The 60948-nt window shown below is 57.6% G+C and overlaps 1 protein-coding gene across 1 annotated transcript; it reads right to left on the reverse strand.

Moving 5' to 3' along the window:
* Window positions 1-31178: 31178 nt before the first annotated feature.
* GFRA2 (GDNF family receptor alpha 2) lies at window positions 31179-58394 on the reverse strand. The gene is made up of 9 exons (XM_066206271.1): window positions 58324-58394; window positions 50016-50330; window positions 46816-46899; window positions 43053-43401; window positions 34022-34131; window positions 33785-33925; window positions 33530-33705; window positions 32321-32374; window positions 31179-32189 (listed from the first exon to the last, which is right to left on the reverse strand). The coding sequence occupies exons 1-9, from the start codon at window positions 58361-58363 to the stop codon at window positions 32061-32063; spliced, it is 1398 nt and encodes a 465-aa protein (XP_066062368.1). The 5' UTR covers window positions 58364-58394; the 3' UTR covers window positions 31179-32060.
* Between the last annotated feature and the right edge of the window lie 2554 nt (window positions 58395-60948).

Genomic DNA, 60948 nt, shown 5'->3' on the forward strand with positions numbered 1-60948 from the left:
CGGCTCCATCAGGAGCATCCCTGAGGTGTCCCTCCTTCCATCCCTGCCCTTTTCCCGGGATTCCCATCCCGAGCATTCCCTGCGGCCCCTCAGCGGCTCTGAGAGGGGCTGGGCTGGAATTCCCAGAGAATCTGATCCCTGGAAGTTCCCAGGCTTTGGGAAGGGAAGGAAAAGAAAGGAAAAGCTTTTGGTTTTGTTTTTTTTTGCTCCAGGAGTTTTCCAGGCTCGCATTCCCACCGTTCCCGCCAGGAATTGGCTGCTCAGGAATTTCTGAGGAGCACGAGGCTGCTCCGATCGGATGTGGATCCCGAGCAGAATGCAAATCCCGGGGTGGGAGGGAAGGAGAGAAGGAAAACGACCCTGGAACTGAAATTTGCGGAGTTCCGGGAAGGCCCAAAGTCCCAAAGTTTCCATCAAACCCCAAAACAACGCGGGGCTGGGGGAATTTGGGACGGCAGATTCCCTGGATGGAGGGATGCCTCAGATATCCCGGGAGTGTCTGCTGGGAAAGGAAAATACGGGGGGAAACCGCTGGATTTTGGCTCTGAATTGTGGTGTTCCCGGTGGGAATTCTGGCCGGGAATTCGGCGTTTAAAATGGGGATTCGGGTTAATAATTGTGGGGGATTGGGACAGGAACTGGGACAGGGAATTGTGAGAGGGAACGGTGACAGGGAATTGTGGCAGAAAATTGTGAGAGGGAATTGTGACAGGGAATTGTGACAGGGAATTGTGACAGGGAATTGTGGCAGAGAATCGTGATAAGGAATTGTGATAGGGAATTGTGAGAGGAATTGTGATAGGGAATTGGGGCAGGGAATTGTGACAGGGAATTGCGACAGGAATTGTGACAGGAATTGTGATAGGGAATTGTGACAGGGAATTGTGAGAGGGAATTGTGACAGGGAATTGTGACAGGGAATTGTGGCAGAGAATCGTGATAAGAAATTGTGATAGGGAATTGCGACAGGGAATTGCGACAGGAATTGTGACAGGAATTGGGGCAGGGAATTGCGACAGGAATTGTGACAGGGAATTGTGATAGGGAATTGTGATAGGGAATTGTGACAGGGAATTGTGAGAGGGAATCATGACAGGGAATTGCGACAGGAATTGTGAGAGGGAATCATGACAGGGAATTGCGACAGGAATTGTGGCAGGGAATTGGGGCTGGGAATTGTGAGAGGAATTGTGATAGGGAATCATGACAGGGAATTGCGACAGGAATTGTGGCAGGCAGGGTTTGGGTGGCTCTGGGGGAGGGAAAGCGCGGGAGCTGCCGGGGCTGAACGGAGCCTCCTCCGTGCCGGAATTCTCATCCCAAATCTCCTCATTAACAGTCGGGATTAGCAGCTGCCGGGGCTGGGGCTGAGCCACCTCCTCCCGGCAGCCGAGCCGTGCTCAGCATCCCGAGCAGCTTCCCAGAATCCCGGAGAAACCAGCCTGGGAATTAACCAACAACAGCCCCGAAGGAACCTCGGGATGGAGCCCTGCCTTGCGCTTGGTTGGAGCAGTTCCTGCTCCTAAATCCCGGGATTCGGGCTCGGGGTGTGGATTGAGGGTCGGGATTTTATTCCCAAGTGCTCCTGGTGCCGCAGGGACGTTCCCCTCCCCGAGGCCATTCCCAATCCCTCTTCCAGGGGCTCTTGGGGTGTCCAGGGAACGCCCGGGTGTGGCACAAGGATTGGGGGACTCCATGGCCTTGGAGGCTTTTCCAACCCCAAATATTCCAGGATCCGCCCGAACCAGCCCTTCCCAACCCCTCCCCAAACCTCCCATGGGAACGCAGCTAAAAATTCCCGCCGGGAATGTTCACCCAGCACCAGGATCCCAGGAGAGCCAAACATTCCCGAAGACGGCGGGATTTCATTCCTGGAAATGAACTCTAAAGCCGGCCCGAGCCCAGCCACGGCATTTTCCGCTCCATTGCTCCCATCGATGTCCTTGTCTGGGAATAAAAGCTCCACATCCCGATCGATAGCGGCACAGGCCAGGCCTGATCCGGCAATCCCTGGAACCGGGGCTGACGTCGATGGAATGGGGGGGGGGAAAGGGAAAAAGTTGGAATTTCAGGCCGAGCTGGTGAGGCAGAGCTGCCCCCCCCATTCCCAAAAAAACCCCATCGAAGCCGCGTTAAACAAATAAATGTCGTTCCCTGTCGTTCCCTGTCGTTCCCTGGCACTCCCGGAGTTTTCCGGCAGCCCCGGAGCCGCTGCTCTTGTTGCTCCTAATGCTCCCCGACATTTAATTAACTCCAACAAGCACCTCGGTCCCTCTGGAGGAAGGGAGGGCTCCGTGCTCCGAGCTGCCAGGGCTGCGGAGAATCCCAGCATCCCTTTTCCCAGCATTCCATGATTCCCCCCTTTCCCCGGGTGTCCCATTGTTTCCCTCCATCCCATTATTTCCCCCTTTTCCCGGGATTCCGCCGTGAGCGGTTTTCACTCCCGGCAGTTTTCGTGGCTCCCTCATCGCTCCCATTCCTTCCCCCGTCTCCAAATATTTATCCCGGAGTTTTGTTCCGCCAGTAAATAAACGCTGCCACCTCCTCCCTTCCCTCACCTCGTCTCCCAAATTAATCTCCGGAAATAATTGGGGAGCGGAGGAAGGAGCTGGAGCGGGGGAGGAGGGGAGCAGCGAAACAAAGAGTTGTATTGAAATCCTTTCTTTTTGCGGAATTTCACTCGGAATTTCGACAATCCCAGCCTTCTCCTGGATCCCATCCTTCTCCTGGATCCCACCCTTCTCCTGGATCCCACCCTTCTCCTGGATCCCACCCTTCTCCTGGATCCCACCCTTCTTCTGGATCCCACCCCTCACCTGGATCCCATCCTTCTCCTGGATCCCACTCTTCTCCTGGATCCCACCCTTCTCCTGGATCCCACCCTTCTCCTGGATCCCACCCCTCACCTGGATCCCACCCCTCACCTGGATCCCACCCTTCTCCTGGATCCCACCCTTCTCCTGGATCCCATCCTGCTGCCAGTCCCCATCCTGCCCCTGGATCCCGTTTTTCCCAAACCAGGCCAAGTTTGGAGCACGGGAAGAGCAATCCAAGGCTTTGGCTCCTTTATGGTTTTGCCATAAACCGGGAGCTGTGGGATGGATTTTCCATGGGGTGCTAAAAGAGTGGGAAGGGGCGGGGGATGGATTGGAGGGAGGAGAGGGAACAATGGATGGATGGATGATGGAGGGATGGATGATGGATGGATGGTGGATGGATGGATGGATGATGGATGGATGGATGGATGGATGGATGATGGATGGATGGATGGAGGGATGGATGGATGATGGAGGGATGGATGATGGATGGATGGTGGATGGATGGATGGATGATGGATGGATGGAGGGATGGATGGATGGATGGAGGGATGGATGGATGGATGGATGGATGGATGGATGGATGGAGGGATAGAGGGATGGATGGATGGAGGGATGGATGATGGATGGATGGAGGGATGGATGGATGGATGGAGGGATGGATGGATGGAGGGATGGATGGATGGATGGAGGGATGGATGGAGGGATGGATGGATGGAGGGATGGATGATGGATGGATGGAGGGATGGATGGATGGAGGGATGGATGGATGGATGGATGGTGGATGGATGGAGGGATGGATGGAGGGATGGTGGATGGATGGATGGATGGAAGCCCAAAGAGGGAGAAGGATGCATGGATTGGAGCCAGCACCTCCAGAGCATCCCTAAGGCGCACCCAAAGGGACAATGGTGGCACTTGTGTGGCTGCCAGGCCACAAACGAGCTGGGAAGGTCGTTCCCACCCCATCCCGGTTTTTAAGGACCTTTCCAATCCTTCCCATGGGCTGAGCAGCGCTGTCCCCGCCCCAAAGCCCTCACCCCGCTGTCCCCAGCCCCAGCTGGCGCTGCGGGGTCCCGGGGGATCAGGGCCCTCCATCCATCAGCAATTCCCGCGGCCCCACAATCCATCCCGGCCATTTCGGGATCGCCGGCCGTAACTCAGCCCGGCCCACGCTCCCGATCCCATTTTTCATCCATGTTTTATTCATGGACGGGGAGGGGGGGGGTCAGGATCAATACGAGCCTCCATCACGGCGCATTATTAATTGATAAGGAATCCATTATGTGCAGCCAGCCCGGCCGCTCCCTCGGATTTTTTTTTTTTCCCCGGAGAAGCTTTTTGGGGGCAGTTCCGAAAATTTACGGCCCGGTCGATCTCCTCCCCTCCCTCCTCCTGCCCGGGGATAATGGGAACTTTATTTAGCACCGCCTGTCCTTTGTCCCCGCTGATGTCCCCGCTGGTGTCCCTGCCCTGCCTGGATCCTCCAACGGCCCCGAAATCCGTGGGGAAAACACGGGAAGAGCATCCCCAGCTCCGTGGGGTGGTGTGTTCCATTCATTTCGGAGTTTTTTCTTTATTCCCTCTTTTTTTTTTTTGGATCTTTGTCACACCGTGGCTGGACAGGGAATGAGTTTGGGGTCACCTCCAGGACCGGACGGTGACGGGGACGTCACCCGTGGGAGGGAGAAAATGGAGGCCACAAAAAATCAGGGAAATTCAGGATAAATCCGGAGGAAATGCGACTCCCCCAGCAGCAGAACAGCCCAGGCTCCTGCTCCAACCCCTCCTCTCCCTCTGGAATTCCCAACAAAAGGATTCCCCAGGCACTGGTTTGGGTTTTTGGGGTTGTTTTGCCCTCGGGAAGGGCTGGAAGGAGAATTCCCGCTGGTTTTTCGGGATGGCTCCTTCCAGAGGCGCCCAGGCCTGGGGAGAGCCCAGCACAGGAATTCCCGGGATCCCAAAAACCCTGGGAACGGTCACAAGGGGATGGATCTGCCAAGGAATCCCCGGGAAGGGACACAAAACCTCTGCCACGGATTGGGGACAACGCCACTGACCCCGTCCCCTTCCCACCCTGCACCTGCTCATAAACCCAGCCCTAATCAGCACTAATTAGCTCTAATTAATGGGGAGGGAGGGATTATTGGGGCGAATCACGGAATCCTCTGCCTGGGGAAGCCTCGGGACAGGTCGGGATTTTGGGAGAGCGGGAACTGCTGGACTCATCAGAAATGAGCCCAGCTCGAGCTCTGACCTCCCCCAGCTAATTAGCAGCGGGGTAATTAATCATTCAGCAGCTTTAATGATGTGGTTCCTCCCTCTGCTCGGGCTGGAGAACACCGGGATGGGGATGATCCGTGCTGGGGGTTCATCCCAGCGGGAAAATCAATAAATGAGGGGATTCACGCGTGTTGAAAATGGATTTTCCTCCCCTGGAATTTGGGACCTTTCAGGAGAGGAAAACTGGGAATATTCAGAGCCAACGAATACCTTTGATTTCAAGTTCCGTTTCATTTCAATTTTGATTCCAATTTCAATTTTTACTTCAATTCTATTTCTATTCCAATTTCCATTTTGATTTTGATTCCGATTCCAATTCCAATTCCGATTTCCATTTCCATTTCCATTTTGATTCCAATTCCAATTCCAATTCCAATTCCAATTCCAATTTCCGTTCCAATTTCATTTTCACTGGTATTTTTAGTTTCATTTTTCACTTTTTACTCCTAAAAATCCTTCAGTTTTTACTCCCCCATTTTTTTTTTTCTTTCCTTAAGTATCTGCAGCACTTCCCAACCCCTTCAGGCATCCAAAACCCAGCCAGGGGAGTTTGGGAATGTTTGGGCCGGAGAGAAATCCGGGATGAGGGTTTGGATGGATACTCCTGGAATAAACATCGGCTTTGTGTCAGCTCCTTCCAGCCCCGGAGTCTGAACAAACCCAACCACCAGGAATTGATTTTCTAAAAATGTCAAACGCGCGCACACACACACAAAAAAAATAAAAAATAAAAAAACAAAACCCCAAACCCGCCGCAGATAAAAAAAACCCCGTCGGTTTGTGGGGAATAATCGAGCTCCTTTCCTGCCTCCCCGAAAATCGATGGGAAAGAGGACATGGAAAAACACAATGGGCTCTAAAGTGTAAATAATGAGAGGATGTGATTTGAAAATGGCTCAGCACGGTGGGGCCGAGGCCAAATTCCCGCGGAACTGCAGCCGCTTCCAGGTGAGGAGGCTGAAAACGCAGGAATGAAGGGAAAAAACGGGGGGAAAATTGGGGCTGGCAATGAGGAGGGAAGGAGAGGAAGCAGCTAAGGGAGAGCAGCACTCGGCCAGGGCTGCTCTGGAGCAGAAAATGTGGGAAAGAACGAGGGGAAAACACGGAATTAAATCCAAGTTTGATGCTGGAATCCGTGGGAAAGGATCAGCTCAGGGTTTGGGGTTTTCCAGGGCTTTGGGAAGGAGCAGGGACCATCCCACCCCACCTCCCAGGGATCCCAGAGGATCCCTGCAGCTCATCCAGCAGCGGGAACAGCTGGGAACGCGCTCCCTGATCTCCCTAAACTCCAATCCCATTTCCATGCAAATGTCACCTCCATAAAGACCCGGGAAGTTCAGCGCAGGCTCCGGTCTGGAATTGCTGCCGAATATGTCAGGTTTGGGAATAAATCCCATTTTTTCCCCTGGTTTTGAGCTCCCTGGTGCTCCAGCTGCTCCTTTAACCCTCTCCAGCGCTCGCTGCTCCCGTCGGCTCCGGATCCACGAGTGGGGGGAGCTCCAGCTCGTCCAGCAGTGGGAATTCCCGGCCCTCATCCCTTCCTTTTGCCCCTTTTCCCTGGAATATCACCCCTGGAGTGTCCCCATGGCCACCAGGAGCTGTGGTGGCAGCTGAGGAGGGATCCTCCTCATCCCGCAGCCCCCCTCTCCATGATTTCCTTGCTCATAAAATGGGAATTGCTCTGGCTGGAGGAGCTCCCATCCTGTTCCCATTCCCACTCCCATTCCCATTCCCATTCCCATTCCCATTCCCATTCCCATTGCCATTGCCATTGCCATTGCCATTCCCATTCCCATTCCCATTCCCATTCCCATTCCCGGCCTGCCCCCTGGAGCAGAGCAGCCGTTCCCAAACCTCTGGCAGAGCTGTGGGAAGTGCTGGGAACACCCAGAGGGAACAGCTTGGATTTGGAGGGATGCAGAGCCCAAACCTTCGGGAAAATTCCAGAATCAGCTGGAAAACGGGTGTGGGATCCCTGAATCCATGAGGGGGCGCGCAGGGAAACGCTCTGATCCCAAGGACAGGCAGATCCCACAGGGATGAAGCAGCTTCCCGACGATCCCACACGGACACCGGGGTGGAAAAGCCGCTCCCAGGGGAATTCTGCCGCCCTAAACCCAGGAATTCCCATTCCCTCCTTCCCAACACCTTCCCGCACCCCTGAGTGCTGCGGGAACGGGAAGGATCCCAGCGGAACAACTCGGAACAAACGGCACCTCGGGCCTTTTACACGAGGTTTTTTTAGGGTTTGTTTGGAATTTTTTTTATTCCAAAGCCCCCAAGGACTCGATCCCAATTCCCCTTTAAACGGGCGAACGGCAACTTCGGGAATTCGAGAGGGACTCAACTCCTTTCGCAGGGAATTTATCGGCGCCATAAATCCCCCCGGACGGGATCGCTGCCAGCGCCGTAACGCGTCCTCCAGCCAATCTTTTATCCATCAGGCTTTGCTCTGCCTTGGGGGGTTTTTTTGGGAATATTTATGGACTGGGAGATGTTCCGGGAAGAGGGATCGCTCCTCGGGGTGCCTCCAGCTTCTCCCTGGCCGCGGATAATTCGCAGGAATGCTCAGCCCTGCTCCAGGCTCTGCTTTTCGAGGGTTGTTGGATTTAATTCAGGGTTAAAATTTTGATTTTTAGGGACATGCGGAGCTCCTGGTTTTCCCCCAAAAAATAACTCCAAGGAAAGGGAGATCCTAAAGCTCCGACCAATCCCAGCAGGAGACTTCAAACCCCATTTCCCTGTTTTCTTTGGATGGGAAAAGCATCAAGGAAACGGGCTTGGAATGGGTGAGCAGAGAGAGGAATTTCCCCGGATCGCAATTCCCATTCCTGTGGCTCTGCCCCGAGGCTCCTGGCTGGGAAAACCAACGGAAGCCGATCCCGCTCCCACGGAAAGGGAGGAGAAATCCGGCTGGAAAATCACCCGAGGCTCCCAAAATTCCCATCCCAGCTCCTCCTCACAGCCCTGCCGGCAGCCAGGGAGCTCCATCTGCTCCCGGATCCCGCCCGGAGTCAGCTGGCAAATCCCACCTTCCTTCTCCACCGCCAGGTGCCAGGGCTAAAAATATTCCCAGAAATGACCCTTTCCTCGGCAGCCTCCGGAAAAAGCTGGAGCTGCAGCAGGGAGAGGCCTGGGAAGGAGCAGAGCCGGGATTTTTTAGTGCCATTGCTGGAGCGTGGCGTGCCCAAATCCCAGGATTTTTCCCTTCTCCTGGATCCCTTGAATTAATTCATCAGCAAATCCCAGCCCCGGTGTGGTATTCCCAGCGATCCCGGAGCGTTTGCCATGTTCCCATCAGGAATTAAACCTGGAGGGTCGCTGGTGGAGAGCATCAAATTTGGGGTGAATAGATTGGAAGCGTGAGGGAATGAGCTGTTCCCACGGGGACTCCGGATGATCCCTGGGAAAAAAAAAATCCGGATTCTCCTTCCCAGCAGCATGAGCCAGCCAGGGCCAATTAACCGGGAGATACGGGATTCCCAGGGTAAAATAAAATAAAATATAAAATAAAACGGAATAAAATGGAAGAAAATGGAATAAAATCAAATCCTTGGAGTCCCTGCTGCCGGAACCATCGGCGTTCCCGGGAGTGAGATCCCTATCCAAGGAAAGCGAGAGGCTTTGGCTGCACAAATTAGATTTCCCCAGGCAGCAGCTTAATTAAAACTATCGAGTGTTCCCGGCTTTTGGAAATTAACTTGGAAAGTGTTTGGATAAAAAAAAAAAAAAAGCCTGGACGGGGTTTTTTTGTTCCTTTTCTTCCCCCTGGAGTGGAGGGAAAAGGAGGAAAAAATGGGATTTCTTTTTTCCCCTCCCAGATTCTTCAGAGGGCGGGAAGCAGCAAAGGGGGGCTGGTTTTTCTTGGGATAAACCTGGATTTATCAGGATCTTGGCTCAACTTTCTCCTCGATTTTTTCTTTGGAGCTGCTTGGATATTTTTGGGGGGGGGGATGGTTCCTCTGCTTTTAATCCCAACCCCACGCTCCGAAACGTGGAAAAAACCAAAAAAACCCGGCGGGATAACGCAGCCAACAGCTGATCCCAACAAGAGGAGATGGGAATGGGAAAAAAAAGAGGGAAAAACGCACTCGGGAGCGGAGCAGGAGCCGTTCGGGAGCTTCAGGAGGACTCAGATCCGCCGGGATGAGGAGGCCGCTCCAAGGAAAGGGCGGCGGGATGATCCCGGGGCTCCTTCCTGCCGGAATTCCCGCCAGGTTTGGAAGGGAATTATTTCCTCGGCTCCCGTTTCATGGGGATGGAGCTGCTGGTGTTCCACAGGGGGAAGTGTTCCCGCCGGGAGACTTCCCAGGAAAGAGGAAGTGGGAATGTTCCATTCCTGAACATTCCGTGGAGGCGTCCCGGTGGGGATTTATGGGATAAAACAGATCCAAGGAAACCTGGGAAAGAGGAGCTGGGAATGCTGATCCCATAAAACACATCCAAAAAATCCTGGGAAAAGGAGCAAGGAATGCTGATCCAATGGAGAGAGCCCAGTGGGGATTTATGGGATAAAACAGATCCAAAAAACCTGGGAAAGAGGAGCAGGGAGTGCTCAGGTTTCCCAAAATCTCACCCCATTCCTGCCTTTTGGGAAAGGTCTGGAATTCCCTCCCAGGGGAACACCTGGTGATCCCACCCAAGCCCTCCATCCCTGCCCCCAAATCCCAGGGAAAACGAGGGGAATTTTCCCCATTTCCCACAAGGAAAAACGCCCACATCCCAGGAGATGAAAGCCAAACCCTCTCCAGCGCCCACTTCCCACGGGAATCCGGCTGGGAACACTCCCAGAATTCCAGGGGGAAAAAAGACCAAACCAGCAGCAGGGCCGGACAGAGGGAAAAGAGGGAAAAAAAATATTCCTAAAAAAACCCCTTTGGATCCGAGCAAGTCTCCTCCCCGGAGGAAGATTCCAAAGCCATTTTTAATGAACTCGGTGTTCCGCCGGAGCCGGGCACGGAATTACCGTCCATTAAACAAACAGCGGGAACGATTGTTGGGAACGCGCTCCCGGCCCTGCGGGTCACGGCTGCTCCCGACACTTCCGCCCTGGGAATCGCCGATTGGAGTCACGTCTGGAGGGGAAGGGAGCTGGTTTAACGGGGAAAATCATCCCTGATCCCAAAAAAACCTTGGGATTTTCCTCTGGCACAAGGGCTGGGTGGAAAAGGAGCAGCTTTGGGGTGGAAAAATCCACCCTGATCCCAGGGAACCTCAGGATTTTCCCCTGGTACAGAGCTGGGTGGAAAAGGAGCTGGTTTCGGGGTGGAAAAACATCTTTGATCCCAAAAAACCCTCGGGATTCTCACCTGACACAGGGGTTGGGTGGAAAAGGAGCAGTTTTAGCGGAATGAACCATCCCTGATCCCAGGAAACCTCAGGATCTTTTGCCTCCGCAGCATTTTTTCCCACGAGTCAGGGAAGGGAGGAGATTGATTTATTTATTTATTTTCCCTTCCATAAATTGTAATTGATTTCTTTTTTAATGGAATATCGTAATGGAATATTGTCCAACGTGCACAGACTCCTGGGATAAATTATTCAGCAGCGCGTTTTTGAATAATGCAGCCGCTTCCTGCTCGGCTTCCCTGCTCCTGAAAACCCGGGATGGGAGGGAATCTCCACCTCGGGAGCCTCCGGCGCTCCGTGCTCCGAGTGAAGCTGTTGGGAATTAACAGCTGGAAAGGTGAAAAATTCCTTGAAGTCGTTATCCAGAGCCTGGATTGACTCCTTGCTCCAAGAGCTGGGAGTGGGAGTGGAGAAATTCCCGCTTTTCCAGGGGGATCCAAGCGTGGAGGTGGCAAAGGGGAGACGGAAGGGGAGGGAAATCCAGGTGGGAATTCCTGAGTGCTGGAAAATCGTCTATTCCCGATTCCCGTCAGTTTTTCTGTGAGGAAAAGTGGGAAAGGGAACATCCACATCCTTCGGATGTTCTGGGAATGCTTCACTCCCTATTTCCCAGCCCCTTTCCTCGGAACTTCCCAAACCCAGGGCGGAAATCCCGTCCACAGCCGCTGCAGGGGCAGATTCCTGCCTCATTCCCACTTTTCCCACACCTGGCTTCCCCTTTCCATAACCAGGGAATCTCCAGTGATCCCTGGATCCAGGTGCCACCATTCCCACATGGAAAAGAGCTCCACAGGCCAGGAGGATCCTTGGGGAAAAGGCAGCGGCGCAATCCCGGGCAATTTGCTCCGATCCCCCCCAAATCCATGGATCCAATCCCCAATTTTTCCTGCTGGGACTCTCGGAGCTCCGGCACGTCCCAAGAGCTGAGTTCTGCTCGTTCCGCTCTCCTTCCCTTCCCTTCCCAAATCCAATTAAATCCCTTTATTGGCTCCCCTTGGACACAGCTCCTGGCACAATTAAGGAATCGTTTCCGAGCACAAAATAATTGCCTCGTTCCCTCCTCCCTCCCCAAAGATTTCGGCTTCCGTTCCTCTTTCCCTTTGTTTTTTTGTCGGGATTGAGGAGGAGCTGGCCCAAATCCCTGAAAATAAAGGGGAAAAACCCAACCGGGAGCTCTGGAGCGGGGCTGGAGCCCGGGGAGGGGAGGAGCTCCGGCAGGATGTGGGAATGGGGCGGCGATCCCGGATATCCCGGAGCTCCTCTCCTCATCCCAAGGCCCAAATCCCTCAATTCCTCAGCTCCCAAGGAGCCGGCTCGGCTTCGATTCCCCGGTTTTCGGCAAATCCCAGCTTTTGGCTCCTCAGCTCCTCGTCCATCCCTGATTTTGGCTCCTTTTGGATCCTCTGGATCCACCCCAGGCTGCCCCGATGGATCAGGGAGGGCCCAACCGGCTCCTGGTGGATCCCCGATCCCCATTCCCGGTTTTTCCCATCCGGGCACACTCCAGCTGCTGTTCCAGCTGGATTTTTTCCTCATCCCCACCCCACACCCTCCGCGATTCCAGGCTGGACACGGAATCGATGCCGCCTGCTCCCTCTGACGGATTCCCGAAGCTCCAGGGGCTCAGGCGAGGGAAGGGACATCAATCACGTTAATTAAAGAATTCCCAAACCCCTTCCCTGACCCTGGGAATGTGCCCTGGGCATTCCAAGCCCTCCCAGCAGCTCCTTGGAATAATTGGATTTCCCGGGTCAGTTTTTTATGGATGTCACAGCCCAGGGATCGTCGGAGCGGGTTCAACCTTTCCCGGAGCGTGTTTGGGAATTGTGGATTCATGGGATGGGAACGGATCTCATCCCTGGGATGGGACCCCTTCCCTCTCCCAGGATTTCCAACCCGGCCTTGGACACTTCCAGGGATGGCAGCAGGAATCAGGATCTGCTGTGTTTTCCCAGCATTCCCAGCTTGCTTATCCAGGATCCCGCCCCTTGCTCCTCAGATCCTGGGAATTCTGGAGTTCCGGAGGCTTTTTAGGGATCAGAACCACAAATTAATGGCTGGGTGGGAGTTTGGAATGTGGGGTTTGGAATGTGGGATGTGGGGCTGGGGTTCGGGGGTTTGGAATGCGTGACTGGGATTTGGAATTCGGGATGTTGGGACCATCCCCCTGCCTGGAGCTCCCCCTCCGGGCTGGATTTTCGGGATCGCGGCGGGATTATCCCGCTCTGCTCCTCCCTGTCAGGCCTGGCCGTGTAATGAGCTTGCAAATCCATGGAAAAAAAAATAAAACCAACAACCGGGACGAATCCAAGGCTGCTCCAGGATTTCACCGGATGAATCCAAGCTCAGAACAACCTGAGGGAAAACTCCTGGAGCCTGGGATGGGGCAGCCACACCTTGGGATCCTCCTCTCCCAGTTGTTCCCCTTTTTTCCCCTGTTTTTCCCCAAATTTTTTCCCCTGGGAAGCTCCTCAGGGCTGGGAAATCGATGTCGCCTCTGGGATCCCATCCAGGGATTAGTGAGGGATTAGGATGTGGAGCAGCACTGATATTTAATTAATTAATGAGCAGCAGGGATAATGAGAACCAGCAGACCGGGATCATGGGATCCAGATTTTTAGGGAAAAAAATAAAAAAAGATTGGAAAAGTTCTTTTGTCCCCTGCCCCCTTCCAGAGGCAGATGCTGCCACCATTCCCTGCTCCTTAAACAAGGAAAAATCCCACAAGGAACACGATTCCAGTGGGATGCGAGGGGAGATGGGATGCAGCTCCCAGGGGATTCCAGGGATTTGTGGGAATCCCGGGGCCAAAATCCAAATTCTGTCACACGGAGGTGACAGGGAGGGCCCAGCTCCTGCCCCGGGGGCGGGAGGACAAGAGTCCCAATCCCAGTGGGAATCCCAATCCCGGCTCCTCACGGAATCCGGGACAATGAGGGAAAACAGGAGGGGAGCAACGCATGGGAGCTCCTGGGAATGGCTCCAGAGGATCCGGGAATTCTCCTGGAGACGCTGGGCTGCCTAGTTTGGATGGATCCGGCACCAAATCCCCGAGAATTTGGATGGATCTCCCACCAAATCCCAGGGAATTTGGATGGATCTCCCACCAAATCCCCGGGAATTTGGATGGATCTCCCACCAAATCCCCGGGAATTTGGATGGATCTCCCACCAAATCCCCGGGAATTTGGATGGATCTCCCACCAAATCCCCGGGAATTTGGATGGATCTCCCACCAAATCCCCGGGAATTTGGATGGATCTCCCACCAAATCCCCGGGAATTTGGATGGATCTCCCACCAAATCCCCGGGAATTTGGATGGATCTCCCACCAAATCCCAGGGAATTTGGATGGATCTCCCACCAAATCCCCGGGAATTTGGATGGATCTCCCCCAAATCCCAGGGAATTTGGATGGATCTCCCACCAAATCCCCGGGAATTTGAATGGATCTCCCACCGAATCCTGGCACTGCTGGAAGAGGCCAGAGCCGGAATATTTCCCTCTGGAAAACTGCACCTCACGCAGGAATTCCTGGGGCCCGGAGCCTCCCTGCTCCCCTGGAGCTGGAATTCCAGAGCCGGGCAGGAATTCCTTCTCCACCCACGGCACATCCACGGGGTGAGGAGGGCGCAGGGCCGATCCCGCCTGGAAAAGAGCGGAGCCCAGCATCCACCTCGCCCTGCTGGGAAAAAAATAACCTCCAGGGCCTGGAAATAATCAGGGAGCAACCCAGAATTCCCACGTTCCAGCTGGATCCGACCCACAAGGACGATTCCCGCGCTCAACATCCAGGCCTGGCCATCTGGATCCGATTCTTTTCCTGGAATTTGTCCTCCAACACATCCCAGGAGATTTGATTTTTTATTTTTTTCCTCCCCTGGCCCCACAAGCTGCTGCTGCTCCCGGTTTCCCTCTTGCCTTATCCCTGGTTTTTATCCCTGTTTTTCCAGCTTATTCCCGGCATCATCACACCATTGATTTCCTGACAGCCGGCCCCTGACCTTTAGGATTTTATAAAATCCAGCTTTTTTGGGGTTTTTTTTTTCCACAGCTTTTTCCACGGATTTCTTTTCCCCCCTGCGCCTCGGCAGCCGGCCGAAGGTGACGCAAGGGGAATTGTCGTGGATTATTATTTTTTTTTTTCCCCTTTCCCGGCTCCTGGGAAGCGACAGGATCCGTGTGGGAAGGGGCTGGCAGCGGGAACAGCATCCGTCACCTTTTCCGAGCCAAGGGCGAGCGGCAGGAGGTGGATGGAGCCCTGCTGGGATGCCGGTGACGCAAGAAATTCCCTGGAAAATAAAAAATAAACCCAACAACAACAACCCGGCTTTGCACATGGAGTTAACGGGGATGGCGGCGCACATCGGCCCATTTTGCTTCGATCCCAAAAAAAATCCCCTCGTCCCGCCTCCAGGAATCTTGTTTTGCTCCCACTTTTCCTCTGCAGGAGGGATTCGCTGAGGAGTCTTGCCCCTGGGAAAGGGAAAGCCGAGCCGAGGGGGAAAGGAATGAAATCAGCTCCGTATGTACAAGGGGTTGTTTTGCTTTTTTTTTTTTTTTCCCCCTGAATTAGGATTCCAGTGAAAACACATGGAAAGAGCCGCAATTCCCAGCCGTGCGGAAAAGCTCCGCGCGGGAGGAGGGGGCACAAATCCCCCGATCCCACTTTCCCCGCTGGTGGCTCGGCGGGAGATCGGGAATGACGCCAGTGCTGATGGAGGAGCGGGGGGCGGGGGGAGGTTTTCCAGCCTCTGGAATCCCCGATTTCCCGGGACCATTTCTGGGGATCCCAGCAGGTTGGAAATCCCTGGAAGAAATCGGGATGGCGCCTCCAAGAAACGGGAATTTCACTGGGGGAAAATTAAAAATGATGCCGGGCTCCGGGAGCTGCTCCTGAGCCGCTTCCAGCCTGGAAAAATCCCGGGAAAGGTTTTTGGTGGAGGCTGGAATTCCCGCCAGACTTCAGCGTGGGGAGGGGACCAGAGCCTGGAGGTGACCCCAGTGCCACCAAGCCCTGGAGAAGGCCGGGAGGTGACCCCAGTGTCACCAACCTCCCCATGGGGAGGGGACCAGTGTCCCAAACCCTCCAGGTGTCCCCGGTGCCACCGTCCCCAAACTGGGGAGGGCCCCGCGCCCCGAGGTGTCCCCGGTGCCACCGTCCCCAAACTGGGGAGGGCCCCGCGCCCCGAGGTGTCCCCGGTGCCACCGTCCCCAAACTGGGGAGGGCCCCGCGCCCCGAGGTGTCCCCAGTGCCACCGTCCCCAAACTGGGGAGGGCCCCGCGCCCCGAGGTGACCCCGGTGCCACCGTCCCCAAACTGGGGAGGGCCCCGCGCCCCGAGGTGTCCCCGGTGCCACCGTCCCCAAACTGGGGAGGGGCCCGCGCCCCGAGGTGTCCCCGGTGCCACCGTCCCCAAACTGGGGAGGGGCCCGCGCCCCGAGGTGACCCCGGTGCCACCGTCCCCAAACTGGGGAGGGGCCCGCGCCCCGAGGTGTCCCCGGTGCCACCGTCCCCAAACTGGGGAGGGCCCCGCGCCCCGAGGTGACCCCGGTGCCACCGTCCCCTGGCAGAGCCGCCCGGCCCGGCTGCGCTCGCCCCTTCGAGCCAAGCCCAAAGTTCCTCCCCTCCCTTCCCCCTCCCCCCGCCCTTCTCCCTTCCCATCTCTCCAGGATTTTTGCGGCCGAGCCCCCTCCCCCTCCCCTGAGGAGCCGCGCTAATGACAGCGCTAATTGCGGAGCTCCATTAACCCCGGCAGCGGCGCGGGGCTGGGGCCGGGCCCGCCTCTGACCGCGCCGCTTTTCCCTCTCTCCAAAACCCATTCCATTTATTCTATTATTTTCTGGGTTTTTTTTGTTTCGTTTTCCCGTTCCCTGCTCGGCCAAACAGCCGCGAGCGCTCGGGCAGCGCCCGGCGGAGAGCGCGCCCCTTCCCGCCAGCGCCCGTCCTTCCCGGCGCCCTCCAAAGCTTCCCGAGGAGGAGAACAGAGACTCCTTGGAGGGCAGCGGCCGGGCCCCGGGCCCTGGGGACGCCGGAGCTGGGAATGAGCGGGCTGGGAGTGGGAATGATGGGTTTGGGAATGATGGGTTTGGGAATGAGGGATTTGGGAATGATGGGTTTGGGAATGACGGGTTTGGGAATGAGGGATTTGGAAATGATGGGTTTGGAAATGTTGGATTTGGGAGTGTTGGATTTGGAAATGATGGGTTTGGATTTTCTGCTCATTCCAGAGGTTTTCATGCCTGGAGAGCCAGAGGGAGGGGAGGAGTGCCACCAACCCCCCCAGGGACGAGGGGACCGGTGCCCAGGGATGTCCCCAGTGCCACCAACCCCAAACTGGGTTGACATTTCCAGCCCCATGGGAGGCTCAGGGTGGCGTGGGATGGTTTGGGGTCAGTGTCAGCCCCAGCATCCCACAGGACTGGGAATACGACCCAAAAGCTTTGGGATGATTCCTTGGGAAACACCGAGGGACTTTGGGATTCTCCAGGAGCCTCGTTTGCATTCACAGCTCACAGCCCGTCCCCGCCCGTGGGCTGGAACGGCTTCAATCCAAACCCTTCTCCAGCAGTTTCAATCCAAACCCTTTTCCAGCAGTTTCAATCCAAACCCTTTTCCAGCAGTTTCAACCCAAACCCTTTTCCAGCAGTTTCAACCCAAACCCTTTTCCAGCAGTTTCAATCCAAACCCTTCTCCAGCAGTTTCAACCCAAACCCTTCTCCAGCAGTTTCAATCCAAACCCTTCTCCAGCAGTTTCAATCCAAACCCTTTTCCCGCAGTTTCAACCCAAACCCTTCTCCCGCAGTTTCAATCCCACCCCGTCCCCAGCGGCCCCTTTCCTGCGTGCCCGAGATCAAACCGCTGCTGACTCACGACGCCTCATTAACGATTCGCCGGCAATTAATTCATCTCCTGATGCTGCCGGGTCGCTCCTGGGTGATTCTCATCCCTGGATCCGCGCCGAGTGCAGCCCCGCACCCCCAGCCCTGCCAGGAAGGCGCTGATGGGCCAAAAATCCATATTTTTCCACATTTTCCCCACATTTTTCCACATTTATTCTCATTTTTCTGCATTTTCCCCTCATTTTTCTGCATTTTTTCCTCATTTTTTTCCTCATTTTTTTTGCATTTTTCCACATTTTTCCACATTTTCCCCCATTTTCCCCTGATTTTTCCACATTTTTGGCTCCAAGAGCTGAGCCTGGAGACCCCCAGGGCTGGGGGCCGGGGTTGATCCAGCCTGGCACCGCTGGGGCTCCTCGGATCAGGCACCACAAGCCAAAGGAAAATCGGGATTTTCCCTCTGGAGCAGCTCTCAGGAGCTGGCGGAGGCACCGGCTGGGAAAAGCGTCAGGTTCTCTCTGGAAAACGGGAATTGGGCCATGGATGGAGCCTTTTCCAGCCCCTTGGAGCGGCCTCTCCAGGCAGGAAAACCTCTGGAATGAGCTTCGGGGTGGGAAAGCTGCACATTCCCCAAACATTTCCCCCCAAAATCCCAAAAAATTCCCAAAAAACTCCCGAAAAAGCAGCAGGGAGAGGGGAGGTGAGGGGGATTCGGAGAGACCCCGACCAAAGGCAGTGAAACCCCCGAGATTTCACCAGCTGGGCCCAAAAAATGGGAATTTTGGGAGCAGGGGAAGAGGAAAACAAAGGGGCAGCAGAGTGGAAACTGAGGCCCGGGATCATTCTGTGTAAAAATGAACGTTTTAAAAGCTCCAATCCGGTAAAAACCGATCCCACCGGAGCAATTCCAGCCCCTGTTCCATGCCGGGATCCTCGGCCAGCAGCGGATCCGGTCGGGGTTTGGAAAACTCCGACAAAATCCGGATTTGGGGAAGGTCTGGACAATGTCCCTTTGTCCCCCCGCGGGCCCCGGAGGGGCTGGCGGCCAGTCCCGCTCCTCTCTGATTCCGGCACTGGAATTTTCTCTGGGCCTGGAATTGCCTCCAGTTCCCAGCCTGATGTTTCCCGAAGGGGTTTGGAGGGAAGGGGATCCCAGGGTGGGCTGGGACAGCCGCGGGAACTCGGGAAGGGAAGGCAAAAAAAAACCTGGAAAAGTGCCCTGAGGGATGCCCCAAACCCGACATTCCCGGCTCCAAGGATGCTCCAACACCACCATTCCTAATTCCAAGGGATGCTCCAGCCCCGACATTCCCGGCTCCAAGGATGGTCCAATCCCAATATTCCCTGCTCCAAGGGATACTTCAATCCCCCTTTGGATGCTCCAACCCCAACATTCCCAGCTCCAGGGGATTCTCCAACCCCTGCGGATGCTCCAGCCCCGTTCCCCACCCCTCCATTCCCAGCAGGATCCTCTCTGGGGGGTCCAGCACCCTCCCCGCAGCCTCTTCCCGGTTTTTTGGGGGGGATTTGGGACGGGAATTTCACCCTGCCAGAGCCTCAAACTCTCCCCTCCTCTTTCCCCCGCCAGCCACCCCCAATTTTCCATATTTTCGTGCCCTTCCTTTGTTCCGCCTCCTCCTTTCACACTTCCCCCACTTTTCCCCCCCCGAGATGTCACTTCGGGAGAAGAAAAAGTTGGGCCGAGAACCCGAAAGACTCAAAAGCAGCAGGGGGGGAAAAACCAACCGGGATTATTTTTAACAGGAACGGGAACAATTCCCACCCTAATGACTGACTTGGATTTTCTCGTCCTGCCGGGAGCAGCTCCCGGGGTAAGGGAGAGGAGCAAAACCAGCAAGGAAAGGGCAGAACTTCCCAGATTTTCATGGGATTTTCCGGCTGGATCCAGCAGCTCCTGGTGTTCCTTCTGAAAGGTGGAACTTCCTGTTTTTCCTGGGAATTTTGCTCTGGGCTGGGGAAGCCCCAAGCAGGGGAAGATCAGGAATGTTCCACTGAACCGGGATAACACATTCCCGGTGCCTGGAGACCACCAGGAATGTTCCACTGAACCGGGATAACACATTCCCGGTGCCTGGAGACCACCAGGAATGTTCCACTGAACCGGGATAACACATTCCCGGTGCCTGGAGACCACCAGGAATGTTCCACTGAACCGGGATAACACATTCCGGTGCCTGGAGAACACCAGGAATGTTCCACTGAACCGGGATAACACATTCCGGTGCCTGGAGACCACCAGGAATGTTCCACTGAACCGGGATAACACATTCCGGTGCCTGGAGACCACCAGGAATGTTCCATTTAACTGGGATAACACATTCCCGGTGCCTGGAGACCACCAGGAATGTTCCACTGAACCGGGATAACACATTCCCGGTGCCTGGAATGCCAAACCTGAGCCCCCGAACCGGGCTCACCGAGGGTTCTACACCCAAGGATCCCAAATCCCGGCCCATCCCTCCCTTCCCATCCCCGCTGCCCCATCCTGACCTCCCCGCTCCCGCTTCTCCCGCGGCTCAGCACTTTTTCCACGTGAAATAAATGTTATTTTCTCCCCGGCCGGAGCCCAATTCATCTTCCTGTCAGGGGGAATCACGGCGAGAGGGCGAGAGCGGCAGCCGGCGAGTGCTTACACACGGAAAAACGGGATAACGCCGCTCCCAGGAATCCTCCCTCCCTCCCTGGTTAATCAGCCTCGAAGGCGGCCTGGCAGAGAATTTAACCGGAAAAAAAAAAAAAACAACCCCTAAAAATTTAAAAAGAAATGAAATGAAATGGGAGGTGGAAAAAAAAGCGATCCCCCTCCCCGGCCCCTTTTGTTCCGGAAAACGCCGGGAGATTTTTATCTCTGCCGTAAAGTTTTATTGGGGCTGAGGGTGGGAGGGCGATCCAATTAAACTCCCCCTAATCCCGGGCTCGCCTCGGCGGGAGGAGGGGGACGGACCAAGGTGACAAATGAGGGGAGATAAATTGGAGCATGGGGGAAAAAAAATGGGATTTAATTGGGATAGCTGGAACCCCTGGAACTGGGGATTCCGGCTTTCTGCAAGCGGGAAAGCGGGAATTAAACATCTCCGGGGGTTTTCCTGCTGCCGGGTGGGGCCAGGGATGAGCTGAAATTAATAGAATTGTTATAATAATTATAATAATAATTAATTGATTATTATAGGTCATTATAATGATTGTAATTATTATAATATTATTATTAATATATTATAATTCCTGGATTTTTAGGGGATGTCTTTTATAGAACCAAAGGTTCCGAGAGGCTTCGCTGGGGACTCGGCCCCCGAGGAGCAAACAAATCCAGGGATGTGTTTATCCAGCCATGACAACGGATCCATGGAATTCCCAAATCCAGCAGCCCAGCCCCTCCTCATCCTCCGTGGAAGGTGAAGATCAGGGAATCCTGGAATTCTTTGGGTTGGGAGGGATTTAAATCCCATCCAGTTCCAATCCCAACGTTTCCCACTCTCCCAGGTTGATCCAGCCTGGCCTTGGGCACTCCCAGGGATCCAGGGGCAGCCACAGCAAATCTGGGAATTCCAGCCCAGCCCCTCCCCGCCCTCCCAGCCAGGAATTCCTTCCCAGTATCCCACCCACCCCCGCCCTGTGGCAGTGGGAAGCCATTCCCTGTGTCCTGTCCCTCCTGCCCAGCAGATTCCCGCTGTCCGGGGCTGTTCCTGCAGCGCCCGCAGAGGGATGGGAAAACAAAACCCTGGGATGGGTTGGGTTGGAAGGAGCTGAAATCCCATCCAATTCCAACTCCCGCTATCCCAGGCTGCTCCAAGCCGGCCCTGGACACTTCCAGGGATGGAGCAGCCACGGCTTCTCTGGGAATTCCACCCCACTTCGCCCCTCACCCCAACCCTGCGCTCCGAGTGTTCCATGGAACCCCGGGAAGAGGGAAAACGAGGTGAATCCCCCCCCAAGCCGCCCGGGGCCGGTTTCCTGGGAACAGCTTCCCTGCCATCCACGTGCTCCCCTCCCGTTCCTCGGAGCAGAGCTGAGCTTGGCCTTGAGCAGGAGCTGCTGCTTTTAATTCCCTTCCCACTGAGTCACCCTCCCTTCCCTTCCTTTCCCGAGCCGAGCCGAGCGCCGCACTCCAACGCACCGCAGCTATTTTGACACACTGAGCAAATATCAATTAATTCGCCTCTCGGAGAGGGGGAAAAAAAAAAAATTACCAAAGCAACCCAGAAAACACAAAAAAAAAAAAAAAAAAAGGGGGAAAAAATAAAACCTGAAAAGAAAAGCTTAATTGAATAAAAAAAAAAAAATTTTCCCGGGCCAGATTGGCAGCCTGGCGTTTGCCAACGCCGTTCCCAGCTCCGCCGTTCCTCAAGCGCCGCGGGTTTTTGCGGCTCCCCCCGAGGAGAAAAGATTTCTCTGGAGGAGCGGAGTGAGTCACCCGAGTCAGACCGGGGGGAAAAAAGGGGGGAAAGGGGCACTTCCAGAAGGGTCCCGCCTCCCAGCGGCTGATCCGGGGTGAGGGAGGTCACGGGAGGACCCCAAAGCCGGGATCCGTCCCCAGGCCGCGGAAAAAGGACGAGGACGCGGATGTGGGGATGCTGCGGTTGTTGGGTTCCTCCCCCAAAAAAACCCCAAATCCGCCCCAAACCCTGGGGGTCCAGGCGGCTTCTTTGGGCCTCCCGTCACTCCCCCGGCAGGAGCAGCAGGAATTTACCGGGAATGAACAACCCCCGAGTCCTCAGCCCCCGCAGGAGGACGGGATTGAGTCAATCAATGCCTTTGGCTCACGGAATTATTTCGCTGTTCGGACGCAATTGACTGACGAGCCCCGGCTTTGTTTGGGGGCTTTTCCTCCGCCAGGACGTCACCGGCACCGGGAGGGGACACAGGGGCTCCCGGGCCCTCCTGCCAGTGGATTGCTGGAGCTGGAAAAGGCACCAGGGATGAAATTCCGGAGTGGTTTGGGTGGGGACGGAGTTTCGATCCCATCCCTGTTCCACTGGGCCGCCTTCCGTCATCCCAGGTGATTCCAACCTGCCTTGGGACACTCCCAGGGATGTGGCAGCCGCAGTTTTTTCTGGGAATCTCCCAAAAAAAATCCCCCAAAACTCCCATCTATCCCTGCCCCACTTCAGTGGGGAGCCCTTCCCTTCATTCCGAGCACGATTTGCCGCTAAACCTCTCCCCCAAACAAAAAAAATTCCGCCGTGGGAAAAGGGAAATAAAAAAATCCCACACAACCCCCCCCCCCCCCAAAAAAAAAAAATCTGTTCACGCCCCGACACCCCTAATTAGGGCCACCCGTGGAGCAGCGCAGGAGGGATCCTGAATTCCAGGGAAAAGGCAGAACGTGCCAGACTCGCCGTATTTTTAGCCCGCCACACTTCCCACCCTCCCCTCTGCTCCTCGCAGCTGCCCCGAGCCGGGAGAACGTCAGCGCTCCCCCGGGTGAGAACGGCAGCGGGGAAAGGTTATCCAAGCTGTCAGGAAAGGTTTTTTCCCCCTCTCCCGGAGCCGGGAGAGCGGCGGGGCCGCGCTCGGCGTCGGCGCTAACGAGGAGCCGGTGCCGACGCCGAGCGCGGGTGACACCGGGGACGGCCCGCGGTGGCAGTGGGGTTCCCACCGTGCTTGGATGGATTATCCCGAGCGCCCGGCTCCGGGAAGCCCCTCTGGAAAAAATATTCCAAGGGTTTCAGCTCGGTTCTGCGTCCGAGCGCGGTTTGGAGAAGGGAATGCCGGTGGATTTGGGGGGTTTACGGAACCAGCGGGAAAATTTGGGGTCAGAGCCCCGTTCAATGTTGGTTCCTCGATCCCAGGGGGTTGTTTTGCCTTCAGCCAAAATCCCCCAGAGCTTGGTCTGGGAGCAGGAATTTGTGGTTTCGTGTCCCGGTGGGATCTTGGAATGGTTTGGGTGGGAAAGGGCCTTAAATCCCACCCAGCGCCATGGGCAGGGACCCCTCCCACCACCCCGGGCGCCTCCAAGCCCAGGGACAGCTGGGACAAGGAGTTTGGGATGCTGCGGGATGAGGAGCTCGGTTGGACCCAGAAATCCAACGGAGTCCTGGGATGAGCAAAAACTTGGAGTTGTTGGAGAAGGGAAAGGATCCGAGGAGAGCTCAGAGCCCCTGGCAGGGCCTGAAGGGGCTCCAGGAGAGCTGGAGAGGGACTGGGGACAAGGCAGGGAGGGACAGGACACAGGGAATGGCTTCCCACTGGGAAAGGGCGGATTTAGATGGGATTCTGGGAAGGAATTCCTGGCTGGGCTGGAATTCCCAGATTTGCTGTGGCCGCCCCTGGATCCCTGGCAGTGCCCAAGGCCAGGCTGGATCAACCTGGGACAGTGCTCCCAGGTTGATCCGGCACAATTCCACGATTCTCCCGGAGCTGTTGACATCCAGGCCGCCTCTCCGCGAGCCCTCCTCCAAATCCCGTTTTTCCAGGCACAGGAAAGCACTCCTGGGCTCTGTTCCTGCTCCCGTTCCCGGATTTGGGAGCCCGTGGGCAGCTGTGAATTCCCAGCTTTTCCCACACGGCAGCAGGTGGTGCCAGGGAGGATCAAGGATAAACAGGGATAAATACACAGGCATGGAATGTACACAGCAGCCTCTGGAATTCGCTTGGATCCAGGAGCCACGGCCTGCAGGCTCTGCCCTGGGGTGTCACCAGACCCAGCCCTTCAACCTGTCCTAACCCATTTAAAATAAACCCCAACGACCAAACCTGGCATTTAAACCTGTCCTAACCCATCCAAAATAAACCTCAATAACCAAATCCAGCATTTAAACCTGTTCTAACCCATCCAAAATAAACCCCAATAACCAAACCCAACATTTAAACCTGTTCTAACCTGTCCAAAATAAACCCCAGTAGCCAAATCCAGCATTTAAACCTGTCCTAACCCATTTAAAATAAACCCCAATAACCAAACCAAGACTTTAAACCTATTCTAACCCATTTAAAATAAACCCCAATAACCAAACCCAGCACTTAAACCTGTTCTAACCCATTTAAAATAAATCCCAATAACCAAACCCAGCATTTAAATCTTTCCCATCCCATCCAGAATTAAACCCCAATAACCAAACCCAACATTTAAACCTGTCCTAACCCATCCAAAACAAACCCCAGCAGCCAAACCCAGCATTTAAATCTTCCCCATGCCATCCCAAATAAACCCCAGTAACCAAGGCCAGCCTTTAAACCTTTCCCATGCCGTCCAGCCTTAAACCCAGCACCCAACTCAGCATTTCAGCCCGTCCTAACCCCTCCAAAACGCAGCCCAGGCGCCAAAGCCACTGTTTAAATCCAGGTTACCCCGACCCCCATCGCTGATTATTTTTAATTCCTTTTCCATTTGGTGCTAGCGGAGCCTTTCTCCTTTTGTTGGGAATTAATTTGCTGTAATTTAGGGAAGCGTTTTTGATTGCTTTTGATTAAGTTTAACAAGCGGGGAGGGAGAGGGAAAAAAAAAAGAAAAGAAAGGAAAAGCTGCGGCTTTAGACATCAAAGCAAACAAATCCTTGGGCTGGGCTTAATTAATAACGGCTGGCACTCCCCGAACAGGGAATTTATCCATTATGGAACAAGAAATTCCGTGTTGGAACCATTAATCCACAGGAAAACACCAAATCCACGGATTTCTGGGAGGCGAAGGCACGTGTTGGTTCAAAATCCGGGATTTGGGGTGAGGCTCAGGAGGTCAAAAAGTGGGAATTTTCCATTGGAGAGGAGAAGGAAGGGCAGAAATTCCCGGTTTTCCCTCTTCCCTGCAATATCCATGAATCCTTTTTTAACACCCAAAGCGGGGCAGGGCGGAATTCCAGGCTCAGTCCTGCTCCAGCCAGGAGTGGGAAGCAAAAATCCCGGTGTTCCAATGCGGGTTTTTTAGGAAAACTTTCAATAACCCAGGCTGGGAATCCGTTCTGGGATGGATCCTAAAATGGGGAATTGGATCCTAAACCAGGAAATGGATCCTGAAATGGGAAATGGATCCTAAAATGGGGATTGGATCCTGAAATGGGAAATGGATCCTGAAATGGGGATTGGATCCTGAAATGGGAATTGGATCCTGAAATGGGGATTGGATTCTGATCCAGGAAATGGATACTAACCTGGGAAATGGACCCTAAACCAGGAACTGGATCCCAAAACAGGAATTGGATCCTAACCCTGGGATTGGATCCTAACCCTGGGATTGCATCCTAACCCGGCTTCTCCCAGGATAAGCCATGGAAGGCTCTGGAAGCTGCTGCTCTTAATTACCCCAATTAGGGAAGAAGCTGCCCCGTCCCACTTCCGTGACATCCCATTTCCGCTGGCTCCAGGTTTCATCCCTCTCTTTTTTCCCAAATTCCACGGCCCAGAGCTGCCTTGGGATGCCGGGGGGACCTTCCCAAGGAGAACCCGAACCCTTCCCTTGGTTCCTTCCCTTCATTCCTCTCCCTCACCGCTTCAGCAGATGGAAAATCCCTTCCGAACATTCCAGAGAATCCCGAAAATCTCTTCTGAACATCCCAGAGAATCCCAAAAATCCCTTTCAAAAGCTCCAAGGAATGCCGACACCACAGCCAGGCCTTCCAAGAGATTCATTCCCGGTTTTCAGCCCTGGGCAGGGTGTGGGAAAGGGAAACCATGGATCTCCTCATGTTCTTGGGAAGGCAGCTGGGAGAATTTGGGATAAATCCCGGGAAATCCGAGGCTCTGGGATGTAGATGCCTGGCCGGGGGAGGAATTTTTTTATTCCAGGTCAGGAATTTTTTGGTGCTTTCTAATCCAGGGAATCGGAATGGGGAGAGAGAACAAGGAGGGGAAAAGTCGGGAGAGAGGGAATGGGAAGAATGGAAAGGGGTGAGGGAGAAGGAAAGGAAAGGAGAGGGAAGGAAAAGGAGGGGGGAGGAAAAGGAGCTGAACAAACAAACAACAACAACAAAAAAATTCCCAAATCCACCCGAGCGGAGGCTCCAAAACAAATTAACGTTGCCACGGCAACCGGGGGTGTGTGGGCAGCTCCGAACGCACGGAATTAAAACCGGCGTCATGATCGGCGCTTAATTAAACCCCGGCCCAGCGCTGCCTCCCCGGGACTCCGGCAATTGGGGAATTTATCGGGAATTCGGGACACCTCCGCACCGCCGGCGCCGGGAGCGGGGCTGGGAATTCATCCCGAATCCCCGCGATCCCCAAATTCTCCGGGCTGCTCTTGGTGCTGGAGCCCCGGGGCCCGTCCAGGCACAGGGAGGGGTTGGGAGCAGATCCAGAGGGGGAAATTCCAAGGGTTTTGTTGTTGTTTTTTTCTCCCTGCCTCTTGGTTTTCTCCAGGAGTGAGGGCGCGGGGTCACCCAGAGGAGCCGCGGGGCTGGCGGGGACAGCGCAGCCCTTGTTCCTCCTCGGGGATCATCCAGGGGCTGCAGGATCCTCTGGAAAATGCCGCCTTTATCCTTCCAGCTCTGGGAATGAGGCCGCGAGAATTCCTGGAGCTGGAGGGGGGTGGGGGGGGGGGATCCAACCGCATTTGTCATCCCGGAGGAAAAACAGGGAGCGGGACGGTGGGAGCAGCTCAGCTCCAGCCCGCGGGGAACTTCCCTCTCTGGGGAGGAATTTTCCACGCCGCCCCAGGGGATTTGGGGAATTCTTTGGGGCTTTGATTCCATCGGCTTTGCCGTGTGCGCGGGGTTTGAAATCCATCCTGGAGCCACCTGCGACATTCCCAGCTTTTCCTGCCTTTAATCCTCCTTGACATCCCGGCGGCTGCTGCTGCTTCCATAATGAAGATCCAGACGGGGAATTAGGGCCGGGATTCATCTCGCCCACCGAGCCTAATTAACGGATGCGAAGATGCAGCGCCGGGAGAGGGAAGGCCGGGATAATTCCCGAACAATTCCTGAATAATTCAGGAAAAGGCTCCGCTCAGGCCTTGCCTCGGCCACCACGGTGAAACTTCCCCAGCCTTGGCAGAGCTTTTCCCGCTTTTCCGGCCTTTTAAAAGGCGCCCAAATCCAAGGAATTCAAGGGCAGATCCCGGGAGAGGGAGGCAGAGATATTTCCTGGATAATTCCCAAATAATTCAGGAAAAAGCTCCACTCGGGCCTTGCCCCAGCCACGACAACAAAACCTCCCCGTGCAGAGCTTTGGCAGAGCTTTTCCCGCTTTTCCAGCCCTTTAAAAGGCGCCCAAATCCAAGGAATTGCTCGGCAGAGCCCCGGGATGGTGGGAGGTGTCCCTGCCCCTGGCAGGGGTGGGATGACAGGGGAGCATCAAGGTCTCTCCCAACCCGAAGCAATTCCCATGATCCTGTGAATTCCTCCCCTGGAAAAGGCTGCTGGTTGCGCCCCGACTCCCACGGCGGGGTAACGTCCCAGCTGGCGGGGAATTGCTGCCGGATTGGCCGCGTTTAACCCCGTGTGGATCCCCCGGAGCTTCTCCTCATCCTCGTGGATTGCTCCCCGAGGCCGAAGGTTGAACGGGAGAAGATTCCGTGGTTGTCATTTTTTCCTGAGGTTTGGGGGGTTTTTTTTTCCTCCAAGGAGGCTCCAGACGGGCGTTTTACTGGGATTTGCTGGGATTTAAACCTCCTGCAGGGGTTTGGTGTGTCCTGCGAAGGTTTAGGGAGAGGAGATCGTGGAAATCTTGGAATTGGGATGGAAGGGATCAGCCAGTTGCAGCTCCGACACCTCCCACTATCCTGGATTATCCCAACCCGGCCTTGGGCACCGCCAGGGATCCAGGGGCGGCCGCAGCAAACCTGGGAATTCCAGCCCAGCCCCTCCCCACCCTCCCAGCCAGGAATTCCTTCCCAAAATCCCACCCAAACCTCCCCTTTCCCAGTGGGAAGCCATTCCCTGCGTCCTGTCCTTCCCTTTTCCAGCTCTCCTGGATCCTCTGGATGAAAACCCAGCGACGTTCCCCCTCCAATCCCAAAGAGCTGCAAACCCTCCCAGCCCTCTCCCACGTTTTCACCCCTTTTCCTTGGATTTTCAGGGCTCGGAGCTGCCGGGAGAAATCCCGGAACACCAATTCCCCCCCGGCCCAGCAGGGAATTAATCCCAATTTTCCAGAAAATTCTTTCCCTGCCCCAGGTTTGAGGCTCCCTCCTGATGTCTTCCCAAAGATTTCTCCTCCAAAGATCCGCTATTTTTAAAACCCTTTTCCATCTATTTTTTTCCCCTCCCTGCTCCCACTGCTTGGCATTTCCTGCACGAGGAGCACGGGGACTTTTTAACTGTTCCAAAAAACCTCCTGGAATATTTCCTTTGGAAAGGCCCAGCTGGGATTCACAGCCCCGGGCACAGAGAGGAGGAATAAAAACACTTGGAGAGGCAAAAAAAACTTCCTTAAGGAGGCAAAAAATTCCTTAGGGGGCAAAAATTCCTCTGTCACCTCTGAGTGTTCCTGGGCATGGCCAGGAGGGAAAAGCTTGGGAATTCTTGTGGAATATTCCAGGAAAAATGCTTTGTTCTCCAAAGGAGTTAAATGGCTTTTTATTCCCCTAGAGGGACTGGGAGATTCCAGCCCGGGAATTCCCCATGGAATTACCCATTGTCATTCCAGGATTTGCTGGGAGTGGGAGATTCCAGCCGGGAAATGGAGGGAATTCCCCATGGAATTTTCCATTGTCATTGCAGGATTTGCAGGAGTTTTGGTGCAGGGTGGGAAGAGGCGCCACGAGATGACCCCAGGGACACAAAATATTCCTTTGAACTCCTCCAAAATTCCAGATTATCCCGCGGAAAAAACCCCATTTCCCAGCAGTTCCTCCTCGGAGCAAACCCCGGGACGTTCCCACCGCGGCTGATCCATCCGAAAAAAAAAAAACCCCAAAACTTGTTTTTTCCCCCCAAATCCAACATTCCGAGGACAGGAGGGCGATGCCAAGCCGGAATTCCGGAGCATTACCCGGGATTGATCCTCTCCTTTATCCCAGGAAGGAAAAGCTTTCCCGGGAAAAAGCTCGAGCGGATTTTTTTTTCCCCATCCCATTATTATTTTATGCCACATCCCGAAAATAAAAAAAAAAAAAATTTTGTGTTTTCAGCACTTTCTCCTATCGGGAAAGTAATTGAGTCCAAATGAAGAGGGAATTATCTCCGGAGTTAATTACCCGTCCCCGCAGCCCGGGGGTTTTACATCCCAGCGTTTTCCACTTCCACACAAAGCTCGGGAATTCTCCTCCGCTGTAATTAACGTGCTGGGAACGGGGTGGGGGGAGCACCGGCGGCTGGGTTTGGGGTGGAGCCGGGGGGATTTTGGGAATCTGAGCGGAGAGGGGTGGGAATGGCGCGGAGAGGTGCTGGAATCGCCGTTCCTGGAGGGAATGTTGGACAAAAACCCTTTTCCAGTGCTGGAATCGCCATTCCCGGAGGGAATCCGGGATCAAGGCCCCATTCCCAGCGCTGGGATCACCGTTCCTGAAGGAAATCCTGGAATCACCATTCCTGGAGAGAATCCCGGAGCAAATCCTCTTCCTGTAAGGAATTCTGGAGCAAATCCCCATTCCAGTGCCGGAATCGCCATTCCTGGAGAAATTCTTGGAGAAAGACGGTGCTCGCGGTGCTGGAATCACCGTTCCTGGAGGGAATCCTGGAGCAAAGCCCACTTCCAGTGCTGGAATTGCCATTCCTGGAGGGAATTACGGAGTTCCCATTCCTGGAGGGAATTACGGAGTTCCCATTCCTGGATGGAATCATGGAATCACCATTCCTGGATGGAATCATGGAGTCACCGTTCCTGGAGGGAATCCTGGAGCAAATCCCTGTTCCCAGCACTTCCCAGTGACCCCAGGAGCTCCTGGATGACGATGGATAACTCCCGAGCAGGGAATACCGGGAATACTCCGTGCTGCTGACGGGAGATCCTTCCCAAGCAGTTCCTACTCCTGGAAAAGCCTGGAAAAGCTTTCCCAGGAAGCACAATCCATGCTGGATTTTCCGGCTTTTTTCCCAAGGAAAGGCGGCAGCGCTCCAAGCCCAAACTGGGACGGTTGGGAACACCCTGGATTGGGAATCACCCCCAGGACGGATCCCGAATTTTTCTTGGCACTCCCAAATCCCTTTTCTTTTTTGGCTGCCCCACACCTGGCTCCGGCTCAGAGCCGCCCCTTCCCGGAAAAAGCAGCCTTGGGATTGCCGCAGGAATTCCAGGAGAGACGGGGTTTGTTTGTGTTCCCGGTGCCAGCTCCCGCATTTTCCCCGTTGGATTTTCCACGCTGGAAAAGGGAATGTCCATCCCTCCCTCCCTCTCCCGGCGATCTGGGATCCTTCCAGCCCGTTTCCCACGGCCCTGGAATGTCCAACGCCTGCCTGGAGCGAGCTGGGAGCGCGGGAATTGTCCCAGCCCATGGGATGAGATGATTTTAAACTCCATCCCAACCCAGTCCAGTCTGGGATTCTGTGATTCCACAATTTTACCATCCCCCAAGACTCCCAAAATCCCATTTTTTGTTTTCCGTCCCACGGGCACAGCTGGATGGGAATTGACATTTCTCCTCCCCCAAAAACCCCCCAAATAAACCAGAATTCCCAAACAAATAAAAAAATTCCAGCCCCCTCGCTCTCGCTGTGCCCCAAATCCCGACATTTCCAGCGCCGCCAGGTTGTCTTGGGAGAAAAAAAAATTCCAAACCCCGTCAGGGGAGGGGCTGGAATTTGAAACCTGGAATTTTTGCACATAAAAATTCCCAAAATACCGCCAAAAAACCCAAAAATGGGAATGTGGCAGCTCCTTGGGAATGTTTCCCTGTTTGTTGCCTCCTGCAGGGAAAAAAAAAAAAAAGGCCGGGAATTGTTGAATTCCAACCCAAATCTTGGAATTCCTGCAGCTCCCGTTCCCCCCCCCCCCCCCGCCCCCGAGTGGATATCAGGATTTTTATGGAATCTCGGAATTTGGGGCTGTTTTCATTCCTTGGTTTGTTCTCCTTGGTTTATTTTGGTTTTTTTGTTTGTTTGTTTGTTTTTCCATTATAGACATCGTTAAAAAAAATAAATTTTCCAAGAATACATTTGGAAGTTGTTGTGGGAATCGGAGGAATTCCAAAAAAAAAAAAAAAAAGAAAAAAAGGGAGGAAAATAAAAGGGGAAAAATGGGAATTAAAAAGCCACGGGATGGGCAGGGTTATGTATATGGGAATATCCATGTGTTATATGTATACAGGGAATAAAGTGGAGAGGGAAAAGAGGGAATTCCGACCCTGGCTGGGTCAAAATCCACTCCCAAGCCAAATTCCAAATCCAAAAAAAAAAAGGAAACCGGAAGCTCTCCCCCTGGAATGATTGAAAACATCAGCACAGCCTCACACGTTTCACACACCGGTTTCTTTTCTCTTCCATTGGGAAACTCTCCGAGGGGGAAAATAATCCCGACCAAAATCCCCCGAAAATCCAACGGGAAAAGCGCCGGGAGTCCCTTCCAGGTGGGTCCCGTGCGGAATCCTCCTCGTCCCGGTGCGAAGCATCCTGAAATTCGCCTTTCCCAAAACTTTCCTCCGACTTTTTTTCCCCTCTCCCCGGCACCGCTGGCAGCTCCACGCCCCCAATTCCAGGCCCATTCCGGAAAAGACCAAAAAAAAAAAAACCCCTCCAAAAAAAAAAACCGGGAAAAAAATAAAATGGAAAGTGGGAAGAAAAACCACCACAAGTTTCCCAGCGTGGCCTGAGCGTCCTCCTGCCTCTCCGGAGCTCGGCATTCCCGGGATTTGGGAGCGTCCCGGTTCTCCGGCGCTGGCGCGGCGCTGGTGGCACTGGTGGCGCTGGTCCGAGTGTCCCACCGGCTCCTCCCCGCCCCTCCCTACGGCCCCAGCGCCGGGAGCAGGGCGGGAACGAGGAGCAGGATCCGCAGCTCCCGGTGCCGGCTGCTTCCCGCCTTGGGATCCGTGAAGGTTTTCTGCTCCGGCATCACGTCCGTGGTCAGCTGGGCCTGATGGGAAATGGGATTGGAGGAGGGATTTTTAGGGAAAAACATCCCAAAGCTGGAAAACACCCTGCTGGATGTCATTCCCGAGATGTTCGGGAAAGAATTCCCAGCCCCGGGGTTCCCCCCACAAGTACCTCGGAGTAGCACAGGCTCTGCTCCTTGGATTTGTTGGGCTTCAGGCCTTGTTCCTGGCGGGAGGAATTGGGAATGGTGAGGGAAGGGATGTGTCCCCGGAGCTGGGAGCCTTTGGGACCCGAATTGCCCGCTGGGAATCAGCTCGGAGCACTGGGAGATTTGGGAAAGGCTCATCCCGTCGCCACAGGCAGCTCAGGGGCTTCAGTGGATCCCGCCCCACTTCCACTGTGATCCTGCTGGGAATCCTGCCGGGAATTCTGGGATACCCCACCAGTCCCCATCCCGCTCCTCTTCACTCCTGGATCACCCCCAGCCATTCCCAATCCCATTTCCCTGAATTCCTGGATCACCCCCCGCCATTCCCAATCCCATTTCCCTGAATTCCTGGATCACCCCCAGCCATTCCCAATCCCATTTCCCTGAATTCCTGGATCACCCCCCGCCATTCCCAATCCCATTTCCCTGAATTCCTGGATCACCCCCAGCCATTCCCAATCCCATTTCCCTGAATTCCTGGGACACCCCCAGCCATCTCCAATCCCATTTCCCTGAATTCCTGAATCACCCCCAGCCATTCCCAATCCCATTTCCCTGAACTCCTGGGACACCCCCAGCCATTCCCAATCCCATTTCTCTGAATTCCTGGGACACCCCCAGCCATTCCCAATCCCATTTCCCTGAATTCCTGAATCACCCCCAGCCATTCCCAATCCCATTTCTCTGAATTCCTGGATCACCCCCAGCCATTCCCAATCCCATTTCCCTGAATTCCTGGGACACCCCCAGCCATTCCCAATCCCATTTCTCTGAATTCCTGGATCACCCCCAGCCATTCCCAATCCCATTTCCCTCCCATTCCTTTTTCGCCCAGGGAGCAAAACACGGATGCCCAAGCCCAGCGCCTGCCAAGACAACACAGAATTCCCAGATTTCCCAAAAAACCCCCTGTGGAATTCCAGCTCCCAAACAAGGAGAAGCCAACCTCAGGGGATCTTTCCAGATTTCCCAAAAAAACCCCCACGGGATTCCATCTCCCGAACGAGCAGAAGCCGCGCTCAGGGATCACCTCGGCAGGCGAGGGGGACGCCGGGCGCGGGATTCCAGAGCCCGGATCTTTCCCACCGCTCGGATGAACCCAAGCAGGAGGTTTTCCCCCATCCCGCGGGACGTCCCGCCGCCCCAGCGGCGCTCCCGGTTCGGGGCCACACCTGGAGGGAGGTGCAGGTGCTGAGGACGCCGCCGTCGTAGGCCGTGTTGCTGTCGTTGACGTCGTCCGGCAGCGCCGGGATCTTCTCCGCCTTGGGCGGCGCCGTCGCGGCCGGATTGGGATTTTTGGGAGCCACGTTGACGTCGGTCCCGTTCCCAAAAGCTTGGATGGCGTTTCCTGGGAGCGGGAGAAGGTTTAGGAAGGGACGGGAATGATGACAACGAGGCGGGGAAAGGGGGCAGGGGAAGCGCCTTACGGAGACAGGGATTTTCCGTGAAATCCCGCAGGAATTTCTCGCACTCCTCCTCCATGTTCCCGCTGCCTTTGCAGGAGCACCAGGGCGAGATGGTGATGCTGGTGGTGCTGGCGTCCACGTAGTTGGGGGTGATGTCAAAGCCTGGCCAGGAGGAGGAGGAGGAGGAGGAGGAGGAGGGAACGGGGATGAAATCCCAGCCGGGAAAATCCCATTCCCGCTCCCGCTCCCGGCACTCACCGATGAGCCCCGCGTAGGAGCCCAGGCACGCCTGGAAGTTGTCCCCGGGACAGCTGGTCAGGGACTGGAAGGTGGCCTGGCAGTTGGTGTGGAAATCGGCCAGCCGGGATCTGGAGAGGAGGAAAAGTTGGGAAAAAAACCCCAAAAAACCCGGAATTTCAACGCTGTTTTCATCCCATCCCGCAGCCAGCGGGGATTTTTATACGGAATAAAAGCGCCTCGTTCCCAACGTCCCCCACACGGGGCGTGAAATTCCAGGGGAATTCGGGCCCTTCAGCTGGGTTATCCCAGGAGGAGACAGGATCCCGGGAATGGCTCATGCACGCCTCAGATCCCAACAAACAGCAGCAACAGCCCCGGAATCTCCTGGGGAAGGGATGGGATCGGGGTGGGTTTGGTCCCCTCCGGGGTGAAGCAGAAATTCCAGGGAAATCCAGGATTCTGCAGCTCTGCCGTGGCACGTGAGGCGAGGAGGAAATTTCCTCCCTCTCCTTCTTCCCGGGAATAAAACTCCCCCATCCCGAGAGCGTCGTTTCCGTGTTTATTTTCCTTCCTTGCCACTCAGCCCATGGAGACCTCCCCACTTTGGGGGAGTTTTGGGGTTTTTTGGGAATGGGATGGGAGGCTCTGGGGGCTCCCATCCCACTCCCATTCCCAGGGCAGATCCTCAGCTCCTGGAAGGGGAATTTTCCATTCACAAAGCCCAGAAAAGATTTTCCAGGATCTTTTTTTCTTGGTTTTTTGGGAAGGTTGTTTGTTTTGGGGCGGGGGTTGTTTGTTTTTTGGGGGTTTTTTGGGGGGTTTTCTTTTGGGTTTTTTGGTGGGTTTTTTGTTTGGTTTTTGGATTTTTTTTTTTTGGGGGGGGAGGGAAGGTTGTTTGGTTTTGATTTTTGTTGGGGTTTTTTGGGGAGGGAATGCTCCACCCTCCCCGCAGCCAAACCTCATCTCCAGGGGGTGGGAATGGCAGAAACCCCAAAATCCTGCTCCTCCCCCCGGCCTCTCCACGGGGCAGGGAGAAGAATAAAACTTTCCCAACAGCATTTCCCTCACTCCCCAGGAAATTCCCCGCCAGGAAAATCTGTCACCGCTTCTCCCCGGGCCTCCAACCCCTGCCCGGATCATCCTCCCAGGAAAACGTTATCCCTTCCATCACCCACGAGGACGCAGCTGGGAAATCCTTCAGGAACACCCGAGCCAGATGTCGTTTTTTTTCCCCGTTGGGTTTTGGAAGCCGCCGGGTGGGATTCGCTGCCAGGAAGAAGAAGCAGCTCGGAGCGGAGGATTTTTGGCTCGCGAGGGGCTCCCAAGAAACGAAAAATAGGGAAAGGAGAAGGAGCCAAGTCCATCTTAGCGGGAACGAGGAGGGGATCGGAGCCAAATTGCTGCTGGCGGCTGGAGGAGGCAGGTGGGGATGGGCTGGAAAAGTTGGGAAGAGCTGGGCTGGCTCTGGATGAGGGGAGGAGGATTTTCCTAAGAGTTTTCTCCCCTCTCCAAAAACAAAAAATCACCCCAAAGGAGTGGAAAAGGGATTGAAACAATTCTGGATATCCACCCAGATCTCCCATCCCAAACCCGCTCCAAGGGCTGGATTCCCAATCTTCCAAACTGCTCCTCTGGGATTCCTGGAGGAAAAAAATCCCAGGAAATGCAGCCTCAGGATCCCGAGGTTCAACCGGCCCGGCTCCCAAATCCAGGCACTTCCCAAAGATCCCTGCAGGGCACCTGGACTCCAATATCCTGAATTCAGGGTTGGTTTTTTTTTTTAAATTCCCAGTGCAAAAAATCCCAAATTTCAAGGGCTCTGTGCACCTGTGCGTTTATCCCAAGTGCATCAATCCCAAACTCAAGGGACTTTGTGCATCCCTGTGCACACACCTGGTGCAGAAATCCCAAATTTAGGGGATTTTTGCTACCTGTAAGTTTATCCCAGGTGCATAAATCCCAAATTTAGAAGATTTTTGGGATATGTACGTTTATCCCAAATGCATAAACCCCAAATTTAGAGGATTTTCACCCCCGTCCTCTCACCCCCAGCGCACGTATCCCAAATTTCGGGGCCTTCAATCATCCCTACGGGAACCACCCGCCTCCAGCTCCTCTCCCATTCCCAGTTTTCCTGCAGGAATTCGGCACCACCAAAACCCCCAGCGGCTCTGACATCAAAATTCCCCAAACACGGAGGTTTTGGGGTGGCTTTTTTGGTGCTTTTTTAAGCCCTTAATTGGGTGTTAATTACCCTCCTTCCCCCCCCAGGCTCAGCGCTGCTCATCCAACCCAAGGAGCATCCTGAATATTTCATGGGAAAAACGCCGGGGATTCCTCCAGAGTTGGAATCTGGGCGATTTGCAGGGAATTTTTAAAGAAAAAAGCTGGGAAAAAAAAATCCACTCCCCCTCTCCTGCCGAGCTGGGGATGTTCAGGAAGCTGCGACAACACGGAAAAAAACTCGGCCAGACAAAAAATTCCCGCTGGGCATCGCCCTCCCAGCGTTCCCGTCCTGCTGGAGAGGGATTCTTTTGAAGCTGGGAGATGCTGAGATTCAAAAAAATAAAAAATAAATAAATTCCCCTCAAACGCTGGCAGGTGAATTCAAAGAGTCCCAGGGAGCGGCTGGAGGAAGAAAAGGGGGAAGCGGAATAAACCTCGGCTTTTGTGGATGACCCGCTGCCGAATCGAGCAAAGAGTTCACACGGGAGGGAGAACACAAAAAAAAGAGATCAATGGGTGGGTTTGTTTTATCCGGGAGGAGTCACCTGTGCCGGGCTCAGCCGCGGGAGGTTTGAGGGGAAAAAAGGGAATTTTTGTCACCGTTCTGAGGCTCTCGGCTGGAATTTTGGGAGGGATTTCCTCGTGGGGAAAAAGAAGAAGGGGGTCAGGCTTTGGAAGGGGCTGAGCAGGGAGAGTTTGGGGCTCCATCTCTGGAGGTGTCCGAGGAACCACTGGAGGTGCCCAAGGAATGCCTGGAGGTGTGAAAAAAAATCCTGGAGGTGTCCAAGGATGTCCTGGAGGTGTCCCAGGATCCCCTGGAGGTGTCCCAGGATCCCCTGGAGGTGTCCAAGGAACTCCTGGAGGTGACACTCAGAGCTCTGGGGACAAGGTGGGCGTCAGAGGTTGGGCTCTGATCCTGGAGGACTTTCCCAACCTCTGGAATGTCCGCCCCTCGCTCAGGGCTGTGGACACAGCGGGGAAACGACAAACCCACCACAGACCAGCAGAAAAACCCCCAAAGTGGAGCAAACCCAGCCAGAGGGAGAACAACCAGGACAGAACCCAGCGCGACCCCGGAGCCGGGAGTCTCCAATTACCAATTCCCTCCTCCGCGCCCGTTTCTGGAGTCACCAGTTACCGATTCCCTTCTCCACGCCCGTTTCTGGAGTCACCAGTTACCGATTCCCTTCTCCGCGCCCGTTTCTGGAGTCACCAGTTACCGATTCCCTTCTCCGCGCCCGTTTCTGGAGTCACCAGTTACCGATTCCCTTCTCCGCGCCCGTTTCTGGAGTCACCAGTTACCGATTCCCTTCTCCGCGCCCGTTTCTGGAGTCACCAGTTACCGATTCCCTTCTCCGCGCCCGTTTCTGGAGTCACCAGTTACCGATTCCCTTCTCCGCGCGCATTCCAGGCGGCCACATTTCGATCCAGCGCTGGGGCCGGCGCCCCAGAAGCCATTTCTGGGTGGATTTCGTTTCTCCCGGAGCCCGGCGGTCCCCGGGAAGGCGCGGGCGGGGCGCGGGCACGTTTGGTTTTAATCGCCGGCCCGTTCTGTCCCATTGAGCCGCTAACCGAGCCCAACGGGAGATCGTGTTTACACAAGCCAAGCCCGGCTCAAGACACACTCGCTGTCACATTAAGTCAATACTCGGGAAGCCTCTCGAGTTAATTATTCAGCGAGAATTGACTGATGCTCCTGGTAAAGAGCCCGGCGAGCCCGCGGGGAGCCGAGCCCTGCCCCCGCCGCCTGCTCATGCCGGGGAACCACCCCCCCCCCCCCCAGTGCTGCCTCTCCGCTTCCCAAATCCAGCAGATTTGGGGATTTTCACAGATTTCCCGATCCCAAACTGGGCTTGGAGGCTCCTCCTTGTGCTGTTCCCTCCAAACCTGAGCTCTGCCGGCTCCTGTTAAACCCAGGAGCGATTTTTCCCTGCACTTTCTTCCGCCCCAGACACGTCCTGGTGTGGGGGAGCACCGGGTGCTGCCCCTCCGCTTCCCAAATCCATAAAATTTAGGGATTGTCACAGATTTCCCAATCCCAAACCGAGTTTAGAGTCTTCTCCACGCCCTGTGGCCTCCAGATCCGAGCTCTGCCAGCTCCCATTAAATCCAGGAGTGATTTTTCCCTGCTCCTTCGTCTACCCCAGCCGCATGAGGGACCCCCCAGTGCTGCCTCTCCGCTTCCCAAATCCAGCAGATTTGGGGATTTTCACAGATTTCCCGATCCCAACCCGGGTTTGGAGTCTCCTCCACATCCCGTTCCCTCCAAAGCCGAGCTCTCCCAGCTCCCGTCAAACCCAGGAGCGATTTTTCCCTGTTCCTTCTTCTCTTCTCCTTCCCCAACTGCCTTCTCAAGTGGGGGAACCCCCCAGTGCTGCCTTTCTGCTTCCCAAATCCAGCAGATTTGGGGATTTTCACAGATTTCCCGATCCCAAACTGGATTTGGAGGCTCCTCCTTGTGCTGTCCCCTCCAAACCTGAGCTCTGCCGGCTCCTATTAAATCCAGGAGCGATTTTCCCTGCTCATTCTTCTATCCCTGCTCCCTCTTCTCCTCCAGCCACTTCCTCAGGTGGGGGAGCCCCTGGTGCTGCCCCTCCACATTCCAAATCCACCAGATTTGGGGTTTTTTTACAGTTTTCCCGATCCCAAACCGGGTTTGGAGTCTCCTCCACATCCCGTTCCCTCCAAAGCCGAGCTCTCCCAGCTCCCGTCAAACCCAGGAATGATTTTTCCCTGCTCCCTCTCCCTGGCAGCCAGGCAGCTCGCTGCTCTCGGTGCGGGGAGTGATGAGAGAGTCGAGCTGCTGTTTATCAAGGGAAGATCCATGCCGGGTGTCGGCGCTGGACGAAGGTTGTGCCGCTCCAAAGGCCGAGTTCCGTCCCTGGGTTTGGTGTTCCGGCAATTCCCGGCCAGCCCGGAGCCCGTTCCCGCCTTCCCGAGCCAAAGATCCGGCCCAGCCCCGGCCAAAATCCTCCTGGCACAAACATCCCCGGAGGGGGAGCGTCCCTGACCTTCCCTGCCTTTAAACACTCCAAAAACCGGGATAAAAAACAGGGAAATGACCCAACATGCCCATTTTGGATGCTCCAACTCCAGCCAAAATCCTCTTGGCACAAACATCCCAGAAAGGGGAACATCCCTGACCCGCCAGGGATTTAAACACACCAAAAACTGGGATAAAAAAATCAAGGAAATGACCCAACATCCCCACTTTGGATATTCCAACTCTGGCCAAAATCCTTGACTCACAAATATCCTGTGCAGGGGCGGCACCCCTGACCTCGCATGGATTTAACTCCAGCAAAAATTGGGATGAAAAATCCAGGAAATGACCCAACATCCCCACTTCGGATGGCTAAAAACACCCCCAGGGATAAAAAATAGATGGAAATAAAATAAAATCAAAATAAAATAAAATAAAATAAAAGCATTAAAAAATCCAGGGAAATGCCCCAACATCCCCACTTTGGATAGCTAAAAAAACCCCCAGGGATAAAAAACAGACGGAAAAATAAAATAAAATGAAATAAAAGCATAAAACTCCAGGGAAATGGCCCAGCATCCCCAGTCTGGATGCCGAGGAGCTCCAGCCAGTGGAGGTTGGGAATTTCTCGGGCACCGGCACCACTGGAGCGTGTAAGAGCAGATTATTTGTGTTCCCGACTTGCTGATGCAAGATGAAAAATGCAGCGAGCTGCAGCTGCTGAAATCAGCTCTTTTCTCCCCTTCCCTTCCCTTTTCCCCTTCGCCGAGGTTTTTTTCTGCTTCGCCAAAGGTTTTCGTGCTCCGGGAGCTAAAACCTGTCCCTTGTAATCAGCCGCGAAAACGCCGCCGCTTCCTCGGGCTCCTGCCAGCCGGGAAAGGATGGGGAAGGGTGGGGAAGGGTGGGGAAAGGATGGGGAAAAACTGGGAAGGATGGGGAAAAAAACCTGAGGGGAAAGCTGGGAAAGAGCTGGGAAAAAAGCTGGGGGGAAAAGCTGGGAAAAACTGGGAAAAAGCCAGGGAAAACAAGCATCCTGAGCTGGGAAAAGCTGGGAAAAACTTCCCAAGCTGGGAAAAGCTTCCTGAGCTGCGCAAACCACGGCTCGATTGCTCCCAGAGCCCTGGGGCAGCTCCCGTGGGATTTGCAGCCGGGTCAAGGCCGTTGCAATGGATTTCTGTGGAGCAGAAAATCTGGGATTTGAGCCCAGGAGAAGCCGGATCCTGCACTCCGAAGGTCCTGTGCCCTCGCCGGGATCTGAGCCCTTGAGGGGACACAAGGAGGGACATCCCGGACCTTCTGTGCCTTTGGGAATGTCTTCCCGGGTGGCTAAAGGACCCGGGACATTCCAGAGGCATTCCCGGCAGGATGGAGCTTCCTGGTGACCTTTGTGACCGAGGGGACAGGGCTGGTGTCCAACCCCAGCTGGAAAACAGCTCGCAGAGCCAGGAAAACCTCTGGAATATTCCTTTTCCCTCTCCTCCCGTTCTTTTTAGGGATAGGCGTCTTGTCTTGCAGGAGCAGCAGCCCCTGGATCGACCTCCCGGCGGGAAAAACCCCTCTGGAAAATCCTACCCCAGCAGGGAGGGATTTCCCTCATCAGGCTTTGAGCCAGGAGGGTTAATTAGTTACCCTGGCAGGTTAATTACTCTGGCAGGAGAATTATCTCATCTCCTGTCACCTCCGGCTCCTGTGGCCTGGCCAGGCCCCTGTCGGATCGGGATGAGCATCAGGCCGGGATGTCGGATTGGGGAACTCACGGATAATGGGAAATCCCATGGCACTGCCTTGTCCTCTGGGATCAGGGGATTTTATCTCTTTTGGCCAGATAAATTCACGGATAATGGGAAAACCCATGGCACTGCCTTGTTTTCCAGGATCAGGGGACACGGAAGAGTTTAGGCTGGATAAATCCATGGATAATGGGAAATCCCAGCCCTGCCTTGTCCTCCAGGATCAGGGGACACAGAGGGGTTTCATGTCCCATCGTTCCTAGCTGGAGATGCCAGAGGGGATGGGATGGGATGGGATGGGATGGGATGGGATGGGATGGGATGGGATGGGATGGGATGGGATGGGATGGGATGGGATGGGATGGGATGGGATTTTCTCCTGAAAACCCAGATCCAAGGAGCGCATCCATGGCCCCATCCCAAGGAAAAAAACCAAAAATAAAAATCCCTGAGGTTACAGCAAAACCGACACAAACAAATCCCGATTTGGGCATTTCCTGGAGCAAGAGCCGCCATGCAGGTTCTCCCAAAAAATCCACATTCCCACCTTGGAGCAAACCCTCCCAGCAGCCGCCGCCCCTTCCCGATTTTCCACTTCCCCTCCTGGCGTGGGGATTTCATCCCACGCAGGAATCACAGCTCCCGCCGCCCTCCCCCAGCCCTCCCAGCCCCGTCATCCCTCTGGGAGCGCGGATCCGTCGGCACCATCCCCCTCGGAGCGCGCTGACGGAGCGGAGCTGCCATTCCCGGGAATCTTTTATTCATGGATGCGGCTCCTCCTCGGATTACTTTTTGATAAAAAGCCGCATTCCCACATTTCAAACATCTCCGCTGGCGGCCCCAGGAAGACCCGGAGCCGGCATTTATCTCCCCGCCGAGAGCACCGGGGAAGCTCCATCACCTTGATGGGGAAAAGATCCCGCTCCCGGCAGGAGCCGGAGCTGTCGGGAAGAGGATCCGGCTCCCGGGGGGGACAGGAGGGGTTGTGGCCCGGTGACAAACGGGTTTCATAAGGGACGGGAGCCTCGGCTCCCAGCTCCGAGCTGCCAAAGGGCGGATTTGGTGCCCAGGGAAGGTTTTGGGGGATGTAGCTCCTGGTTTTTCCTGGGATTTGCCCCCCGTGGGTCTCCCCAGGGCGTGGTCGCGGTGTCGCTTCCTGAGGAATGTGGGGCAAACGGAGCTGGAAGGGTGACACCGACGCTGGGGGGTGGCACTGGTGTTTGGGGGTGACAGCAATACTGGGGGTGCACCAATGCTGGGATGGTGACACTGGTACTGAGGGGTGACACCAATGCCAGGGAGGTGACACCAATACTGGAGTGGTGACATCAAAGCCAGGGAGGTGACACTGATGGCCAGGGGGTGACGCCAATGCCAGGGAGGTGACACCAATGCCAGGGAGGTGACACCAATGCCAGGGAGGTGACACCAATACTGGAGTGGTGACACCAATGCCAGAGTGGTGACACTGATGGCCAAGGGGTGACACCAACACCAGGGAGGTGACACCAATGCCAAGGGGTGACACCAACACCAGGGAGGTGACACCAATGCCAGGGGGGACACCAATGCCAGGGAGGTGACACCAACACCAGGGAGGTGACACCAACGCCAGGGAGGTGACACCAATGCCAGGGAGGTGACACCAACGCCAGGGAGGTGACACCAACGCCAGGGAGGTGACACCAATACTGGAGTGGTGACACCAATGCCAGGGAGGTGACACTGATGGCCAGGGGGTGACACCAATGCCAGGGAGGTGACACCAATGCCGGGGGGGGACACCAATGCCAGGGAGGTGACACTGATGGCCAGGGAGGTGACACCAACACCAGGGAGGTGACACCAACACCAGGGAGGTGACACCAATGCCAGGGAGGTGACACTGATGGCCAGGGGGTGACACCAATGCCAGGGAGGTGACACCAATGCCAGAGTGGTGACACTGATGGCCAAGGGGTGACACCAACACCAGGGAGGTGACACCAACACCAGGGAGGTGACACCAATGCCAGGGAGGTGACGCTAATAGCAGAGTGGTGACCCCGACACCAGGGAGGCGGCCCCGACACCCACCCACCCCACCCCACCCCACCCCACCCGTCTCTACCTGCACAGGTGATCCGCCCTGCAGGCCCCGCGCAGGTCCAGGCAGTTGGGCTTGTCCTTGTCCTCGTAGGAGCAGGAGGGGACGATGGTCTGGCGGCGGCGCTCGGCGCACGCCGGGTCCTTGCAGGAGCAGAAGAGCAGGCGGAAGGTGAACTCGCCGGGCACGCGGTCGAAGAACTGGCGCAGCGCCTTGTGGCACTTGCGGCGGCTGCAGGGCTCGGCTGCCGACAGCTCCCGGCTGCACGTGGAGATGTAGCCCGAGCGCAGGCGCTTGCAGTTGTCGTTGAGGTTGCACGCCTTGGCCGCGTCCAGGCAGTGGTTGCTCTTGGAGGTGGCGGCCGGGTCCATTCCTGCCCCACGGGGGACAGCCCGGGGTGACGGTCAGGAAGGTGGGGAGGGTGGGGGTAAAGGTGGGGAGGTGTCCTCAAAAGGTGGGAGGTGGGGTTGAGGTGGGGGAAATGGCCTCGACGCAGGGAGATGTCCTCCAAGATGGGGAGATGTCCTCAAAACTGGGGAGATGCCCTCAAACCTAGGGAGATGCCCTCAAACCTGGGGAGATGCCCTCAAAACTGGGGAGATGCCCTCAAACCTGGGGAGATGCCCTCAAAACTGGAGAGATGCCCTCAAACCTAGGGAGATGCCCTCAAAAGTGGGGAAATGCCCTCAAAACTGGGATGGGGAAATGACCTTGAGCTGGGATGGGGAGATGCCCTCAAGGCTGGGGAGATGCCCTCAAAACTGGAGAGATGCCCTCAAAACTGGGATGGGGAAATGACCTTAAGCCCAGGGGACACCCAGGGATGAAGGTCAGGAAGGTGGAGAGGGTGGGGGTAAAGTTGGGGAGGTGCCCTCCAAAGGTGGGAGGTGGTTTGGAGGCTGGGAGGTGGGGTTCAGGTGGGGGAAATGGCCTCAACCCCGGGAATCCCACCCTGAATCCATCCCGGGAATCCATCCCATGAATCCCACCCTGAATCCACCCCAGGAATCCCACCCTGCATCCACCCCAGGAATCCAAGCTCCAGCCTGGGAACAAACGCTGAATTTTCCTTTTTTTCTCTCCCCCTCGGAATGATGGATCACCCTCCGTGGCCCAGGTGCCACTTTTGACGCCACCTCATCCCTCATTCCCTCCCCTCCACAGCCCGGCCAAATCCATGGATTCTCCTCGCTCCTGGCTTCTGCTGGCGCCCAGGGAACGCTCCTAATCAGCCTAATTGGGGGGTGCTGCTAATTAGCCCCTGGCTCCCCCAGCCACCCCCGGAGGGGGGCAGGGCTGGGGAGGGGCTTTTGTCCCGTTGTCCCCCTGTCCCCAAGCCGAGAGCCACCGGCACAGCCCTGCGGGGATCCCGGGGATTCAGGGATCCTAAAGGATTCAGGGATCCTGAAGGACTCAGGATGGGACAGGGATGGATGGTTTGGATTTTTCTCCAGAGGATGGACACAGCTCGAGGGGGAAAAAGGGAGTGGAAGAGGTGGGGGAAAAGGAGGATTTAGGTGGGGAAACAGAGGATTTAGGTTGGGAAAAAGAGGATTTGGGTGGGGAAAAAAGAATTGAAGAGGTGCGGCACACCTGGGTCTCTCTAGAGGCAAAACCCTCAACCTTTTCCCAAGAGATAAAATCCTGAATCTCCCCGTGCGCTGTCCCTTCCCTCCGGCCCCGATCAGCCCGGGCCCGAGCCCTGGGCGCGGCGAGCAGATTCCCGGCGCTACGGCGGGATTCCGGGAGCCGTGGGAAGCTCCAGCCCGTCGTCTCCCGGCCGGGATCATCTCTGCCGCCCTGCCCGAGCCCCGCGGGGCCGCGGCTGCATCTTAATGGGGCCGCGGCTCCGGGAGCGCCGAGCTCCCGGGGAGCTCATTAATAAAGCACGAGCATGAAAATTTCATGAGCGCACAAGGAAACGGGGGCCCGGGGAGCCGGGGACGCGGGGATGGGGCCGCCAGCTGTCCCCTCGGCGTGTCCCCACCGCCCTGGGGACGGGGGGAGAGGAGGAGGATGGAGGGCGGGGTGTTGATGCCCACCCAGCGCTGGGGTGTGGCGCCCGCAGGGAGAATTCCCGGCTGGAATTGGGAATTCCCGATTCCCTCTCCAGCTCCTCCGGGCTGTGATTTCCCCGGGATCCAGGCGGGATGAGCATCCCGGGGGTCTCTGCGTGGGGAGGGGGCAGCGCTGGCTCCGCGGGTGCTCCGCGCTTTTTACACGCGGGTTACACTCGAGTTACACGCGGGTTACACCCGGGTTACACCGGCCCGGCCACGGCCAGGCCCAGCAACCCCTCCGCCCCCAATTATCCCTCCAGGTAATTAAGGGCTCCTTCTCCAGGAGCTGCTCCAAAACCTCCTTTCCCTCAGCGCTGGGCCTGGCTGTCCCCGCAGGTCCCCGCGGAGGGGACAGGGGAGGGGTGGCAGCAGCAGTGGGGTCACGGCGGGGGTCACAGCCCCATCCCCCCTTCCCCAAAAATCCCCGGCCGAGCTTTTCCTGCTCCTCCCGCGCCGCTTTTCCTGGATAAATCCGGGCCTAATCCCCGCTGCAGACTCGCTGCTCTCCAGCCTTCCCGGCAGCTCCAGCGTTTTCCCGACGCCAATGTAATCCCAAAAAAAGGCGGGCGGGAGACGGGAGGAGGTGGCGGCCTCATCCCAAAAACCCGGGGAAAAGTCACCTGGAGAATTCCCGCCGGTGGGTGACAGAGGTGACAGCGCCAGGGTCGCAGCCCTGCTCACAGGTGACAACGGAGGTGTCCCCGAGGTGTGGGGACAGCGGGACCCCCAAAATCCCGCAGTCTGGGGGTCTGGGGGAAGGAAGAGCGAGGAGAGGCCGAGGCAGCGCCGGTTTGGGAAGGGGTGAGGGGCACGGGAGGGTTCTCATGGGAAGGGATGGAAACCGAAATTCCCGGGATGGTGGCGGAGCTTGGGCTCCCTGGGATGATCCAAGGGATTCCAAAAGGCTCAGGGATGCTCCAAAGGGACGCAGGGAATGCTCCAAGGGATTCCAAAGGGCTCAGGGTTGTTCCAAGGCGCACGGAGATGTTCCAAAGGGACACGGGGATGTTCGAAGGGACACTGGGGTGCTCCAAGGGTTGTAGGGGTGTTCCGAAGGATTCCAAAGGACTCAGGGATGCTCCAAAGGCCACAGGAACATTCCAAAAGGGCTCAGGGATGTTCTAGGAGACACTGGGATGTTCCAAAGGGACACAGGGAATGCTCCAAGGGTCTCTCCCAGCAGTTTCCCAGAGCTGGGCTCGGGGCTGCTGCCCCAGGGAGGGGACAGCAATCGGGGTCCCCCCTGAGCCCCACCCACCCTGAGGGTCCCAAATCCTCCGGGACACAAAGAATCCCACAAGGAACGGGTTCCCGCGGGGCTGCAGCCCTGCACGGGAGCCAGGACTGGGGTTGTGCCTCCGCCAGACAACACGAATTAAGGGAATTCCGGGAATTTTTCACATTCTCCAGCAATTTTATATAAAGCCGGGCCAGAAGCAGCTGCGGCCAAGAAACACCAAATTCCCATTTTTTGGTAAAATCCAAAATCGCAGCCGGGGCGTGACCCGAAACCAAAAGAATCCACCCCGAAAAAAACGCATCAAACCCCCAAAGCGACGCTCGGGACCCCGAAATTTGGGGGGGGGGGGGGGGGAACAGGAGGGAAGGAGAGGCTGGAGGAGCAAAGGAGGAAGGCCAGGGGAGGGAGGAGGAGGAGGAGGATTTCCCCGGCTGGGAGCAGCGCTGTGCTCGCAGGCAGCGGATAAAAACACGGGCGCTTTTATTACCTGAGAAAATTGAAGCGAGTCTGAATATATCAGAGAGACGAGAGGTGACCGGCTCGTACGGGGAGGCTTCATAAAACTCCTCTCCTTCCGTGGGAGGAAAAGCAGGGAGGGGAAAAAAAGGGAAGGGAAAAAAAAGCAAATTAAAGGCTGGCTGTGAATAATCTCAGCCCGGCTGCAGGCGCAGGCAAAGCCCCGGCTCCCGGCAGGGGAAGGGAAAATGATTTCCAGCACTGGGATTAAAGGGGGAAAAAAGGGGATTTGGGGGTGGTCCGGGGAATTTTGGGAGGTCAGGGTTGGGGGTCCTGGGCCCAGCCAGGTGTGCGAGAGGCCGAGCTCCAGGTGTCCAGGAAAGGATGGATTGGGATTGGGAATGTCAGGGTTCCATGGGGAGGTCAAGGCTGGAAGTTTCGGGGTTCGCGCTCAACTCTGGGTTCTCTTGTTGTTACAAAATGCCCTAAAAGCACCTAAAATCCTAAAAGAGTAAACCTTAAAAGCCCTAAAAACCCTAAAAGCCCCATTGTAGGATGGCTTTCTGTTCCTTGGGAAAATGGGAATATTTCCGTGGGGAAATGCAGCCGCTCAGCACTGAGCCCCCTCCCAAGGTGCATTCCAGGGGTTTATCCCAATCCACGCCTCCCGAAGGGATCCTGACCCAGGCTGGAGAAAAACCATCCCTCCCCTCTCCCACCTCCGATTTCAGGGTGAATCCGCGTGATTTGTTTTTCTGGAGTTAAACCAGAAAAAAACCCAAAAACCCACAAAACTTTAACTCTGGAAAAACTTGGGTTTAATCCAGAAAAACAAAAATTTAAAAACCCCTCTGATTTCAGGACAAGCAGCTCTCAGGGGAGGAAAAGATATCCCCAAACCCCAAAGCCACAGGAAAGAAAAAAGAAAAACCAACAATGGACATAAAAATATCAATATACAAAGAAATAATCGGCGGGCGGACTTGGAAAGCCCCAACTGCTGGAACATCCATCCCGCTGGTCCAGGAATTCCTCCCCCAAAAATGCCCGGATGGATCCCGGAGCGTCCCAAATCCTCCAGGACACAAAGAATTCCAGGCGGAATGGGAAGGGCTGGGCTGGGATTGTGCCTGCCCCAAGTGCTGGGGATTCCGGGAATTAATGAATCCCGGGAATTCCAGGTTTTCCACCAAAAGGAGCCCGGGGTTATCACTGTCCCAAAGCAGCGGCGTTTTTCCTGCGCAATTCGGGGATCGCTTGGAAAACTCCCGCGGGGAAAACGAGGTGGGAACAAAGCAGGTTTGGGACATTCCCGGGAAATTTGGGAAGGAAAAAAACCCCACTGGGACGTCCCCAATCCCTGCGCGTCCCCAGCTGTCACCGCTGCGCTCAGGGCGATGGAATTTGGGAACAACACCCCGAGGGCGGCTCCTGATCATCGCCGGGAGCGGGAACAGGACCCAAATCCTGCTCTACAGCCACAGTCCCGGGAAATTTGGGTGGAATTTTGGGAGGAAATCTGGGAGGAAATCCCTCTGGGATGCGGGGCTGGGCTGTTCCGTCTGTCACCTCTGTCCTCAGGGCGATGGAATTTGGGGACAACGCCCCGAGGGCGGCTCTGACCGCTCCTGCTCATCCCTGGGATGATCCAAACAGGATCCAAACCCCGCTCCGCAGCCACATTCCCGGGAAATTTGGGAAGAAACCCCTCCGGGATGCGGGGCTGGGCTGTTCCATCTGTCACCGCTGTCCTCAGGGCGATGGCATTTGGGGACAACACCGCTCAGACCGCTGCTGCTCATCCCCGGGAACGGGAAGAGGATCCAAACCCCTCTCCCGGCCGTTCCCTCTCTCCCCCCTCCGCCTTTCCCGCTGTATTCCAGCCGGTCCGGGCAGCCCCGGGAAGCTCCCGCTCCATCGGGACCATCAAGAATTCACCACCCGCTCGACTCCCGCCGCTTGCCGGGGAAATTACCGAGCGCTAAAAGGGCGCCGGACCCGCCTGGAGCTGGCAATTAACCCCCGGGAATGAGGCTGGAGCTTCCCTGAACACCGGCAGAGCTCGGATCCCGCAGCGCCGGCGCTGGACGGGAGCAGGAGAACCCCAAAATTTCCCCGAAAAAGGCTCAAATTTGGGTTCCGAGCCGCTTTTTTCCCCCCTCCCTCCCACGATGGCCGCAAAGCTTCCGCCTCTCCTTAATCGCTGCTCTCCCCACCTCCAATTCCCAGCCCTGTTCGCTCGTTCATTCCCGAAAAAACCCCGGGAAGCCGCTCGATGGCTGCTGCTAATGAGGGGGAGAAAACAATTAAGGCGTGATTCCTGCTCTGGGCCGGCTTTGGGGCTCGGCTGACCCAGATTCGACGGGAATTTCACCCAGGGGGGCCCTGGGCTCCCCCACATCCTCTGGAACAGGGTTTTCCCACCCTCAGGTGTAATTCCTTCATCCTCAGGTCCAGCTTTCCCACCCTCGGGCACAAGTTTCCCAGAGAATTCCTGAATTCCCAGCCTGCTTCGGGCTGGGAAATCTCATCCCAAACGCCCTCCCACGGGCAGGGATCCCTTCTGCCATCCAGGTGATTCCGGCACAAACTGAGGTGGGTTTGGGGGGTTCCCCGTGCTGGCTCTGAGGTGCCCATCTGAAATTTTGGGGGGTTTCATCTGAATTTCTTGGGGCGTTAATCACAATTTCCTGGGATTTTCTCCTGAATTTCCTGGGGTGCCCATTCCTCTTTCCTGGGGTGCTCGTCTCCCCTACCCGAGCCGCTCACCTGAGCTTTTAATTTGGATTTCCTGGGGGTGTCCATCTGAGTTTTGTGGGGTTTTCACCTGAATTCCCTGGCCTGCCCACCTGCCCCGCCCCGGCTGCTCGACCACCCCCCACCCCGTTTCCCCCAGCTCACCCAAACCCCCTCCCCATCCCCACCACCCCCAGGCTGATCCATTGGGGATCCCCATCCCCACCACCCCCAGGACGATCCATTTGGGGATCCCCGTCCCCACCACCCCCAGGACGATCCATTTGGGGATCCCCATCCCCACCACCCCCAGGACGATCCAGTTGGGATCCCCACCACCTCCAGGGTGCTCCATTTGGGATCCCTCTCCCCATCCCCATCACCCCCAGGACGATCCAGTTGGGATCCCCCCATCCCCACCGCCCCCAGGGTGCTCCAGTTGGGATCCCCCCTCCCCACAGCCCCCAGGTCTCACCCCCGGCGCCGCCCGCTCACCTTCGGTGAGCCCCAGGTGGATGCTCCAGTAGATCTGAAGGCACTGCAGCTCCTTTTTCATGCCCCTCTTGCAGCGGCACTCGTACAGGGGGCTCTCCTGCAGCACCTCCAGGGCGGCCTGGCACTCCTTGTTGGCCAGCATGGTGTTCCTGTCCCTGCCCGCCAGGCACTGCCGCAGGGTGCGGTAGCGGGAGCTGCAGCTGGGCTCGCCCGCGCACAGCTCGTTGGCTCGCACGCAGTCCACGGGCACTCGCCAGCCCGGCGGGGCCAGCGCCGGCGGCGACGGGGGCCCGCCCAGGGAGCGCAGGATCTCATCTGGGCCGGCGGAGGGAGAGAGCAGGGCACAGGTGAGGGAGGGAGAGAGGAGGGCACAGGTGAGAGAGCAGGGCACAGGTGAGAGAGGAGGGCACAAGGTGAGAGAGGAGGGCACAAGGTGAGAGAGGAGGGCACAGGTGAGAGAGGAGGGCACAAGGTGAGAGAGGAGGGCACAAGGTGAGGGAGAGAGGAGGGCACAAGGTGAGGGAGGGAGAGAGGAGGGCACAGGTGAGAGAGGAGGGCACAGGTGAGGGAGAGAGAGAGGAGGGCACAGGTGAGAGAGGAGGGCACAAGGTGAGAGAGGAGGGCACAAGGTGAGGGAGGGAGAGAGCAGGGCACAGGTGAGGCACAGGTGAGGGAGGAGGGCACAAGGTGAGAGAGGAGGGCACAAGGTGAGAGAGGAGGGCACAAGGTGAGAGAGGAGGGCACAGGTGAGAGAGGAGGGCACAGGTGAGAGAGGAGGGCACAAGGTGAGAGAGGAGGGCACAAGGTGAAAGAGGAGGGCACAAGGTGAGAGAGGAGGGCACAGGTGAGAGAGGAGGGCACAAGGTGAAAGAGGAGGGCACAGGTGAGAGAGGAGGGCACAGGTGAGAGAGGAGGGCACAAGGTGAGAGAGGAGGGCACAAGGTGAAAGAGGAGGGCACAAGGTGAAAGAGGAGGGCACAGGTGAGAGAGGAGGGCACAAGGTGAAAGAGGAGGGCACAGGTGAGAGAGGAGGGCACAGGTGAGAGAGGAGGGCACAAGGTGAGAGAGGAGGGCACAAGGTGAGAGAGGAGGGCACAAGGTGAAAGAGGAGGGCACAAGGTGAGGGGGAGAGGAGGGCACAGGTGAGGGAGAGAGGAGGGCACAGGTGAGAGAGGAGGGCACAAGGTGAGAGAGGAGGGCACAGGTGAGGGAGGAGGGCACAAGGTGAGAGAGGAGGGCACAGGTGAGGGAGGGAGAGAGGAGGGCACAGGTGAGAGAGGAGGGCACAGGTGAGAGAGGAGGGCACAAGGTGAAAGAGGAGGGCACAAGGTGAGGGGGAGAGGAGGGCACAGGTGAGGGAGAGAGGAGGGCACAGGTGAGAGAGGAGGGCACAAGGTGAGAGAGGAGGGCACAGGTGAGAGAGGAGGGCACAGGTGAGGGAGGGAGAGAGGAGGGCACAGGTGAGGGAGGGAGAGAGGAGGGCACAGGTGAGGGAGGGAAAGAGGAGGGCACAGGTGAGGGAGGGAGAGAGGAGGGCACAGGTGAGGCACAGGTGAGGGAGGAGGGCACAAGGTGAGAGGGCACAAGGTGAGAGAGGAGGGCACAGGTGAGAGAGGAGGGCACAGGTGAGGGAGGGAGAGAGGAGGGCACAAGGTGAGGGAGAGAGGAGGGCACAAGGTGAGAGAGGAGGGCACAGGTGAGGGAGGAGGGCACAAGGTGAGAGGGCACAAGGTGAGGGACAGAGGGAGGTGAGCGCCCTCCTGCAGGAGCACCTTCCCTCAGAAGCACCTTCCCTCAGAGCATCCTCTCCACCTGGAGCACCTTTCCCTCAAGGCGCTCTCCTGCAGGATCACCCTCCCCTCCTGGAGAACGTTCCCTCAGAGCACCCTGACCTCCCGGAGCATCTTCTCTTGGAGCACTCTCCCCTCCCTCGGAGCACCCTCACCTGGCACACCTTCCCACAGGATCACCCTCCCCTCCTGGAGCACCCTCCCTCAGAGCACCCCGACCTCCCGGAGCACCTTCTCTTGGAGCAGCCTCCCCTCCCAGAGCTCCGTCCCTTCCGGGCGCTCTCCCTCGGAGCACCCTCAGCTCCTGGAGACCCTTCCCCCGGAGCTCCCTCCCCTCCAGGAGCACCCTCAGGGCTCCCTCCCCGCGGCAGGGGTTTTGGGACGAGGTTTCTAAGCCCCTCTCCAGCCCAAAGCAGGCTGGCAATTCAGGGATTCTGTGGGAAAGGTGTCCCCGAGGATGGACCTGGGGATGAGGGAGTTGTGCCTGTGCCTGCAGCCGGCGGAGGTTATTCACCACAGGCTTTAATTGGCTTTTTTTTGTTGTTTCTGCCTTTTTTTCTCCCTTTCCTTGCACAGAAGGAGAGGAAATTTTACCGGGGTGGTGGTGCCCCCGCCCCGGCTGGCGTGGAGGCACCTGAGGTCAGCCCAGCCTGGCTAAACCCGGCCCGCGAGTCATGGAATTGTCTGGGTTGGAAGGGCTTTTAAGGATGGAGCTGAAAGCCTGGGAGTCGTGGAATTGTCTGAGTTGGAAGGGATTTTAAGGATGGAGCTGAAAGCCTGGGAGTGCCAAGGAATCTTGGGATGGTTGGGCTTGGAAGGGGTTTTAAAGGCCAAGCTGGAAGAGCTTGGGAGTGCCATGGAATTGTCCGGGTTGGAATGGGGTTTAAAAGCTGGGGCTGAAAGGCTGGGAGTGCCGTGGACTCTTGGAATTGTCCGGGCTGGAATGGGGTTTTAAAGGTCGAATTGGAAATTGAGGTTGCATAAACGGAAGGAATTCCCCCCGGGGAGGGGCTGGGATGGAATTCCCAGGGGCTGCCTCATCCCTGGAAGTGGCCAAGGCCACCTTGGAGCGGCCTGGGCACGGCAGAGGCCGGAATGAGATCCTACAAGCACGGCCCGGCCTGGGTGGGCACAGACCTCAAACGGCCCTTGCCGTGGGCAGGGACACCTTCCCCGCCGCAGCTGCTCCAAGCCTCGTCCAGGAGCGCTCCCAGGGACATCCCTGGAGCCCCCAGGGGCCGGAATTGGCGGCTGTGGGGCGGGAAGGTGCGGGGGTCACCCCGCAGCTCCCCGCGTTCCCCGTTCCACGCGCACAGCCGGATGAGCCCGCGCGCCCCCGGAGCCGTCCCCATTCCCCGCGCACGCCGCGCTCGGGGCTGCCTTCGGCTGCTCGTCCTTTCCAGCCCCGTCACGGGAAATGTTTTTGGGGCTTTGGGGGCGCTCGGGCCTGGCGGGGCGGCGGCGGCTCGGGGCAGGCTCTGCCCGCGCGGGTGGCACCGCGCCATCCCTGTCCCCGCAGTCCCACGGCTCTCCCACCGTTCCCACCCTTCCCGCTTTTCCTCCCGGAGATAAATTCCTGCTAAATGCAGCCTGGCTTGTCCCTTCTCAGGGGAACGGGGGACAGGCAGCGCTGCTGTCGCCTCCCCCGGCCCGCGCCGCCCGCTGATGGGGACAGGGCGGGCGGGACCCGCCGGCACCGCTGGTGCCCCTCCTCCGCCCTGCAGCTTCCAGGGAAAGCTCTGGAGCGGCAAAACCGGGAATGGCAGGACCGGGAGGGGAGCCCGCGCTGCTCCGGGGGGTGACGGGGAGGGGACCCCGCTCTGGGCCCCCCGAGGGCGGCGGCCGGGGGGTGACCCCTCGGTGAGTCCCCCCCGTGTCCCCAGCCGCCGGGACCACCTCGGGCGGCCCCTCCCCGGCCCGGCTCTGGCAGGGGGACAGTGACACCTACAGGAACGCGACAGGGGCCACCCGAGTGCCCCCCCGGCGGGCGGGGCTGGTCCCCTGCCACCCCCGGGGCTGGGCACGCGTCCCTTTCTCTGTGTGCCACGGGAGCGGGCGGCGCTGGGCAGGGTGACACTGGACAGGGTGACACTGGAGCAGGGTGACACTGGAGCAGGGTGACACTGGACAGGGTGACACTGGAGCAGGTCCCTTCCTGCTATGTCCTACGGGAGCAGGTGGCCCTGGCCCTGGAGCAGGTGACACTGGAGCAGGTGGCCCTGGAGTGGATCCCTGGCACAGGTGGCACTGGAGCAGGTGGCCCTGGAGTGGATCCCTGGCGCAGGTGGCACTGGAGCAGGTGGCGCTGCAGTGTGTGACACTGGAGCAGGTGGCCCTGGCCCTGGAGCGGGTGGCCCTGGAGCAGGTGACACTGCCCACCTCGGCTGCCAGGGGGGCTCTGAGGAGGGACAGGGCTCAGGGTGGGCAGTGTCCAGGTGGGGACAGGTCTGCTGGCTGAGGTCACTCCGAGGAACAGATCCCACGGATCCCACAGATCCCGATGACGCCGCTGCATTCCCAAACGTCTGGAGGTTGTCCAGGAGCCCCCACAGCCCGTTAGATCCAATCTGGAGCAGCAGATTCCCCTGGAAGGCCAGGCCCGGCCTGGCAGGATTGTATTCCACACGGGAGGCAGGTGGGATCCATGGAGGGACATTCCCGGCACACTGCAGGGACCCCCAAACACCGATCCGGGGGTCGGGAATGCCCCGAGGACGCTTTGGGATGATCCTTTGGAGCTCTGCGCCTTCACACGCCGGGAAATCCCATCCCGAGGCATCCGGCTGGGAACGGCTGATCCTGCTGCAGCCACAGGGAAACTGCTCCGGGGTGTTGGAGACATTCCAGAGCTCCAGGGGACATGGAGAGACATCCCAGAGCTCCAGGGGCATGGAGAGACATTCCAGAGCTCCAGGGGCATGGAGAGACATCCCAGAGCTCCAGGGGCATGGAGAGACATCCCAGAGCTCCAGGGGACATGGAGAGACATCCAGGAATTCCATGGACACGATGAGTTATTCCAGAGCTCCGCTGGGTGTGGAAAGCCATCCCACAGCTCCACCAGACATGCAGATTCATCCCTTAGCTCCACGGGGCGTGGAGAGCCATCCCAGAATTCCATGGGGTGTGGAGAGCCATTCCAGAATTCCATGGGTGTGGAGAGCCATCCCAGAATTCCATGGGGCGTGGAGAGCCATTCCAGAATTCCATGGGCGTGGAGAGCCATCCCAGAATTCCATGGGGTGTGGAGAGCCATTCCAGAATTCCATGGGCGTGGAGAGCCATTCCAGAATTCCATGGGCGTGGAGAGCCATCCCAGAATTCCATGGATGTGGAGAGCCATCCCAGAATTCCATGGGCATGGAGAGCCATTCCAGAATTCCTTGGGGTGTGGAGAGCCATCCCAGAATTCCATGGGCGTGGAGAGCCATTCCAGAATTCCATGGGGCGTGGAGAGCCATCCCAGAATTCCTTGGGGTGTGGAGAGCCATTCCCACAGCTCTGCTGGATGTGCAAAGGCATTCCAGAGCTCCATCAGGCATGGAGAGCCATTCCAGAGCTCTGATGGGCTTGGAGAACATTCCAGAGTTCCTCTGGACCTGGAGAACCATCCCAGAGCTCCTCTGGACCTGGAGAACCATCCCAGAGTTCCACTGGACCTGGAGAACCATCCCAGAGTTCCACTGGACCTGGAGAACCATCCCAGAGCTCCTCTGGACCTGGAGAACCATCCCAGAGCTCCTGTGGACCTGGAGAACCATCCCAGAGCTCCCCCACATTCCATCCTCTCCCAGCTCAGCTCCAGCTCCAGCCGTGTTTGCTCCCAGCTCCAGCTCCCACTTGTCCAGAAGCCTCTTCCCAGAACTCCCCTCCTGTGGCTCGTCCCTGTCTCCAGGGGCGGGCCCAGGGGCACATCCCTGGCCACAGGAGCCCCTGGAAGCTCCTGTGAGCCCCCAGCAGCACATCCCGGCGCCGGCTGGGCGGGATCGGGAATCCCACAGTGGATCGAGCGGCGGGGCCGGGGTGTGTGGGTGAGCTGGCCCCGATCCTCCTGGATTTTGCCTTTTTTTTTTTTCCCACCGTTCTCCCACGGATTTGCAGGGAGCGGAGCCCTGACGGCCCCTCGCAGCATCCCGGGGCATCCAGCCCGGGAATTCCGGCACATCCCGGAGCCGGGCACGTCCCGCTGGAGCAGCAGGGGCAGGCACAGCCCAAAATCCCGCCGGGATCAGCCCGGGCTCGGCGCTTTTCCTTTGCCCGGCTCCGCATTCCCAGCGAGGCTCCAGCGGGGGCTTTGGGTGGAGGGCGAAGCTGAGGAAGGGAATTTTCTATCCCCCCCCCCCCACCCGAACAAAAACCCCTCCGGGCAGAGCCGCCCTCCCTGAACTCCCATTCCCGGAAGATCTGCAGAGAATTCCCGGCTAATCCCCGGAGCACAGCCAGGGTTTGCAGGCGGCTGCACAAGGCGATGGCCCCTTTTTTCTCCCTGCCGCTCCCACGGCTTCTCCCGGCTCCAGCAGCTTCTTCCCGAGCTCCGATCCACCTTCTCCCGCTCCGCTTCTGCCGGAGACCTCCGCGCACCCGGCAGCTTTAGAGGGAAACGCTTCTCCTCGCCTGGATCGCTCGGCAGCTTCTCCCGGCCAGGAGCAAAAGGGCTTTCCTGGTTTTTTCCGGGAATGATCCCGGCTGGGAAGGGCTGATCCTTGCCCCGGGATCCTCGCCGTGGTCACCCCAGCCCCTAAATCTGGGGGTGTGGGGGTCCCTGCTCGGGGTGCAGCTCCTCAGCCTGGCCCTGCACCCAGAAAACCTCGGGGACACCCAGGAATATGGGGGCACCCAGAAATTGGGGACACCCAGGAATATGGGGACACCGAGGAATCGGCGGGGACAGCCAGGAATATGTGGGAGGGACACAGGTCCCTGCTCCGACGCCAACCCCGCTGTGGGGGTTTGGATGCCCGAGGTGGGGCACCCCTGTCCCCCTCTGCGGGGTCCCCGCACCCCAGATCTCTCCAGGAGCCACCCAGCTGTGCCTGGACGCAGGTCCAGATGTCCAGCTGTGCCCCCAGCCTGGCTGGAGCGCCCTTCCCCCCCCTCGGCACGGGGGTGTCCCCACTCGTGTCCCCACCCCGCCCCCTCAGGCCTCTGTCCCCCCCGTCCCCAGAGGTTTGGGGGGTCCCCACCCCCCTGGGCACCCCCTGGCTGGCTCGGGGGGCGCTGGCAGCGGGGCAGAGCCCGCGCCCCCCATTCCAGGCGGGAGCAGAGGATGGAGCCCCGGGGACCCCCAGCCCCGCGTCCCCCCGGAACGGGCTGTGCCAACCTTCAAGTCTCCCTTAGAGGCCGCCTGTCCCCTGTCCCTGTCCCCTGTCCCCTGTCCCTGTCCCTGTCCCCTGTCCCCTGCCCCCTGCCCCTGTCCCCTGTCCCTGTCCCCTGTCCCCTGTCCCCTGTCCCCTGCCCCCTGTCCCCTGTCCCTGTCCCCTGTCCCCTGTCCCCTGTCCCCTGTCCCCTGTCCCCTGTCCCCTGCCCCCTGCCCCTGTCCCCTGTCCCCTGTCCCCTGTCCCCTGTCCCTGTCCCCTGCCCCTATCCCTGTACCCTGTCCCCTGTCCCTGTCCCCTGTCCCTGTCCCCTGTCCCTGTCCCCTGTCCCTGTCCCTGTCCCCTGCCCCTATCCCTGTCCCTGTCCCTGTCCCCTGTCCCCTGTCCCTGTCCCCTGTCCCTGTCCCCTGTCCCTGTCCCCGAGCCCAGGCCGGCTCCGCGAAGTTCTCCGGGCGCCGCAGCGAGCCGGGATCACATCCCGGGGACCCGCGGGATGCGGGAATGGCACCGGGAGCGCGACACGCCCGAAGCCGCGGAGGGCAAACAAAACCTCTCCCTCCCCCCCCGAACATTTCCCGTTTCCTTTTCACCCCAACCCCAGCGCGGGCCGGGGGCGCTCCCCGTTCCTCCCAGCGGCTCCTTGCGGGGGAGGCAGCCCGGGGAACCGGAGCGTTCTCCCGGCACGGGGCTCCGCGGTTCCGGCCGTTCCCAGCCGAGCCACGAGCCCAACTTTGCCAGCCCCGGCTCCGCGCCGCCTTCCCGAGCTCCGGAATGGCGCGGGAGGGGGAGCGGCCGGCAGGGAGGGCAGCGGCAGACACGGGGGGGGGAGCGGGAGAAGGGGAAAAATCTTCCCCCCGAAACGCAACCCCGCGCTGGCTGAACACGGGGAGAAGGGGCTGGGGGACGGGCAGGGCTCGGCTGCGGGGTGACGGTGCCCGCTCCAGCCCCGAGGGGGCGGCGGGGGCTGTGTCCCCCCCCGTGTCCTCCCCCCGTGTCCCCCTCCCCGTTTCAAGTTGAGGGGGAATGGGAAATGAAGTTAAAGCCCTCGCCGTGCCGCTCTCTGCTGCCGCAGCAGCGCCCGTGGCAGCTCGCAGGGGCTCGCCCGCTGCCTCAGCCCCTCGCCCCGGGGCTTGGGGACGCGCCACCTCGGCCAGGCGACAACCGACCAACCGACCCCCGGCAAGCCCCGCCGGGGCCACTCACCTACGAAGAGGACGATGCAGAAGGCGTTTGCCAAGATCATGGTAGGAAAAAAAAAAAAATCCACGCGCACCTCCACGTGTGCAAAAAAAAAAAAAAAAAAAAAAAAAAAAAAAAAAGGTAAAAATCAAGGAAAAAAAAAATAAGGGAGAGGGGGGAGCAATAAAAAAAATAATAAAAAAAAAAATCGATAATTCCCAAGGCGGTCAGGTAGATCCTAAATGCGATGGGCTGGAGGAGAAGGGAAGGGGGGGATCGCTCCGCCCGGCGCGGAGCCGGGTCCTCCCTCAGCCGCTCGCCGCCTCCCGCATCCCCGGCGGGCTCCGCCGCGCGCTCCGGGCTCCGCTGCGCGCTCCGGGCTCCGCTGCGCGCTCCGGGCTCCGCCGGGCTCCCGCCGGCGTCTGCCGAGCTCCGGCTGCCGGGGAGGGGGCGCGGCGAGGGGCGGCCGCGCTCCGCCGAGCCCCGGAGAAGGGGCAGAGCCCGTCCCCTCCCCGGGCCTGCCCCCGCCCGCCCCTCCGCGGGGCCGCCCGCCCTTCCTTCCGCCCGGGGCGGGGGTCTGGGGGGGCTCCGCGCCCACCCCCGGCCGCCTCATCCTCCGACCTCGTTATCCATCCGCCTCTCCCGGCCGGGATGCACCTGCCTGGCCCCTCCGGGGGAGCCGCGGCGGCTCCGGCGATGCCGCAGAGCCCGAGGCGAGACCCCCCCGCGCTCCCCGAAATCCACCCCCCCCAAAATCCGCCTCCCTCGCTCCCCAAAATCCAGCCCCCCCAAAATCCACCCCCCCGCGCTCCCCGAAATCCGGCCCCCCCCAAAATCCACCCCCCCGCGCTCCCCGAAATCCGCCCCCCCCCAAAATCCGCTCCCCCCGCGCTGCTCCATCCAAGGGGATGGGAGAGGAGGGGGCTGCGGGGGGGGCAGAGGGACACCCAAGGGGGCAGAGGGACACCCGGGGGGCACAGGGACACCGGGGGGGGGGCACAGGGACACCCGGGGGGCAGAGGGACACCGGGGGGGGGCATAGGGACACCCGGGGGGGGCACAGAGACACCTGGGGATGGCACAGGGACACCCGGGGGGGGCACAGAGACACCCGGGGGGTCACAGGGACACCCGGGGATGGCACAGGGACACCCGGGGGGCACAGGGACACCCGGGGAGGGCACAGGGACACCCGGGCGTGACCTTGGCAATGGGGATGCTCTGGTGGTGGCAGAGGGGCACCAGGGACAAGGTGCCACATCCCTGGGTGGGTGACAGCCATGGGGACAGGAGAGCGGGAGGGGACTTGGGGAGCAGAGCCCCGCGGCTCTCCCCGTTCCCCAGCTGGAGCTGGCAGTGACCAGGACACCTCCAATTTGGCCGGCTCGCAGCTGGCTCCGTGTTCGGGTGTCACCCCTGTCCCCAGATTTCCCAAAGTGCCATTCCCACAGATCCCGCTGCTCTCCCTGCCCTGGGTGTGTGATGGGATCCCAGCCGCAGGGACAGCGGGAGCTGCTCCAGAGCCCTCTGCCCCTTCCTCAGGAGAGCAAATGCCTGCTCGTTACTGCCTGGGCCCTTGGATAAATCCCGCATGGATCCCTGGATAAATCCCACATGGATCCCCGGATAAATCCTGCCTGGATCCCTGGATAAATCCCGCATGGATCCCAGGATAACACACAGCTGGGCCCTTGGATAAATCGAGTCTGGATCCCCTGACAAATCCCGCCTGGATCCCCGGATAAATCCTGCCTGGGTCCTTGGATAAATCCTGCCTGGATCCATGGATAAATCTCACCTGGATCCCCAGATAAATCCCTCCTGGATCCATGGATAAATCCTGCCTGGATCCCTGGATAAATCCCACCTGGATCCCCTGACAAATCCCACCTGGATTCCCAGATCAATCCCGCCTGGATCCCCGGAGCAATCCCGCCTGGATCCCCTGACAAATCCCGCCCGGATCCCTGGATCAATCCCGCCTGGATCCCCGGATCAATCCCGCCTGGATCCCCGGATCAATCCCACCTGGATCCCTGGATCAATCCCGCTTGGATCCCCGGATCAATCCCGCCTGGATCCCCGGATCAATCCCGCCTGGATCCCTGGATCAATCCCGCCTGGATCCCCGGATCAATCCCGCCTGGATCCCTGGCTGGCTCCCTCTCCGTGGCCCCGGGAGCCCGGGGAAGGATTCCCAGCGCAGGGATCCGCTCTCCCTCGCCGGGCTCGGGGCGGTGCCGGGGGACGCTCGGCCGCCCCGGGGTGACACCGGGGGGCTTTTCCTGCCCTTGCACATGTGACTTCAACCTTTCATTTGATTCTTTTTTTCTTCTTCTCGCTCCGGGCGAGGTTTGCCCCGGCAGCGCGGAGGGCACGGCGGGTTCACTGCGGCCACAAGGACACCCTCGGGGACATCCCGCCTCCCTCCCCCTTTCCCAGAGCTCCTCATCCTCCTCATCCTCCTCCTCCTCCTCCCTCCAGGGCTGCCGGGGGCCGAAGCCGCGATGCCGTGGGGGCTCTTCCCGCGGGCCGTTCCTCCGGGATCGCGTTCCCGGGGCGGAGGGAGCGGCCGGCTCGTGGCCACGGGCGGTGGGAGTCCTTGGAGCGCCCCGACGCTGATGGGCCCCGACAGCTCCACGCCGAGCT

This window comes from Chamaea fasciata, unplaced genomic scaffold (genome assembly GCF_029207755.1).
Source record: "Chamaea fasciata isolate MVZ Bird 193981 ecotype frontalis unplaced genomic scaffold, bChaFas1.0.hap1 SCAF_30, whole genome shotgun sequence".
NCBI lineage: Eukaryota > Metazoa > Chordata > Aves > Passeriformes > Sylviidae > Chamaea > Chamaea fasciata.

What these genes read in the sequence shown, in the direction of transcription:
- GFRA2 (XM_066206271.1), bottom strand. Translation starts at nt 58,363, where the DNA reads ATGATCTTGGCAAACGCCTTCTGCATCGTCCTCTTCGTAG. An exon ending in CCACCTGGGGCTCACCGAAG is followed by an intron (nt 46,900 to 50,015) that starts GTGAGCGGGCGG and finishes CTCCCACGGAAG; the next exon opens with GAGAGGAGTTTTATGAAGCC. An exon ending in CTCCTACGCGGGGCTCATCG is followed by an intron (nt 33,926 to 34,021) that starts GTGAGTGCCGGG and finishes CCTCCTGGCCAG; the next exon opens with GCTTTGACATCACCCCCAAC.